Raw genomic sequence first — 72,089 nt, 5'->3', positions numbered from 1 at the left:
TTTAATGTGTAATAAATTAAATCATTTTTCCCAAGGTCAAGTCTGCTTTGCCTGTGAAGGCAATTGGCAAGTGACCTCCCTATCTTCATCTTGACTCATGGGCTTTTTATTTTTATTCTTTCTCCATCCTTTTGAGAAGGGGGAGTAAGAAAGTGGCTGGGTGGGTGTCTGGCAGCTGGCCAAGGTCAATCCATCACACACACACAAAAGCTCTGTAATCTTCCAGATACGTGTGCTGCCTGACATTAACTTGGTTGAAATAGATGCACAGGTTACTGTTGCAATGGAAGCATGGACTGATTCAACTGTTGATTACGTTATAGATAGAAAGACTGTTGAGCACATGGAACAAATTCCGAGTCCAACTCTGACATTGAGTCTTCCCTGCCTCAGTCAAGTCAATTGCCTTCAACAAAATTACTATCTTTTAGAGCTTTATGCGCTTTACGAAATGTAATTGTAGGTTGCTTGCAGTGCTTTGCTATGTAAGAGTGAAAATCCGTCACAGAATTCCCCTGACATTTCTTAAATTTACAATGACCGACAGACCTCTGCTGCAGTAACACTGGGAGGACCCTGGACCTCTCATGGATGTCATATAGACATTTTCCCCTTACAAGCTTAGCTGAATAAAACACTGCTTTTGAATTCTATGGATCGTTTTTTCTGCATCAGAAAAATGTAAAAATTGTCCTTAGAGATGCGTGACTTACAGAAGCTTCCCAATCCCTTTCCTATTATTTATTTGGATTTCTGACCAAATACAGCAAAAGCAGTGGAAGAGCTCCTGTCAGCTTCACGAACCTAGGATCAAGACCTTATTGAGGGATTTGGATATCACGAGCATATAAACACTTGAGTGGGCATTGTTAATTATACATCAAAGTGTCTTGAAATTAGTTGCAATACAGATTTGTTTGCCAGCTAGAACCTCATGATCTTGGAAAACGTGAGCACTCATCCTCTGAGATAAAGGGAAAGGCAGGGAAAGTCTAGGTGTCAAACATGCAGGTTACATATGACAAGCCCTTATGTGAAATCTTGTTTTAAAACGTGCAATGTTTGTCACACTGCTTGAAAAGAACTTTTTTTGTTGCTCTCCTCTAAGGAATAGTTTTCCACATTATACAGCTACAAGGTCTTATGATTAACTTATGTACTATACAACTTGCAGCAAGACTAACATTCATATAGCTAAATTTAGCTATAGTGCTGCTGTTGGTTGCTGATAAGCTAAAATTACATTCTTTTGATTTGTCTGCCATTTAAAAAATACTTTAGAGGATTATTACGTTCATAATCAGAATTATCACTGTCTCTCCATACTGGATTTAGGTCTTGTGGCTGAAGTGTGATTTCATACTTGACTATCTTTGTTTCCACAGACAATATGCTTCATAATTTTAAGTCCTAATGAAGAGACTTTAAAAAGAGTGACAAAATCCATTTTTTATTTTTTTTTTAAATAGTTAAAGACTCTTCAACATATTCTGTCAGAATAGTGGAAAAATAAGATAGACTATAATTAAATGTCCAGTATTCCCAACCCCATGGAGAACAGTAGTAATAGTTCCTGTAATATTTTTCTAAATGGCTGCTTATTTTATCTATATAAATAATATATTTAATAGAGATGTGCAAAGAATTTTCTTGGGTAGGGAATTTTGGGAGTGTAAAACCTGTTTTTCACATCTCAAACAATCTGCCAATGATGGACTCACCTTCTGTTCTTACTCTCCCACTCCTACCCCTTTAAGACATTTTCATAAATGTAACTCTTTAATAAATCATGCATGTTTCCATCATCACTACTGAGCTAAAAGGAGTTAGCAGCAGATGTTCTAGAGGTCAGCTATTTGGCTTTGCTTTTGTGACCCTTTTGTTTGATGCCTTTCTGAGACAGGGCAATAGCAGACCACACTACAGGGACAGGTGACAGACCTGTGAATTCCTTAAGGTCACTGGACAGACACTGGAGTCCACTAGAAACTCTGCGATGCTGCAGTGCTGTCCATGACTCTTTTTCATCTCATTGAACAGCCCCAGTTTGAGAAGCCTTTAAAGTGGCAACACTTGGAAGATATGGCATCTTAAATTTTTGTTTTCCTGCAAAAGAGGGATGGCAAAATAATGAGTTTACAGCCACAGTGATCTCTAGCAATTCACTCTTGCATAATTTTCCAGATCCATTTCAGCCTTGATTTAATTAAAGGCATGCTAATATTCTAACGTAGCAAAAGATGAAAGACTCTGTACTTTTTGCAGAATGTAAAGGGGAAGACTAAGGCCTATTTATGTGATACACTTCCAGGCTGTGCTCTCACAGCCAGATAGGATTTACTCACAGCAGACATATGCTACCCTTTCAACCTGGTGTAATAGAATCTGTATTAGAGCTCTTTTGGGATGGAAGAATGGATTATGTCCATGTTTAAGATATTTGTAAAAGCATCTGTGATTCTACTCAGCTTTGTTTTGAAAGACTGTAAAATGACTTTTCAGTTTTAGAGCCTCTCAAGGGCTTGTATGTCATAGTTGCCTGATCTCCTTATCAATTCAGAGCCTATTAAAGCTGCTAATAAAGCAGATCAAGACTACTCTGTTTACAAAAGCTAGCTTGCCTACCTACCAAAACATCATGTCCTAAATTAAGGAGGCATCTTTATTACACTTTCCCCCCCCCCTTTTTTTTTCCTTCCCTCTCACAAAACATTTATCATGCTAAAGTTTCCTGCTCCAGAGTTCTGAACATGTCTAAATTAAAAACATGATTTATTTCATGTATTTATTCTACTAATGGTCCTTGGTTATAAGTAAGTGGTAGATTAAGATACCACCAATAAAAATTCTAGACTGAACTAGAACAAATAAACTACTTCAACTGAATAAATAAATTCAGATTTAACATTTGTTGTGCCTGGAAAATAAAATAGATTAGCTATTTGCCATGGCTAATGTGGAGTTTCTCAAGCTATTCCAGAGGATAAAACAGTGTCCAGAGAATAAAACAGTCTAGGACAAGAATCACGTGAAAATACTCTGCCACAGTGTTCTGTCTTGAACATGGGAACAGATTACACTGGAAACCAGCTCTCTCTTGTATTGTGGCAAAGTGTACAGGCAAATGAATAATCTTTTGGGCCTCATCCTCAATAAATAGAACCATGTTGATGATGCCCCAGCATAGGTATGTTTCACACATGCTGAGTTCTGTCTGTAAATCTGATCAAAGAACTCTCTTTACATTAAAAAAAAATAAAATAATTCAGGCTCACAGAAAAGAATGTAAATGATTTTTTTTATTATTTTATTGTTTTGTTTTGTTTTTAAATGCTGCAGTCTACTATTCAGATTGTTGTCTTTACACTGAGACCATGACTTTTCAGATAAAAAAGTATTTATAATTACATACTGTTAGACTTTGTAGTTTGAATCGTAGGTGGGATAAAAGTAAAAATTAAGGTTAGGAAACTCTATGTGTGGTTTAGGGGTGAAACAGAAATTGACAGAAATGGGGAGTTTTCTTCCTAATCAGCAGCCTTATGCCACAAATTCTTTAACATGGACTTTAAAAGTAGCAGTCATACAATTTTAATCCTGATTTATGGAACTTTGATGTGATCTGCAAGGAAAATGCAGATATCTTGAACAGTTTACTCAGAGCAAACTTATTTGAAGGCCAACGGTGGAGATAATGACCAGTAAGTATTTACCTGGACACTGGAAAAAGTTCAAAAATATCAGAATGAACTTTCTTCGTTGTCTGTGCTTGGTTTCTGTTGCAGCAGAAATTGAAAATGTATGTGGCTTTACAAGGAGATTTTAAAAAATATGCTGAATACCTGCTGCTTGCTGCTGCTGCCTTTCTTCTGCAAGCTATCTTTTTCTGTCCTTAACTCATATGACTAGAGAAAGGTAAGCTCTGAATATTTTATAGCCATATCTCTTTAGAAGACATAATAAGGCTCCCATCTTATCTGGCTGCAGTTGCTGCCAAGGAATCTATACCTTTAAGTTTTTTTGACCATCTATCTTATTTTGTCCCTCTGGAAATTAGGAATCAGGTATCTCAGTATGCAGGCAACTTTCTTATTCTCATAAAAGCTTGACAAATAAAAGGCCTTTCCCCCTCATATAACATAATGCAACAGACCATAATTATGTGAGGTGAAGGACATTTGCCTTGTTTTAAAAGGGCATTCACACAGCTATTGCTTGTCAGCTAAGAGGCAGTAGTCATCAGTGTAAGGAACACGTACAAAATATGAATCAATTATGGATCAAGATCTAGCTCAAGTGTGCTGGCTCTGATTTGACCTTGCATACATCAAAGCCTTAAAGCCCTCTGGAACTGAAGCAAGACCTTCAATCATCCTGCCTTTACTCACTAAAAAGCACCAGGAGCACTAAACCAACAGCCCTGTGGTTGGTGGTTACTGCATGAGGCCCAGTTGCCACTCCAGATGCCTTGATAATGTATAACCTTGTGATTGTGTCCTATTCAGAAAGTTTTCAAAAAGATTTTTCATTGTTATTATAGTGTTCTGTGGTTTTGGGAGAGTCAACTGGATAATGTGAAAAAAAATCTGTTTTGATAGTGCTAATTAATTCTACTAAAAGTAGTTTACAGGTTGAGTTTGTTTGTTTTTTTTTTTACCTGAAGTATTCCATTACATCCATGCAGCAGAATATGGAAGGGCATTTAATACATATACAATATTAGCAAGTTCGATATACATGTTCCTGGACACTGAATAAAGGAAATGTCCTCCGTCTATGGTAGGAAACTGTATCAACCACCAAAATAGACAGACTGCTCATAAACTACTTATGTGCTGAACCATGTCCACCCAGAAACGTATGAACTGGTCTAGGCCAAAAGCTTTCCAGGGCGGTTAACTGGCAGTCAGTGCCAATCAGCCAGTATAGAGCATGTGGAGATGTTAGTAGTTCAATATACTGTATAGATGTAGCTACACAGTGCCTGCTCTTGACTTTAATTCTCCCTTGTGCTCTCCGATGGTCAGCTCCCTCAGCTCCTTGGGGCAGAGCTGTAGCTAACCTCTACCACTGTGGCCATCTAGCAGCTACCTCCTCCTCTTGCTGTCTGTTTTTCCATTCTGATGAAGTTAGATGCAGCAGAATCCACTGGACATAAGTGTTCTGTAATCCATGTACTTCTCGTGTAATGATAGTTTCTCAACTCTAACATCTTCATTATCCATGCAAAATTAAGATGCACAACCTTTTATCTAGTGCTGTAGGGTCAGGGCAATGAACTGAACTGTCGGTGAGGTTTCTCAGACATTATCTGTAGCTCCTCTCTACCTAGATTCAGGCATATTTATTTTTACAGGACTCTTTTCTCTTCTCTCTTCTCTTCTCTTCTCTTCTCTTCTCTTCTCTTCTCTTCTCTTCTCTTCTCTTCTCTTCTCTTCTCTTCTCTTCTCTTCTCTTCTCTTCTCTTCTCTTCTCTTCTCTTCTCTTCTCTTCTCTTCTTCTCTTCTCTTTTTTTTTTTTTTTAAACATAAAGGCCCATTGATCAGGGAACTGATTCTGAGGAGCAATGACTATCAAATAAAGCAGTTTAAAGTAACAAATTATACTCATTCCTGTAGTTTCCTTGTTTGCTCTCATTTGTGGAATGACTGCCATCCAGGAAGATGTATACTAGGAGTGCCCACCAGACAGGCCTGAGACTACATGCTGGAGGATCAGTGGCATTGGTATGCGCTATCAAGCCAAGATGGCAATTTTTCTCAAAGTTTAGGAGATTAACATATCTAGGTGAAAAATGTGAGCTGTAGTTTTTTGTTGTGCAAAAGATGGCCATCTCCCTGAGTAATTGGTAACCTAAATAGACCAGTCAGACAACATTGCAACTCATGCAGGGTGACAATGAGGTAAATCCTGCAAACTGACCTCCGGTCCCCTAAGCTTTGGATCAATGCCTTGTTGTAGTGTATCCTCTTCAGGTTATATTATCTTCAGGCTTCAATTTGTTATTAAACTTGAAAAACTGAATCTGACTGGTATATGAGCAATCTTTGTAAATAAGGCCTTTTATTCTGACAGAAGTTATTCTTTTACCATTATTGAATATTTGAAGCTTTATTTCTTTCTGGTGAAACACCTCAGTTTGAATATTTTCCTGCTGGACATGAAAAGATCCATCTCTGCTTCCTTTCTCCAGCTGGGACTTTACCTTGCTTGTTCTTTCATTCCCTTTGATTCCTCTGCTCACCCTCTTCATTATTTGTGATTCAGGTGAATGCAAACTGAAGGCGCTTCCCCTCTGGGAGTGCTATTCTGTCACTGGATCTGGTGCAGATGGCAGAGCTCTTGTTAACTTAATTGATTATTAAAAAGCTGACATATGGAAGGAATTACTTACTTTCACTTTTCAGCTTGGGGAAATTGTAATGCTATTTGAGTAAACAACTTAGAAAGTTCCTGAAAATAAGAGTTAGTGATATATTAGAGACCTGCTTTTGATATTCTCATGAGTGCTCTCTAAGAATTGGAATTTGGCATTGGTTGTTACCATGTGGAGTTGCATTTCTGATAAGTTACATATGAAAGGAAGTTGTCTGCAGAATTAAAGAACTTCCAGCCTTCTTCAGACTAGCTGGGTCCTATTAAGGAAGGGAAAAATATGAAAGGTGTAGAAACAGCCCAGGAAATTCAAGAAAGTTGGAGAGGAGATAGTGTAGACAGAACATGTTTGTTTTGTCACATGGTATATTCTCTGAAGTTTGTACTTCAATATTGGTGTTAAAAAGTTCTGATTTTCCTCACTGTTTTCATAATCAAACTGGCTAAAGAAAAAGTTTACGCTTTCTATTTGAATAGTAAGGGCATGAAGCTTGCCTTTCAAAGACATGGACAGGACTCAACATAGATTTGGTCTATGAAGCATTAGGAGATCTTTGGCTTTGACAGACCTAATAAAACTGCCAATTTCTAAACTTCAATGCTCTTGTAAAGAGGTTCATTGGAGTCTGAATGTGGTGAGATTGTCTTCATTTTGGCTATGTACATCTGCTTACACTCCACAAACATAAAGTATTATCATCATCATTAGGGCACTTCCTGATCTATCCCTTGCTTACATCAAGGTAAGCTCCAGGTACTGTCTCCCTCTGATGTCAGCTTGGAGCACTTATATGTTAAATTTCAAAATAATTTCAAACTTTTGGTGATGTTGCCTCTTATACTTACGAAGAACTTCCTGTAATACTTAGAAACCGACCACTTTCTTTAAAATATTTGTGAAATTTTTCCAGTGGGAAACCTGATAAACAGTAACCTCTCAGAGCACTGATGACATGGCCTATTATGCTGAGATTTGTCTAGTATCTATCACAAATTTGATACTGGACATGCAGACTATAAACTCTTTGGTATGGAAAATCACCTCTTTAATCTGTGACTTTTATAAGAATTAGCATAGCAGGGTCCTTGTCTTATGGTATTGCAAGAACTTACAGCTTCCCATCTCCTTATGTCAATAAAAGAACAGCAAATTCTGGTCCCAGTGTCCTTCTTTGTCATGGTATCTAATAATTAAGTAATGTCAGGATAATCTTTTCAGTGCTATTGTAGACAACAGCCACTGGTACCACTTGGATGCTTGAGCTGTTCAATGCAAAATGCAGACATTACTGTTAGAAAGAAGTCTTGCTAAATGACATAAATAAGAATCTGAACATAAACCAAAGTGTGAACAGCTGAAGCTTGCAGAACTGAAGTAGACATATTTGGCAAAATTAAAATCTGATTAAATGCGGAGTTGAGGATATTATGGTATGTAGGTCATTCATTGGGAGTATCACATCCAACTGGAGTTAAAGTTTTCTGACACAAAAAACTTCAGAATAGTGGTACAGTTGGCCCAGTCACTTTTCTAAGTTTGTCCATAAAAGAAACTGCTCACCAATTGTTCAATCTGTTCATGAAACGCTGTTATGTCAGCTGAGCTGGCATAGCTGGCATAAAGATGTTCAATGATACACAAATATACATGATTAAATGTGATGGGAATGACCAGGAAGCAAAGACCTGTCTGTTGTAACCTTACTCTGCAACCAGGAGGACTCAAAACCTGAATGTTTTGCACAGCTTTTAAGTTTCTGTCTATTTTTTCCTTTGCTGTTAAAGGTCAAAGCCCATGTACATATTAAGGAAGGTATGATTTTGTAGTGATTTCAGACTGAGTTGGTGTTGGATGAATGAGTACCCAGGCAGCTGAGAGGGGACTAATAGTGCCATGTTTTCCTTATTTTGGCTAAAGTCTCCTGAGCAATGGAGTGGAAGGGAGGCACACCTCCTACCCACCCCCTCCCAATTCTTGAAGTAGAGAATTTGATCTTACATTTGTGGGAGGAAGGATTTCTTTGAAGTAATTCTGCATCCCTATGGGGCTGCCTTTAGTCTTACAGCAGGGAAAGAAGAGAATTTCTGGTGTGTAGCAACAAAGAAGAAGGAACAGGCTGGTAAGTACCATCTCTGTGAAGGTGGGACTTCTAGAGAGCTTCTTACTTTTCTTCTGTTCTTGTGCCCCTTTTTTCTTTATGCTACACTAGTTTGTACCACGTTGTATGTAGTGGCCTGCTGAACTCTCAGAGAGTAGAGCCAGTTACCAGTCTAACAAAATGCTCCCCAACCATTTACTTAATTACAGTATGACAATCAAGCCATATGGTCTCAATGAAACTTTCTACAATTTGAGACAAAGCTAGATCTGAAATTCAGAAGTGCCAGTGTGGAGAATTAACGCAGGCATTACCTGATTTAAGAGAAAGGCAGGTAGGCCTTTTTAAAATTTGTAGATTTGCAGCTGCAGGGAAAAATGCAGAAACATCAACTAAGCATAACCATGATTTGTTTGTAATAAAGCCAGAAAGGTAATGAATGCTTCAAACAATAGGAAATTGCTGTATATTGAATCATGTTAGCAAGCATATTGGCTTTATCAACATATCCAAAGTTCCAGTATGTTAGATACAAATCACTATCTCTGTGTGACTGACCTAACATTCTTTACTCAGTGACACTGATATGTTGGCATCAACATGGAAAACAACATCAGAAGGCATTATTCTTCTCATCCAAGGAAAAATGAATGAAATTGTGGTTGATTAATTGAGAGGTGAAATTCCGGCTGGTACCTTCTATTCTTTATATTCCAGTAGGACCCAATGACATTGTTTATAGTGCCCTTGTTTTGAATGAACAGACTTTAATACCTATCTTTTATTATTTTATCCATCAGCACTATTACCACAGGAAATCACAGAGATGCATTTGTGAAAGGTGAAGAATGGTCTTGAATAGCTTCTAAACCAAATTCTGATCAGCGCAGGTTTTTTTAGAAAAATTATGCCTGGGTGTGCTCTAAATTAATACTATAAATACCACTGCTTTATAGATGGTAGAAAACCCGCAACTCTCAGGCTTGCCTGTGTTTTTGATCTTGTAGCTGGCCTCTTTGTAGTACCTTCATGCTTGCGTTCACATCTCTGCTAACAGAGAGCTTTGTGTTGGAAAAAATCTCCCAGTGAATCCATTTCCCTGATGGATTGGTTATTAGATATCTAAATGCGAAGTCCATTAAGCTACTGTAAGTTTGATATAAGACATATATCAACATATCAAATCATGCTCATATCTAGGGAAAGTATTCTGTTCTTTGCAAGACTTTTTCCTCTATTGTATTTTGAAGATAAAACAGTAACTCTGTTGTAGTAAGGAGAAGGGAAGGCAGTATTGATTATATTGAAAGCTGAACTGTTAGAGTGTGAAACTGCTCATAAAGATAGTCTGGGTAGAGAGAAGGTTCTCTGTTTATTGTCTCTTGATAATATATACACCAAATATGTTCAGATTAAATGTAAATGGTTTTTCCGTTGTCAAGCAATATGTGAGTCAAACTGCAGTTTTTCTGCATGTGTTTTCATCTGTAATAAAGGTACTGGAAATGATAACGCATACCTACTTCATGGTGTTTTCTGAGGGCTAATTAGTAAATGTTTGCAAAATTCCTCATGTTTGCTAAAATGAACAGAAACTCAGATGTGATCATCCAAAAACCTCCACTATTCCACTTCCCTTTCTTCCACAGCCTACTTAAAAAAAAATTATCTAAGAACACTTGCATCTTATTTTAACATAGAAAAACATAAAAGGAATGCTAAGTTTACCACTGTCTGAAGTCATCTCCCACTCACAGTCCCAGTTTGGCACCTGTGTCAGGGCATGACAGTTAGCTCCCTGGCTTAAAGAGGCAATGACTCTTTTTCTGAAACTGCACCTGCTAGAACAGTCTTAACTTTTCTTCCAACAATGTTGATAGAGGATATATTTATAAATAGTTTTGTATGTAAGGTACCCCCCTAAAAGGCTAGAGATCAGTTTAACAGCTTTTTGTTTAGTGTTATTGAAACCTACATATAGCCATCTGGCAGATGGGAAAGGGATGTTCTCCTCAGTTCCTGCTTGAAGAAAAATGTACTCACTAATAATTGCTATTATAATATAAGAAGATGAGAAATAGAGTGTTGACTATTGCTCATGTAGTTCTGGAAGTGTCGTATGTTCTTTGAGAACCATAATCCCTTGTGATTTCTCTTTATCAATTGGTTGTTGTCAAACGCAAAATACAAAATTCCAGGTATGAGTTTTCCTTCACTTGGCCATTCTTTCTAAGAAGAAAATAAGCCAGTTAAGAGGATAGAGAACAATTACAAAAACCTGTCCTGCAAAACTACCCAGAATGCCCAGGCATCTGGGCTAGCAAAGACAGGAGAGCCCAAGATGCACAGATTAACATGGTATCTGTTTTGTGCAGTACTCTTCTGGAACAGCTGTAATCACATTTGTCCTTTATTTTTTTTTAATCAATTTTATTTTTTTTTAATCAATCTTTATCAATTGGCCTCATGATCTTCCTGTAACAACAAAATCTGTAAGTTTGGGCTTTCAAATTCAGTCTGTAGAGAGTCACACATTTGTTTTTGGAGACTTCCAGGTGAGTTTCCAGTGCAGCAGCCAAGAAAACAGCCATCTTATCTCTATGCTATTTGTACTCAAAGGCAAGAAGTATATCCATGTTTACAGCAGGGCTGGGGACCAAGTATGGATACTTGCATGATCTTTGTATAACTGCTCCATCATCATCTTTCCTTCTGACACAGGTTTTTCTTATGTCAAACAGCACTGACTAAGGCAACGCCTGGAGGACCATGCACCTGAGAGTACCCTCAAAGGCAGCGGAGCAGGATTACATCAAGTCTGGCTTCTTCTACAGTACTCAGATACAATACCATCGGGTTTGTGTTCTTAAGTCCCAGCTTCTAAAGCATGTTGTCATGTAGCAGCAAGACCAGGGCCACTCTACATTGGGGATAAGGCTAGAACCAAAGGTGATCACAGCACAGGCAGGATATCAACAGGGTGCGGTCCCACCACATCTGAACAAAGTCCCAGACAAAGCAAGGAATCCACTGGAGCCCCGTAGGAGCAGCAAGAGATGGGTCTACAACCCAGCCCTTACATCCACCCAGGAGGCAGAGAGGAAACGGACATTTATGGCAGTACACCTACAGCATTGCCTCAGCAAGGATAAGGGACCTACACCTGAGCTTAAATGGGTCTCCTGGGTCAAGGGACAGAGGCTTTTGGTGGAGGTCCTAACTGAGGTTGGTCAGGGAAATTAAGGCCTATTACTACACTCAGGACTCTAACACATGCAGTAAGTTATAAGATTCAGTGTAAAAAATGTTTCTCGAAAGAATGTAATGTACACATGCCATGTTATCAGAGAATTCAAACCAAAAGCCCACATACAAAATGGTCGCTGTAGGGCTGTAGGCACACCTTATGGAACACAGGAGGAACCCAGGGCGTGAGTGGTCCCTACCCCTGCAGGATTTAGCAGTATAGATGCAAACAGTTGGTTCTTCTAAAACCACTTTGTCCTCCAATGACACAGCATAAGCTGAAATGTGGTGTAATTAGATATCTGAGGAATCTTGCTCTCTCTCTTTAAACTGAATGAGCTCTTTATCACCAAGCTAAGTGTGACTAGTGTAAGACTTATGGTCAGATGGAACTAATCTTTGTTTTGTTAGTAAAGCAAACTGTGCCTGCTTGAAGTATTTAAAAAGAAAGATGCTCCATAATTCTCTCTTCTGGCACTGAAATTTGAAAATAAATTCAATATATAGGAGTGTAATAGATGAGTTTGTATGTAGTTTAATATTTAGTTTTAATATTTCTGCAGCTTGAAGATGATTTTATTTTTTATGTATAGGTCTTTTCAGTGTGGTTACACATTGCTTGGAATTGTGCAATTGTTTTGCTATCGTTTATAATAGCTACTGGTTGTTTATTCTGGAGAAGAATAATTGGGAGTACTTATGGATGCTTGGAATTAATCTATATAAATTATCCCTGACAGTAAGAGGATATGAGTGTGGCCAGAGGCAAAAAGAAAAAAATAATTTGCAAGGGAAGTGAAGAAGGGTGCAAAAGGTTTAACACTTCCTTCAAATCAAGAAAACTACTTTTTATTTGTCACGTGTAGTATGTTTTAATGAAGAAAGTGGTAAAAATATTTAGTGTTGGATGAAGTATGTAGTTAATTCAAGGTTTTCATAGGAGGCAGATGCGTACTAAGCAAAACAGATGTGCTAGTTATTAAAAAAAAAGAAAAAAACCCTGATAAATGTGCGGTATGTTCTGAGGGGGTGCATCAATGTCATTGCTCTTGTATTCTACTTCTCTTCCCAGGCTCACGTGAATGACCATTTTGTAAGAGATGTAGGTTTCCATTTATGTGGAACTAAGTGAATAATTCAATTTACTTGACACAACTAGCCTCTTAACCACTTTAGCTTTCCAGTCACATTGTGATTCCTATGAATTTATTTGTTAAAACTTAAATGGCTTTTTCCATGCCCCCATCAGAATAATGTTCTTTGAAGAGTAGGCTGTTTGTTACAAGTGTTATGTAATGTAGAAATTCAAACACATATTACGTCGTTCCCTTTTGTATTCAGAATCAAAAAAAGAGGTGCCAGTGATTTTTATTGCCAGTGAATAACAAGTTTTTAGGAAGAAATAAAAGAAATACAGTTTAGAAATGTTATATTTGTACACTATCTTCCCATTTATACACTGAGCAAAATCAGCGGTAGAGTTTGTCAATATGTATCTGTCTTTACAAAATTATTTTCCTTTCCTTTACTGTTAAAACTCTAATAATTCTTGAATCACTCCTGGGGATGTGCACTGTATTCTCATTCATACAAGGTGTAAACTCCCCAAGACAGAGATAAAGTATGTTTATCTTTACTTCCTTATTCATCACAAGGATACTAATACCCAGCCCTTGAAGCAGCTTTTCTAGGAAGCTAATTTATGTTAACATATATGCTCAGATTAAAAGCAATTTCTAAAATCACCGGTTTCTGGGCTACCTTTCCTAAGAGTAGAGGGTTTTGCTGAAAAGCAGAGACCAGAAGGCAACACAAAGAAGAGGTGGAGGAATGTGAGAATGGAGGACAGAAGGTGGTGCCAAGGGAAAACAGCTGTTAGATAAAGCTTCAAGGGAAACTTGAAAAGACTGGCAGATGTGCTACACTTGTCAGAATGCAGAAAGCCCTCTGTGGACTGAAATACACAGCACTCACCTATTTAATAAGGTCAGACTGCCACTCTGACTGTTTTTCTATCTTTTTGATAAGACTCAAGACACTTAGATCCACCTTTTTGCCACATCCACCCTCTTCTTCTTTTACATAATGTTTGAACGTGTCACAGTCTCAGCCCATAGTTTCACCTGAAAACAAAAGGGCTGACAGATGCACAGCTGCATGTTCCAAAATCCGAGTACTCTTTTGCTTTGTTTGCTTTTTCCTGGTGTGGTAGGTTTTAAATGACAATTTATGTTACTATTCTCCTTTTTTGGTTATCTTTTAATAAAATTGTCTTTCTTTGACCATAAACAATAGAAGTGACCTCTGCACAATTGCAAGTATTCTAGTTTTGATAAATATTGAATGTTCATATACCTCTGTAAAATGTGAGACACGTTTATTTTGGTGATGATTTCTAAACCACATAATTAAAATGTTGTCCTAAAGTTTTCATCAAGCTAATCCATTAGTTAAAAACATACCTATTATTATACATGTAGTGTGATCATTCTTTTGAATTATGAGCTTGGACTTCAGAGTCAAAACTCAATTCCCTGCTCATAATTGATTTGCTGCATGATTTAGGGTAAGATGCTTCCTCCCCTGTCCTCTGTACAACAAGTGTAGTTCTAGCAACCCTTTTTGTGAAGCACGTTAGCTCTCCTGTGAAATTGAGAAAAGTAGAGAAGTGCTATTTTTATTCACTCCTACATGTTGGGCTTTTTAATTTTTTTTTAAGACAGGCTTTAATCCAAACATGCTCTTCTAAGTACATTAATATTTGAAAACTGACCAATAGATATAAAATATTACCAGTTGCAATATTGGGATAACTGATTCACGATCAAGTGAGTTCATAGAACAACAAATTGAATATAACTTAAGTAGGCAAGTTTCAGTGCATCAGATTTTCCCAAAACAAAGTAAGAAAGTAGTGGTAATGAAGAGAGTAGCAGTTAACTCCCTGTCTGGGGAAAGCTTGGGACATATTATTATTCTTTTGCAAGCATCATCCCTTGTGCTGACAGGAGCAGCTAAATATTTCCTCTCATTTGGGGCAGGTTGAAAACCCATTCATATGGCAAATCTTTACAGTAAAACTTCTGGATCCTGAAAGTCCACTTGCCGTGTGATAATGTGTGATAATTCCATCTCTGAAAGATTTCTTACAGAGTAGCTACTTCCCCTGGAGCCCTTTATTCTCAATTTTTGCTGTATAATTTCTAATCATGTTTTTCCGTTCATGTTCTCCCATTTGTGATGGCATTGCCTCAAAACAGGCAGCCACACTCCTCAGAGTCAGACAAACTGTCTGGCTTTGGCTTGGTGTACAGTAGCACCCAAGAGCCAGACTTGCACCTTGCTTATTCTCTTCTCGTTTGTGGATAGACATTTCTTGCTGAGGAATTTACTGAAGTACTTTGACATCTCTGTATAAAAATGCCGATATATGTTTGGACAGTTGTAAAATTGAGTTTCTTTCAGAAAGAGCTATGTGTGTTGAAGTTTTAGGGATAGGTTTTATATTTAATAGCATAATTAGGAAAAAATAGAACCGAGTCACAGTATTACAAAGGCAGAATATTTCATTTTTTATTTTGGTCTGTCAACATTTTTCTGTAAAAGTAACTTACCACAGTAGTTCAAGGATTGTCAGGTATGCAGAGTAGAAATTGATGACATGGTTTCAGCACATAGTGGCTTTGTGCTGATACGTGTATCTTTTTGAATCAAGAAAAAATTGGTTTTATTTGTATGTGAAAGCAAGTCTTTCTTGTTTTTTAGATAGAAATTACTGGCTTTTGTGCTTTTATAAAGATATACTGAGCTTGTTGAGTTATATTTCCAAACACAGGTATACTCAGGGGTGCCTTGCAGACAGGCAAACTGGAGAAGTATTGAAATGGATGTGTTAAATTTAGAAAAAGAGCCTCATTTCTAAAACTTTTGTAAACGATACCTATGTTTATTCTGGGGTAATAAAAACTTTGCCAGCTTGAGACATAAATATATGCCTACCAAAGCCTACCAATATTTTTTCTCTGTATAGTATCCACATCAGAGTAATATGTACAGTGTGTATCTACACTTGTATAATAGCTTGAAATGAAGGTAGGTTGGATGCTAAGATGTAATGGCTCATGGTCAGAATACCTACCAACAAAATACCACTTTATTTTGGAGAAAAGCAATGTCTCCCTTGACCAGTATGTGTGTGCGTATATGTATGAATGTGAGTGGGTGTTCAGTTTTGTTCTGATGGCTTATCATGTTTGCTCTGATAAACTTGCAAGTCAAGTAAATTCTCTTTGTATCTAGATGCCTCAAGACAAAGAATGTAAGTTGTTTTCAGTCTTACTGATGTTAAGCAAGAAAGTCAATGGAATTTATCCTGTATATATGCTAATTAGAAATACATGTAGTATGTAGCTTTGAACACGTGGTGTGTAACTGTAGCTCTTCTGTACATTCTGACAGCTCCAACAGTTGGTTTGTCATGTATTAGGTGTGATTTTCAGTGTGAAGCTGTAGGATTTTCTGTAGTCCTTCATGCTTTCATTTTTCTGTACGTGGCTCTGGAGCAGAGAAGGGTGTTAAATCAGGCAGAATTTCAGGAAAGGGGAAGGAGACACAGCATCAGTGTCCCTGAAAGGTGAGCAGCATGCTTCCTCCAGAGTCCTTTTGCAGTACCACCTGCAAACCCACAGTCTTTCCAAGGTGACCTCATGCAAGGCTCAAATCTTTGGTCCTGAGGTGCAATGTCCTTGGGGATGACAGGTACTGGTAATAAGCACCGCTGGGGCCCTGAATGCAGAGGTAGCAAGGTAGCGAGGGGTGAGATGATGAAATTTGATATAGGGCCTGGGGGTGCCTTGATGTGGGGCCCAGGAGGTCAGTGTGCAGTCCTTGGATGCCCCATGCAGCCTGAGGACAGGACAGGCACGGCATCAGAGGCCATGACCATGCCCAGGCACAGGCATGGCTCTGACACAGCAGGAGCTCTAGCTCCAACAGGGACTGAACAGCAAGAAGTTCAGCCTAAAGTGGTTCCTGGGTGCAGGAGGAAGGACCTTCTGCTGAGAATTCTTCCATCTCTTTTTTTCACAACAACTCTTCCTAGCCAGCTAAATTACTAGAAGTGAGGGTAATGTCCTCAGGAACCCTAAAAAGTAGTGCAATGCAGTGTGTACTTCCAGTGTCTGACAGCGATCACTGACTGCTTTGTATTCCTTTCATTTGCGGTCATATGTAAAGGGGAAGCACCACTTCTGGTGCAGCCAGGGTGCCGCTCAGCCCTGTATCCCGGCCCAAAATGCAAAGCACGCTTGTTTATGTCTGAGGAAAGGGGTCTCCACACACACACAGGAGCACAGAGGCACAATGGCAGGTTGGGAAACCTGTGTGGCACCCTTCCCTGGCTGTTCCCCAGGCTGTCACAGAAGGGTTATCAGCCATAAAAGGCTTGTCTGCATGAACTGAAGGAGCACAGAGGTGCTGTGGCAGGCAGGAGAACCCTAGCAGCCCAGTCAGAGGAAGGGACACTCTGCCCTGACCCCTTCTAGGAGAGCCTCAGAGCCGCCGTCTGGTTGTGAAACCCATCCAGATGAGTTAATGAGAGCAGATCTCAGAAGGACCATTCAGACTGTGGCATTGCAAGATATGGTGAAGAGCATTTAGGGCTTGTTCAAAGCTTATTATCGGTTGTTCAGGAGGAGGAACCAAAGGTGAAGAAAGAGAGGGATTGAGGTGATTAGGGGAGGATCAGGCATGGGAAAGTAAAAGGATGAGAGGTTAAAAGGGTCTGTACATGTATAAACTGGGCTTGTCAATACAAGTGTCTCACCATGCCCTGTGCTTGATCACTGCCGTCTGCCCTGTCTTCTCCGTAAACTCCATTCCTGTTTTCCTGGGTGAGGGGGTCTCTATTCTGCATGTATCTGTCTGTGTTCATGGAGGTCCAGGGGCCAGCAACAGCCTCGGTTTCTGGAGCCAGCAACTTGAGTGACCGTGGGTATGCACATCAGCTTGTGATTGCTAGCAATATCAAGCTGGACTAGCTGGCAAGTAGACTAAGTAGCTTGGGAGTCAAGCTTTGAAGGGGTTGTGAGTTTAGGTCAGATGTGTGAGTCTCTGGGGAGCAGCTGACTGCCAGAAAGACAAGTACATGCCAGTTACTGGAGAGACCATGGGGTCTGGGAATTGTCTGAGACACCCGTTTGTATGCATATGTGTGATGGTTGCATTGCTGATACTGTTTTCTCTAAGTCTACCTTTTCCTTTGAACTGGAAATACTAACATATGTTAAATCAAATAGGAGATATAGCATATAAACCAGCCATATAGTTCTTTCACTAGTGTAATTTTTTCCTAGACTTGGAAACCTAAATACTTTCAGGCTTCTGTCACCAGATGTCTCCCCATTTTCTCTGTTCATTCTAGTGATCTTGCTCTGCACCTGTTTTTATTCCAATTACTCTTTTCTGACCATTTGCCGTTCCCACTCTACTGGTTCCAACTGAAGTCTCACCAATGCCAGCACAAGAGACACTGAGTCTTGAATTGGCTTTTTTTATGGCCTCACCTGTATGATGATGCCAAATACAGTATTCTACACAAAAATACAAAATTCCTAATCAACAATTTACCATTATATGCACCAAGGGAATAGCTGGTAAAACATTCTTCCCCTTCCAAAATTAAAATTAAAAGCTGAAATTACTGCAGTTTACAAGATATTTATTTTTTTCCAATTTACATTAGAAAAAACAGAAAGTCAGTTTGAGAAGGATAATTCAAATGTTCTGTTAAAATTCGTGTTTTCAATATCCAAATAGAAGCAGTATCTGTTGTAATGCTTGCATTATTTTAAAATGTCAACCAAGATGAATGAAACCTTTCCTTTGCTACCAAAGAAAAATAACCCAGCTTGAAAGTTTAAAAAAAAATAAAAAGAAGAAGGTCATATGAGGATATATCTGTTCTATTTAAAAATATTTTAGTAAAAATGAACGTGATTTATTTTGTTGCTGCATGTAAGAATGTGTCTGTTGCACTGCCTGTGGGATGCCTTGATTTCAGTATAGAAGGCTACAGCTTCTTTTGGGGGACTGGATCCCAAGAGTGAACATCCAGCTACTGGGCATGCATTCTGGGGGGAAATATGTTTGTGAATGGCTCAAGGTTCCGGTAGGACTTTAAGATGCTATTGGCAGAGAACTCAAAATGAGCACCATGAGCTGCTCCAACTGGTCATTGCATAAATAAGTTGCCATACAGTGCTAGCATTTCAGATTCTTGCAGCTCCACCAAAAACTCTTGTTCCCAAATCAAATGTGATATATTTGCTCACATTTTTCAGTCATCTCCAGCTATAGTTTATTATCACCAGAACACAGACGTGATAGAGTAACATTAGCACAGAGCTTTTTAATGCTCAAAATTACCTCATGAGATATTTCTATTGACAGAGGTGGTTTTGGTTTTTTTCATTGCTGGAGGAAAAGAAAAAAAAAAAAAGTAGTAAGTAAATTCTATATTTTTAAGTGGTACTAGAGGGCAGGCATGAAGCTTTTTGAATCTCCAATTAAAGTTATTTTTAGGAACTGGAATTCTTTTGCTTAAAGTATAACAATACTTAATGTGAACTTATACTTAGTAAAAGATGCTTCAGAGAAAACTATTGACATGCTGGCATGCTTTTATATGAAAATTCTTAGCTGTGAGAAAAGGCTGTAGCAACATTTCAAAGCTATCCTCAGCTAAATAAGCATTACTCTGCAGCTCTCACAAAAGAAAATAAAAAGGCTGTTCATCTAACATATCTTACTGCAAACCGACAGTTGGAGAAGCAACTGAGAAGGAGAGAAGAAACCTTGATTCTAATTGTCCTACTTTCAAAGTATAGAAAAGAGTGGCTATACCTTAGATAGGATGAATTCATTTTCACTTTTCAAACCACAGGTGAAGGAAAGGCATCAAAGGTTCTCCTTAAACTCCTTTTTGGGTGGCACAAATTACAACCAGCTAAGCACAGTTCCTCCGTTCCAGCCCTCTGAGTCTGGAAGGTACTTACTATGAGAAGACATACTTTTAGAGAAATGTAGAACACTTTTTTTCTTGTTTTCATTTGTTTAAGGAAGAAGTAAGGAAAGGCTGGAAGAAAAAGAGTAATAGGAGGGAGAAAAAGCCTTAAATGGAGAGAAAGATATACTGGAATATGAAACTATGCTCTCTCCGTTTACAGGAAGGCATGAGAAACACGAGACAGCTTTTTACTCAGACTTTCTAACCTTTTTAAGTGTGTAGTTGTGACTGTGGGAATTGGTGTTTGTAAGAAGAATTAAACACCGGGTGTCCTTGCTCAAAACCTCTTCAATTTGTAGAAGATAATTTTAAAACTATTTTCTTTATCTTTTGGAAAGAAGTAAAACCTATTCCTTCAAATATGCCACAATGTGAAGACTTAATTGCTCTTGCCCCTCATATCTAATCCACCTTCACACAATAGCTGAAGTATGGAATAGTATATATGCTGAGAAAGCTTGACTGCTTTTCCTCATGTTGGCACACGGCTACACCAGTTCTAATGTGTTCTTGCTTAATTGTCTTGCCTTTAGCATTGTATGCTAAGCTGGAGTTAGTACATCATCTCTTGATCACATTTCAATTGCAAAAAGAAAATTATGCACAATTTTAATTATGCAAAGATGTTACATATCTTTCTTGCCTGCTTAAACTTTACATTTATTCATGTACATTAACTCTAATTACTGTGCTGGCTCCTCATACCAAAATATCACAAAACTATGGTTAGGATTTAATCGTGTATAAATAATCTTTTCAGCAGACACTTTGTATGAAAACAGAACTCCATGTGATATTCTAGCACTCCTTGCAGTAGGAGTATTTGTATCACTTGAGTCTTACTTGCTTGGTTTCCATAGAAACCTTTGGCAATTGAATGTAATTTCATTATTAATAGTAGAGTCTATGTGTGTTTTGTTTTGCAGTTTTGGGTCAGTTTTACAAATGCCAACCATTTCTGAGTTTTGCAGTTAAGTTCCCATACAGATTTCCTTTCTTCTGTTGCCTTAAAAAGCAGTTCCATAGTTCCCCCTAAAGCTGCCCTTGTATTACTTCACAGAAGATCATCTTGTCTCAAGAAATCTAAAACACTGACTTAACAGTCCTCTTGAAGCTGGATAGGCTACCTTTCCAGCCCAGATTTGATGGATTGTCAGGGTAAAGTAGCTTCATGAACAGACTGACCTATTCTGTTATTCTACTTGCTCTCCCTCTCTGGTTCTGTCAGCTGGATATATGGGTGGGGTGGGGTGGTGGAGTGGGGTGTTTTATATGTACATATTAAAAGATTCAGTTGGAGATGCACCGAGGAGAAAAACTGGCATGCAAAATTGCAAGTGTTTGGTTTCAATTTTCTGGTGGCTAATTCCAATGATTTACTTGTAGCTTTTCTCGTGGATGAAATGGTTTCTTACATTTTGAATTCATAAATTAATGAAAAGCTCCCTTCTTGGGAACATTTGGTCCTTCCAACAGCTAATTTGAGCTAATATGATTTGTCAAAAGAACATGTAATTTCTCAGTCCCAATATAGCCTTTTCTCAGTTTCTAAGAGAAATGCCTTTATTGCATTGACTGTGCATTATTACTTGACATTGTCTATAACTGGGCAAAAGGGGTAATCCATACCCTAGAGCAGCCTATGACCCAGCCTCACAGCTAAAATAGTAGGAGGCAGAACACCTATAGTTTGATGAAACATGCATCCTGCCTAAAAACTAGCTAAGCTAATGTTAATAATAATTATTAATTCATAATAATAATAATAATAATAATAAATAATGCATAATCTCAAACCTCAGAAGCAATTCCCTATGCAGTGGCACCAGGCCTTCTGGGGCAACTGCAGAATAGGTGGGTCTGCCTGATGTTGCACACATCAGGGTATAAATCAGCAAAGACAGATTGCATTAGCTGTATAAGGTCCATTTACACTGCAAATCAGGACATAGTGTACCCTCAGGTTACCTCAGGTATGCACTTTGGTGCAAGCTGTGTCCATGTAATGTGGGTAAGAAGGGAGTCTAAGCTAGAACCTGGAATCAAAAGGCAATTTAAATATAGAGCATGTGCCCCGGGCAAAGAATGGTGCTCCCTTTATCTCCTCTCTTCCACTCCAGCTACAGGCGTAGTGTTTTGTTTTCGTGTATCACAGGAAAAGTAATAAACCAAACACCCTTAAGTTGAAGGTATGCAGGGCAGGCAAAAATTGGTCTGTCCATTCTTACAGTCCAACGGTCAAATTACCGTGTAGCTTGTGATAGCTGATTAAGAAAGTATTTATTTTTAAAAAATGTATTTATACCCTACTTATGCCTATGACGTTCCAAGGAATAGTTTGACACTATACAGAGAAAGATGATCATCTGGATGACCTCCAGCCTCTTACAAATACTGAAAAAGTCTTGAGGAGATTCAGCGATGAGTTCAATAAGCGTCCAAATACCTAAGCTTATTGAACCTTTTAAGGCTTTCCCTAGAACTTCCTGAGAATTTGTTTTTCTCTGTGTTTTGTCATCTTTCAGTTTTCATTCTGCCTTTGTAACACCTTGTCCTTGCTGTGATTTTTAACCTTAGCTATTGGAGAAATCTCTGCTCCTGCCTCTACGCCTTTCTTCCACATGGTCTCTTGCCTATTTCAAGTGTTTGCTCTCTACTACTTTTTCTCACTTTTTTTTTCTTTTATTGAGTTATAACATTAAAATGCACTCAGACTCTGAATTTTACCCTACTTTTAGCTGACAGACTAAGCATCAGCAACAGATTCAGTTCAGAAGTCTGTAGATAGTACTTATGTGTAATGGTTCAGATGAAGTCTATTCAAAATATGAATTATTTGCCAAAATAGAAAGCAAAATAGAAATAAAGTAAGAGACCTGTACTGTCTCACCTAAGCTTGGTTTTTACCCTCAGATCCATGGTCTCCTCAGACTCTTATTATGTCCACGTGCTGTAACACTCTATCACTCTAATCAGCTTGCAGACATTTAAAATTTCCCTTCCTCCCAGCCTCAGAGTGTTTGGAGTTTTTTTAACAGTAAAGGTTTTGTCTCATCAGAAGATCTGTTCTGCTAAGATTGGGGCAAAAGAATCCCTGCCTCTGTAACTATAAACTTTGCTTTTATGTTTGAGGGAACACTCCTTATCTGTGTTACTGTTTTCCTGCCTGGCTTCTGTAACAATACATTTTAATCTCATTCTCTGCATTCATGCAGGGTAATATCACACAGATACTCTGAGGATTTTACAGCACTGGTAAAAACTGATACAAACAGTACCTCTTTCTCCACAACATCCTCATGTAGCAGAGCTGGTTTTGGATAGGCGGTAATGTTCAGCCATTCTAGTGGGATTAGAAACACTTTTTCTCCAATCTGAGGAATCTCTGCAGCTCCTTTGTAAGGTCTATTTACCTTAGTCTATTCTGACTTCACGTCACCCTTTAGGTAGTGCAATGTACAGGCTTTCCTTTCCAGATACCAATCTCCTTCATTCCTGAAGCAAAAGAACTATAGAATTGTAAACTGTGGTTTAGAGCAATTTCACCCATGTCTTTCTAAACTGTTGTAATGCAAATTGCGATACTTATATAGAACTGAGAAAATTAGTTTTATTTTCTCTTATTTTCTGGTGATCATGACTTTTGTGAAAAAAAATTACAGAGGAAAATAGACAGTGTCAAGTTTTATTTTTCCTTACGTTATAGTATAATTGAAATCAGATTTTAGATTAATTAAAGAAATTAGAATTCTTTAGGACTCTTGCTCAAATAGAATGCAGTTATGCCTTTTTGACAGATGTAGTGAAACAGGATTGAGAAGCAATCATTCCTAGTGTCCAGCTGCTCCTCCAGGATGGGGATCTGCATTTGGGCCACTGATTTTCCCCTCAATGGCTTTAAAGGCGGACACCATATAGCAAATATAGTTTTGGAGGTTAATACTGCTTAAACCCTTCTAAACTGATATCCCAGAAAACCATGGTTCTTATGGAGTCTTTGAGCTTATAAATAGACTTATTTTCTATTCTCTGGAAAGTCTGGATTCTATTTTGATTGAATTGGCTTCTTTTCCCCCTTCCTGTAGTAGTTAATACTTTTGCAAGGCACAAAGTGAATTTAAGATTTATGCCTCTAACTTTTAAAAATACAGGTGCTGTATTGTCACCCATTCAAAACAGTGTCATCTGCTTGCCATGCCCTTATTTTAATAAAACCAATTCAGGTATTTACAGTAGAGAAGTGACATGACCTTGAAAGATGATCATGTTTCTACTACAAAGGCGAATATCCCCGTATCACTCACTGACCAATTCACCCACACACAGTCACAGACTGTATTAAAAGCTTCTAGCAGAGTTTAATATATTCACCCTCTCCCTTTTAATAAATGTGTTAGAGGTAGGAATTTTAGTTTTGGCTTGGCTGGAATAAGGCTTGTCTGGATATAACACAGAAGTGGTTTCATCTCATTTATCTTCAGTCATCTGAAAGTTTGATGTCTAATCTGCACAATTTGTCTATGTTTCTTCTATAGCTAAGAGCTAAAAAAAGAATCTTCAGATAGTGATTTTTCTCAGATAAAATATGTCTCAGGTAAGATAGATTGCTTTCTGGACGTACAGATATTTCTTTTTGTTCCTGTTCTACTCTACAGAGGGAGTCTATATGAACAATTTAAACCAGATTATACCAATTTTAGCTAACTGAAATTAGACTATGTTAATCTTAGGCATGTGTCCTGAATTAATTTTGGTACGTAAACTAGACAAGAGTTTTTGCATGTGCTAAAACCACACAATTTCTGACTTTTTCGAATTAATCTCTTCACTTTAAACCACACTTTTATGTAAATATATTGTAAATCCAAATTTATTCCTAATCACAATGAAGAGAGATCTGGGCCTTTGTATGCCTCTGTTGCTAATCTATGTTGCTTCTAAGACTGATCAGAATAAGGATGAATGTTTCTTGTGGGATCTTTCCAGTTATTTTTAATGCTCTGCCTGGAAGGATGGAGTTCTCTGTGCTGCTACAAATCAGCATCATCTGGGTGGGAGTGATCTCACATGGCCCATTCAGAAGCACAGAAATACTTCTAGGTGTCTCAAGATGACAGAAAATATTCTGATTATAAACTTCATTTTAAGAAATTTCTTTTCAGATTTGAAAGTAGAGGGCTTGATTTTACTACCTATATGGAGTGCCAGTTGAAGTATTTTAAAATACCTGTGTATCAGATGTGTTGCAGATCCTATGGGCACCTGTGCTTTTCTGGACTGGCTTTTGCAAATACTCCACAACATCTGAAATTCAACTAAAGGCCCATGTTTAGGCAACAAATCTGACCCAAGAATTAGTGTGTGACTTAAATTATCCTTTGTGAACAGTAACAAACAATTCACACCACAGCATTATTAGTTCAAACTCTTTGGGAAGCACAAGGGAGCAGTCAACCAACAAGGGGAAAAAATGTCTAAAGGTTTATTTAATGATATTGACAATAAATGCTGGTCATGGCAGCATTGTGCTTGATACATGCTGTGGCACTCAGATACCACGCTAAAACCCCATCCATACCAGCTTCCCACCTATGATCCTCAGCAATGCCAGCCTCTGTTAGTACCGTTCCAGTCATCAGGTTTTAGGCAGTTTCTAACATGGTTTGTGGTGGGGTACTTTGCTAATAATTACGTTTGTATGTAAACTGTTTGGAAATACATCACACTTGCAGGGCACATCATTCATGGAGTGCAACTGTACTTGACTGGAAAGAGCACAGCGGGATTCCCTTTTGGCAATACTATACACCAAGAGCATTCAGTCCCCAGCCATTTATCAACATGGATGCTGTTGTTATGTAATAAAATATTAGTGGGAATGATGCTTCAGAGACTTTCTTTTTCCTGAAAGAGCTAGGCATCAATACTTTTTACCTCTTATCTGGAGTATGAACATACAATGGTAAAAAACCACACTCAAATATATCAATGAAAGCATAGCCTTGCATGTGTCTTTTTATAACCTTATTAACTTTGGCATTTAAAGATTTACATTTTTACTCTTCCCCCCCCCACCAAGTGATTAATTTTTTTGCTTTATGCCACCTGTGTTAATTTAAAATTATCAGAGCTGGTATTGTGCTACATAAGCACACTTCCATGTAGGAAAAACTCTGCTTAAAGGATATAGCATTTGGAAGAAAGGCAGAAGTGAGGAAAAGGCTGGTGTGGGTGGGGGGGTGGGGTGGGGGCGGTGAGGCAATTTAAACTAAATTAGAGAATTAGATAATCCTTTATATTTCCCCCTTGTCCTCTCCATTTCCTGAGACAGGCTGCTCTGTACTTCAAGCTGTGCTTTGCCTAATAGGCATTTTCTGATTTCCCACAAGAAAGCTATGGTCATCACAGGAGCCAAAGCAATGTGAGGCAATCAGCACAAGAATGGCTGAAAGGTTATTGTTATATGTATATGAACATTCTGTATCATTCTGTCTACTTTAATTGATTTGGCATACGTCAGAGATTCAGGAACATGTCTGGTTCACTCTCCAGCATGGTTTGATGCAAGACCCACTCAGTCTCTTATCAGTTGACTTTGCTTTTAAAGACTTCAAAATTCTATCAAGACTTTCTTTTCACCTATTAAACTTCTAGATGCTTAAGCCATACTTAAAACTACTTAAAGGTGCTTAAAACTTCTTTCATGTCAGAGATTTGGACTGCTTGTTCCAAATACCAGCATGAGAGACAGTAAGGGGACCTCTGGCAGCATTTGTTTTTTTTTTCATTTGCTAGGAGAAACATCAAAGTTTTCAGATTGACTGAAACAACAAGAAAAGTTAATGTAGAAACTGCTAGTATAATCAGTAGGAATCACTAATATGTAGAAATGCATAAGATTTATTAAATTTAAGGGACAATATTTTACGCGATGAACATATAAGAGATTATGACCTATCACATTCAGTGATAATTGCTTCATTTTTAACAAAGTTGTGGGTTAAATCCAGGAACTGTAAGTTCCATACCACCTTTCATTCTACAGAGAAGGAATCAATAACTGGGAACTTTGGAAAAGGATCCTGCTTTTCTCCATTTTCATAATTTTAGCCTTTTTATCTTCAGCAAAGATGAGAAAATCCATATGTGATTCTTAGGTATTTAAATCAGGGGTTTAGAACTTTATTACACAGGCAATTTAGTCAGAAAGGTTTATACTCACCTAATGTTCTCAGCAAATGATGGCTTTAATAAAGTAAATTTGAAACAAAGACACAGATTTTCTTTGCTATATCTTTTATAGCAACCGGACCTGGACACTAGCTAAATGCCAGAAAACCTGAGGCAGTAATGAAATCTGGCTGCTTGCCAATACCACTGACTCACCTCACTGCAATGCTAAGCCTTACGTAGAAGCCTATGGCGCAGTGACAGAATTGCTTTCAGCTTGGCAAGAACAGTATAAACAGACCTGTGGGCTGAGACTACAAGTGCCCAAGAGAACTGTAAACAACTGGACTTCAAGAATCCCAGCTGAATAAAATATCATGTTCTACTACAGTTACAATGCTAGATCTCATGAATATAACCTTCACAAAGGATAAAAGCCACAGAGAAGGTTGTTCACAGAGAAGCCACAGTTCACATCTCTTTGTGAATCAAACATACAGGAAGAAAAAAAAAATCTTAGTTTGAAAGCAAATAAAAGAACAGTCTGCCTCTTACACACACACATACAAAAGGCAAAAAAGCTTATACAAATTGTGAGAATTTACATTAGTAACTAAAATATTCTCTTACGTAAATCAAATTCTAGCTCAGTTCTTGGGATTATGTCTTTGCTATCTGATCCCAGGGTCCAAAACAGTCTGTTGCTTTCTCAAGAATTTGAGGCAGCAAAGGCCAGCTAATGATGTGTGATTGCCTTCTCTGGATGGCTGTGGTCACCTCAGAGCACAAACAGAGCCAATTGCGTAGTGATACACTGAACAATTTTGGTTTTAGTAAGTTTAATGTCAATACGGTGCATCACTGCTCGATACTGATAACACACCCTTGAAACCATTTCTCAGGCTGTACGGGAGTATCAGCTTTTCTTCTGTTCTGCCTAAACATGAAATGTCTGCAAACCATCTTGCATCTTAGTATCATTTAATGAATTCACAGGCATAAAAGAAATGACGAATAAAGTACTTATAATTTGGGAAAATATCCTCGTTATTGTTTTCCAGTATCAAACAGTAACTGCTACAGCTACAAATGTTTCCATTGAAACTATTGAGATTGAAAACCATTTAGTGTGACCTGCCTGCAGATTTAACCGTTGAGTAGTGCCTGCCTGCAGGTAAAGACAGCAGCTGGGAGAAACCACTCAGGTGTGCTGGGGCAGGTAGTACCTATATGTGTCCTTCGAAATCGAATATATGGTGCCCATGCATGTATGAGTTGGGCACACAAGTGTGTATGTGCTTATAGATAGACATTTCTGCAACCTTTCTTTGGATGGCCTTCTGATGTCTTATACACCATGAGCAGTCTGTGGGCAGAAGGCTGAGAAACACCATTGAGCTGCATCTTATTTGAAATATGATTAGCATATTCAGATTTGTGACACAAAATAGTGATGCAGCTAAGAAAACATTGATGCTCTGGATAGATCCTGCAGGCTTCCAAGAGAATGGCTTATATAGTATGAGCTCCAACTTGCCCGGGTTAATTTGTTCCTTTAGGTGGTACTGGTATCATTTTAGTCATATAATTGTCATAAAGGATTCACAATTTGTCAGCGTTTTACTTGGCAATTAGCATTAGAAGCAACCCATGTAACTCATGTAGTCCAGAATGCCAGAATCAGAGAATAGTTTGGGTTGGAAGGGACTTTTAAAGGTCGTCTAGTCTAACCCCACTGCGATGAGCAGGGACACTTCCAACTAGATTAAGTTGCTCAGAGCCCCCTCCAACCTGACCTGTGACACGTTAGAAAAACTGCTATACCTCTTTACAGTTGTTTCTGGCCACTACTGATGCTTTGAACAGGTAAAGGATTCTCTAAACCATGGGAGTAGGAAATGGAACTGATGGCAGTATTGGGTTATTTTTCTGAGTTTGGCTCCTCACTTTATCCAAGGGCAATAGCTGGGGGTCCTTGAACTTTTTAGGGCACTAGATATAATATATGGGCTAAATTCAGCTTTTGGAGTAGGAAGAAGGTAATTCTGAGATTTTATTACTTGTAAGCCACTCAAAAACTTGAGAAAGATCTTTGAAGTGAGGGTATGATTTCAGGGCACACAGATATTCAGCTGTCAGTGGACCTGGTGTTCCTCAGCTCCTTAGATGCTAGCAGATTTCACTTCTTTGTATAGTACTAGCTGTAGTCCCACTAACAGGCTGTTTGTGCCCCCTTAAATACAGTGCAATTAATTTTGTAAAAAGGTGCATGATAGATGTCTTTAACACATACCTTCACAATATTTTCTAAGCTTTTAACTGTGAAAAGTTCCACTTTCTCACTTGCCAAAAGTCATGTGAGTTCTGTTCTGATGGACAAAAGAAATAAGTTTTCCATCTGAAATTATATATATATGTATACACACACCCTCTCTCTCTCTCAGGTTCGCTAGTATAGTTAGGATTAATATGTGACGTTGTACTATGGTACTGTTATGATTTTTAAGCTAACTCTTGAGACATTTCTGTCTGTTTAATTCTCTACAAAATAAAAGAGCTTATGAAAACAGGTGATTTTTTGCAGAGCTTGCTTTGCTGGGCTATCTAGTAACTGTGATAGTGTTATGGAGGGTCTTGGGGAAATTTCACAGTCTCCTTTCCAATTGGCAACAAACTAGATCCTAGAAATTGAAGGAAAAGTCTGGTAGTTCTCTGATTCCTGTTCAAGGGAGGAATAATATTTGAAAAATGGAGATTTTTGTCCTCCCCTATAAAGAGTACTTAAACAGGAATTTTCCAGAAACATTTGCATCGCTTTTTAAGAAGATGGAAAATACCTTTGTCCCAATTTTTCATATCACTATTTTTCTTTCCTCAGCCAGAACTACAAAAATACTAGAGCTCCAAAAAAGGTGAAAACTTTCCTATTACATTTGGTAAGTTCATATGGTTTTCTGTCTTAATTCTTTAAAACAACTGCCTTTTCTTACACAACTTACACAAAGTTTTCACTAAACTTTGTGTAAGAGGTAAAACTCGAGACAAAGTTTTGGCAAGGAACATTTCAGCCCTGGTGATCTTGCAAAGTTATAAAAACTAGAAAAATGACATGTAATGAAACGTGTTTGGTAAAATGAATTTAACCTAGCAGAACCTTTAGTTCTGCCTATTGTAACAGATACATAGAACTGAAGCATCTTGGTTTGTTGCTTTGTTTCCAAAATCAAAGATAAAAATAAATATCTGATACATGTTTATATGTTCTCCCTTATACTCTACACATATGAAACATAGCTGCATGTAAATCTTGTGAAAAATCAGAGATGTCTCATGATGTGAGAAAAGATCAGACTGGGGGGGGGGGGGGAGGTAGGGGTTTTAGTAAAGTAGGAATGGGTTAAAATTAAATTCCTTGTATTCAAACTCACTTTCCTGGTTCTATGTTCAAGTTAAATTTTAGTGTCCAAAGCCAACAGCTAATCATAAGTGCCAGTCTGGCTGTAGTAGAAATCTCCTGAGAGAAGCTTTTTTTCATAAGTTTTTGCTTAATAAGCACTATTTTTGAGATTCACTCATTTCACAAGTTTTTGCCCTTTCCAAAGTAGCAGAAATCTTTCAGAATTTGGGCGATTCTACTTGGGGCCCAAATCAGGGAGCCATCAAACCTAGCCCTGCTAAACCTGATTCACATAGACACAAGTATCCTTACATCCATTTTGCCAAAGCATATATTTCTGTCTTTCTTATACATGTAAAATTATCTGATAAAATTCCTCCTTCCAGAAATGGTAATATTTGCTTTAATTAAAAAAAAAACACTTAGCACTGCGCTTATCATTGCATGCAATTTTATTTGCATGTTTAAAAGCAATTTTTGAGTAGTGTCTTGGAAGCAGCAAATTGGGGTTTTGTTGTGTTTTGTTTCTCATGTGCAGTTTTGTAGGATTTGAGGCAAATAATTATTAGGGTCAGGGTACTTGAGTGCAAAACTTTTTTACCCACTCTCTCAGTTCGATGGCAGAGATGTAATCTGAGACCTTTGAACCAGTTTCGTTTTGCATTTGTCTGAAATACAAAGGAGAAAACCAGAAAAAAGTTACTCTGATTAGATTTGCTTTTAAGTTCAGGTTTGTATCTGTTTTTATGAAATTAGAAGCAGATGCAAAAGCATTACATATTATTAATCAATCATGGCATAAACTGCCTGAAATTCAATGTTGAAACCTAAACAGACATAAACAGTTCCCCTCCTTCCTTTTCTTTTTTGTCCCTCTTAAGTGCCAAGAATATATATAGAAAAAACAATTTTAAAGGGTACAGAGCTGTAAAGGAAGACTACATTTAGTAATGAGATCTTAACATTTTGCTTTGTTCTGAAAAATAATCCATCTTACACGGATGATTATGTGAAGTTACATTACAGATCAGATAGCAATATATTTTTTAAGGAAATTGAATTAATTAGTTACGTAAATTTATTAGGTTTCCAGAAATTAGATTACTAATGTGAAATGTGATATAAAGTCAATCCTAATAGTAGTGCTTTTCATTTAATTTTTACATAACATTTATTGTAAATGAAACTTTCACACCACATCTGTCAAATTCACAAATGGAACTAAAATAGTATTCTCAGAAAACCTTCAGTGGTACAGAAAATAATTTTCAAAAACATGTATCATAACTGAGATTTCCAAAATGCCCAGGCTTTCACTCAGCGTGCAGTCTAGAAATCAAAGCTGTGCAATGGAGGATGCTCTTGCCTGTAGGATCTTGTGTCATTTGTTATAGAAATTGATGGATACATAGCAGGTGTGGTCAGGAACTGTGCCAAGACTGCCCTATGAGTAATAGAATTACATTTTGTCTTAAAAACTAGAACCTCCAAAAGTCCTTCCTGGTTCTGCCATAGGACTCCTTTATATCGCTAAGGATTAAACTTTTTCTTCTGAATGAGTTTTCTGCAGATTCATTGGTAAATGGACTTTGAACGCATACATTCCTGTGTAGGGCTGCATACTTCTAAACCTCCAGGACTTCTCAAGCAAAATTAATGAACATTTTGATCTCTTGCTATCTTAGTTCCTTATCTGTAATACTAATACTTATTGTTTAGCTCACGATATTGAAATGAAAGCATGTTAATAGTAACAAGCTTTCAAAAGTGGCAGTGGTGATAATGGTGGAAAAGTCTGTAAGCAAGTGGATGCCTTTTACTGAGAAGGATTTGAATGGCAGGCAGTAAACAGAGCACAGGAATCCATGAAGAACAATAAGGAAAGGCAAAATGTTCAATAGCAGCTTATTACACCAACACTGTCCATTTTGTGGACTGAGCTTCTGTTTTCTAGAAAAATATTGTGCTAACATTAAGGGTTTGCACACTGGATATATAACAGAGAGCTGAATTATGAATGCATGGGCAACCGTATTTATTACATTACTTATGCTTGGAAAGCTTGACTTTGCAATTGCAATGTTATTTTTTTAGCATCATTTTTATAGGTGTTATATGCATACGGACGTCTATATAAGACACCTGCATTTTTTGTTTATGTTGCAAATGTCATCTATTACAATAGAGAGAAGATGAAGAGTGTTATAGTAGCCTAAATAAGATGACAGAATGATTTGGGTTCGGAGGCATATAAAAATTAGAGAAGTAGGTTGATCCATCTAATTGTCAGGTGTTGTATTCCTTTAGGAAAATCTGATGATTATATTTTCTGGCTGAAGTTTGTAATAAATAAGCAGAAAGGGATTAGAGTGTTTTTTTCTAGGTCTGAACTCATAAGGAATCCTAAAGATGAAATCTGGACCCTATTTAAAGTCGGTAGGAGTTTGATCATTTGCTTTATTTTCTAAGAATTTAACCTTAATTTCATTAAAGATAAGAAATTGGTTATTCTTGATTAGTTGCTTTGCAAATAAAGCAAGTAAGTGTTGACTGTTTTGGAACAATTGGGAAAAACAGCTGCTCGTACCAAATAAAAAAATACCAAAGAGCTCTATAGAATTATAGCACAACTTTCTGGCCGTACCTTGTGACTCCATATGAAGACATTACACCTCCATTGCAAGTGCTGTATATTAATCGGTTGGTGTGCGTGAAGAGTTACTTAAGTGCTTACCATTAGTAATTATTTACCTTATGCATTGTTTTACTATATGCCAAACATAATCACGGTTGCATAGTTGTGTCAAAATCTTGCCAAAACTGTAATTGCAGTCAAAGTAAACTGGCCAGGCACCCAGAAGATATTAAAGACCTTGTTTAGTATGTCACACTTGCAAGAATCAAGACTTTTTCAGAGCTGGCAAAAAACCCAAGCGTATTTCCATATGTTTTGCCTAGTACAATTCAAGTTCTGGTAAAATTCAAAAATTTAGAATATTGTTCAAAATGTGTTAAAAATAATGATACTGGGAACTTTCAGATACCCTTTCCCATCATCCTAGTGCAAGAAGAATGACTACTAAAGAAAGGTAAATGTAAGACCATGAGAGATCATGGAGGCCAGGAACCTAATAACATTTTGAAAAGGTTATTTGTATGCATCACAACTATAAGCATAGAGATTTAAAAAAAGAAAATGTGAAGTGTAAAGGAAGATGATCTTTGAACTATAAATACACATTTTAAAAAAAAAACAAAATATGAACTATAAATCTTTATACAGTATAAACTTCTAATAGTTGCTGAAGTTTTTTCTGGTTTCCCTTTCATAGTTTATTGGCAATGAATCTTCTCTGTTCTCCATCAGATTATAAGAGATACAGCTTGAGTCACAATACTGAACTGATACTGATACAGTTTGATATCAAATACCTTAATCTGAAAAGCATACCTGCCAATACACTAGACTTATTATATTTATTGACACAAACACTGTCATGTTGGATTCTGTCAGAACAAGCAGAAATCTTTGATTTAGGCATGGAATGCTCACTCCCTCACTTACTGTGACTATTTAATCTGATCATGATGTTCTCTTCATGTTTTCCTGTTTGCTTAATTAAGGTCATTATCTGTCAGTATAACTTACATAAAAAATATGATGACATTAGCGATGTTGGCAATATTGCAAACAGCAGTATTAAATACTGGATGAAGATATGGAATCGAAATGGCATATAATGCATTTGGTGTGGATACACTCAACAAGGTTATTGGCTTAAATGACAAAAAGCGTGGAAGCCCACAGAAATGTTATGTGTTTTGAAAGAATCACAGTAAAATTTTTAAACCTTCATGGAATGTTTTACAGAACTGTTAACACATTATACATTGTCATTTAATGATATGCAATTTAATGCTGGTGGCTGGCATCTACGAAGCATTTTTAAAATAGCCATTGTCCTACACTGCTTTTAATGCCTTCAAGTTTGAAATACTGAACCATTAAGAAAAAAAGAACCGAGCAACAGAAAGAAGGGATTTAATTTGCCAGATCAAAAACAACTATAAATGCTTCATCATTACTGAGAGCATTAAATTATTGAAAAACCAGTGACATGATCAAGAATGTAATTTTGTAAAATATACAGAGCAAATCTCTCTCTGGAACATTTTTGCTGGGTTTTATCAATTTGGAACTTGTTTTAGTGGTTTAGAATGAAATATCATTAAACTATTCCTTACACTAGGGCAAGGTTAAAAAATGCACATGCAAGGAGATGTTAATAAACTGCTTTCTTTACCAAATGAAATTACTTGGCTTTTTGCTTTTTTTTGTTGTTGTTGTTTGTTTTGCACTATTATCATGGTAGTCAATTATGTATAGCTACCTCTGTGCTGTCTAAATGGTTGAGAAATATATGAACATTTTCCTTTGGACTGATACTTACTCTCTCAAATATGTCACAAATATTGTTTGGCAGACACAGAAATATTTATCTAATAACTGTTGAATTATTTTTTATTCCAGGGCTTCTAAGGTATATAAAGAGGTTTCTATTAAGCAAGCCTTGGAAAGTCCTGAGATACATATTAGACTCAGAAACAAAGCTCTTTACTGGTCACTTTGAATTAATACTGTTTTAGGGTTCTTCCTTCCCTCTACTGAAAGGAATGGCAAAAGTCTCCTTTATAATGAGCAGAGAATAACCAGCATGAATAGATCTAAAAAAAAAAAAAAAAAAAAAAAAAAGTTACATGGCCATTACTGATTAGATTGTCTCACTTCTGAAATTACCTAGTCATTTCTTGGAGATCTCCTGTCTAAGTACGTGCATCTTCCAGTAGAATAACACCTGAAATAGCATAACGACTACAGAGATACCAAAGTCCTGAGGGAATATCAAACATTAATATTCCATAGAAACAAAAGATACCGTATTGTTGGAAATCTAAGAAACAGAACTGTAGAGGAAGTAGGAGTGAAAAAACGAAAATATGGAACTCAAAGATGCTTCAGAAGTCTGAATTAGGAAGAACACGAATGATTTTGAAAATGTGTCTGCCATGCAATTGTAGAGTACGAGTGGTTTTTTGTGTCTTTCTTCACAGACTGCCAATGTTCATTGCCTGAGGAACACAAAAAGAACTAACAGTTCTCTTTGCTATTTTAATTATTTTCATTCTGCACAGCATTAAAGAAATTAGTTATTGATTGTGTTGACATTTATAGCTAATCAATTTTTCCAGTGTTTCAGAATAGAATATCTGTTACAATGTACTTTGCACAGTGAAATTCTTCAAACAACATAACATAATATGGACCCATTACTAAAGCGGGGTAAGATTGCTTCTGGTTGGAAAATGCCAGTTCACTTAAATCAAATATTTCAATAGAAATTTCTTGCTTCTTGTGGTACCTCTAAACAAATATTTATTTTTTTTAAGGGAACAAATTTTTAGCCAAATGTGAGAAAGCTAACTGCCAGGTGGTTAGGACATATACCATGGGTATGTCAGGCAAGATGAAATTCCTTTTCTCTCAGATTCACAGCATGTTCTTAGATGTCTTGCAGGGTGAGTACCCTAGCTATTAGCTCTTCTGTACATTGGCATTCTCCACTCCAAGGGTTTGTAAGGTGTTCTGCACACTGCCCAGTCCGGAACTGTTTTACATTGTTTTACAGACTGAAAAAAACCTGTTTCCCATTCAGCTCCATTTTTAATCAAGTATTTTATTTCTCCTTAGCATGGAGATCTTCCTTTAAGTTCTCAAAGCATGATGAAATGGCAAGAAATCTGCAAATTGTATACCATTCTCTCACTTCCCAGTAAGTAATGACTCACAGTCACTCGCTTTTAGTGTATTAAGTCTAAAGAGGACTACTCTGATCAGCTCTAAGAGCCCTTCCTGCAGCTCCATGGGGAAAAAAAAAACAAACACCAAAAAACCACAAAAAACCCAAAACACGCTCTGTGAGGCAGCTTGTTTTGTAGAACAATCACCTACCGGGACTAGCAGTTCACAGCTATGTAGATTCTGGGCAGGGAGGTTGGTACAGCAAACCTCGGCTCTGGTCCCCTTCACAGCCACTGGCTCTTTGCACATCAGCTGATGGTTGGTTGCTTCTCTGACAGTGAATCTGCCATTTCAGCAACTTCTTGACAGAGTTTCCAGCTGAACTGCTGTCTGGAACTGGGCTCTTTGTCTTGCAGGTAGCAGTAGGAGCAAATACACACTTTTGGGATCATGAATATGTGTTTTGCAATTACCACTCCTGTGGGATTTTGCCTGCAGTTTATAAATAATAACTTCTGAGAAGCTGGTAACCTAGGTGGTTGACACAGCATCAGATAAGTTGTTAAATTCACCTTGGTTTTTAGTCATTCCTTTCTGTTTTCCAGAGCGAATGAAGCATTTGTTTTTTTCATTTGGGGAGACTTGCAAATATACCAGAAGTATCATTTATTCAGTCCTGTTGGAAACACAATCTCGGTGTTTGTGCTGGGAAGCTAAGCGGTTCAGGCGTGGGTTCAAGAGCTCTCTGTGATTAACTATACTGTTAATGGTAACAGATCCCTAACTTGGTTCTGGATTGTCACCAGGGACAGGGGATGATTCCTAATAGGCCATTTGGACTTGGCTACTCTGTTCTGGGAGGGAAAAGGGCTTAGCTCTATGGACTTGTGTGTAATGCAGTGCCAGCTGGCCTCAGTTTCACGGAATGATCCATGGCCTATTTAATTTACTGGTGTAGATGCAGCCAGTAGAGCTGTGGCCAGTGCAACAGGAGATGAAGAAGAAAGTTTCAGCAGGCAAGAATATTTTAGCTTAATGTCAGCAGCACTCAGAATCACCTTTTCTTAGACCTGCATAAAAGCTTCTTTCCTTGAAAATAAAATATAATTTTGAGGTTAGAAAGGAGTCTTTTTGTCCTTTTAATTTAAGCTGTCGAAGCTAAGAAGTGCACTAGGGAAGCATTTCTATGGTGCTCTGAGTGATTTCATGCTTATCTATTTAATTATCTCCACTCACAATAAACTCTGCTTTGTAACAGTAGGTAGTACTCTACCTTGTTCTAATTAATGAATCAGTTAATGGACAACCTGCAGAGTCAGAATATGCTAATTTAGAGAGAATCCTGTTAATTTGGTGAAACCGACTGATGCAGTTCAAGCTGCCCAACATTGTAACCAATGGTCACTGCCAGTAAAGCTGGGGTTAAAAACAAAGGACTGTTTCTTTAAATCTATCACAGTGCTGAGAGATATTACCCTTCAAAATGATGCTTCTTTAAAGATTTTTCATGAATAATACATTAGAGACATGAAAAGGATACCTGTGATTGTGTATTAGCATGTAGTTCTGAGGCACAGCCTCTACATATGGCTCTTCAGTGCTGAACCCATTCTTGTGTATTGACAGCAGACAATTCTGGGATCCTGAGGCCATGCTGGATGTGCAGTAACTACAGATAATAAACAGCAAACATTGCACAGCACTGGCAAGCAGTCAAAAGTTTGAGTGCCTGTGTTTTGGAAGGGAGGGTTGCACCGGCACCAGGCAAGGCTCTCAAGATCGCTCCAGTCAAACAGATGTTTTTCAGAATATGGAACTCAAGTAATGTCATGTATAAAACAGGAGATGAAAAGCCAGACTGGCAAGATGCAGTTTGAATCACAAATAGCTAAACAGAGAAAAATAAATAATATTTTGTGCTAAACTGTAAACAAGAAGGCTTCTACGGTTTTAATTGGTTGGTTGGCTTGAGCATCAGGGAGAAGCAATTAAAAAGAACATTACAAGGAAGAGAAATTATTTCTACCTTGCAGAGGATTGCCCCTTGAAAAATAATAAAGATCAGGTACAGTGAGAAACAAAGGCACTTAGACAAATTGATAAACTGTTGAGCAGCAGCTCCTGAGCACAGGATGCTGTCTGTGTCTGAGTTCTGGAGCTGGGTGAGTGAAGCTGCTGAGTGTGCACAAAGGGTTTGCAACTTCTAATTAAAGTCTTTTGTAGTTCTGAATCCTTAAAATTTATGTAAGTGTTTGAGGGGATGAAGTGTTTGTACCTGAAGTTGCTTTGAGAAAGGTCTTGGAACTGAATACTGCCAAGTTTTCTTGGAATAACAGGTAACATTGGTTGAAACAGTAATTAAAATTTAATCTATAAAAATTCCTAGTTTCAGGAAGATAAACAAGCTTGACTTCACACATGAATACAATAGGATTTTGATCCTAAAGAGATCCCAGTGTATGTAGACTTTGTATGTAGGAAAACCAATGCTGGAAACTTTTTATCTGGTTTTCAAAGTTTTTGCTAAATCCCACATGGGAAGCTAAATAACAATTGGTTTGTGGGAAAAGTACTATCATAGATTAAAAACCAAGTAAAAGATAAAAAAGGCACTCAAATTTCATCAAGAAAAAAAAAAGAATTAGAAGTGAAGTTGCCTTACCTTTCATTTCTTTTACATACAATTAAAAGGTTGGTGTAAAAAGAAGGAGCAATGAGGTGGTAAAATCCATGTATGACACAGCTACTAACATTAACAAACTCAGGAAAATTCAAAAAGACATAATAATATTAGAATAGCTATACTGGGTCAGATGATATATCTACTTCATCTTGTACCCTGTTTCTGATAGCAAATATATAGGGAAAGATCATACTAAGAAAGGCAAATACTAATACTTCTCCTGGTATATCCTCCTAGTTTTCAGCAATCTGCAGCAAAGAGGCTTCCAAAGACAGAAGATGTATCTGAATATTTAATAGATTCAGGGAATCTAACGAGTTGGATGTGCAGCTTGATGGCAAATGAAATTCAATAAAGGTAAATGCTAAGTAATGCACATTCCAGTAAATAATTTGATTTATACACATTACTGGGTTCTAAATTAACTGAAGTGACTCTGGGAAAAATAATAGTAATAAAAAATTAAAATATAAGACTAGGCCACCAGTGTGAACCCTTTATTATTTGTCATTTGTATATTAACTATTTTGTATTTCAACAGATTCTCCAGACACTGATTGGGCCTCTACTATGCTCATGCATTACAGACTGAAACATCTCCAAGCCTGAAAGACCTTGCAATCCGAGTGTAACAACAGATAGGCAGATGTAGGGGAGCAAGGAAACAATGAGGCAATATCGATCGGAAGGATAAGCAGCGGTGTCAGCTTAATTGACCTTTGCTCATTCTGCATTGGTGGTCATAAAGGAAACAACATGTTAGCATGTATAATGCCATTACATGAATCAATGAGTTCTAATCTTCCCATCTCAAAAGGCTACAGTAAAACCAGAGCCAGATGACAGAAATGATTCAGAAAACAGAAATGTGGGATTAAAAGGTTGGGAATAGTTAATTTAGATGGGAAAACATGGTTTCAAGATGTGAAATGATAAAGCAATGTGTAATCGTGACAGGCAAAGACAATGTCAAGTGGATGTCCCCAATTAGTTGTTTTACTTATTTAAGGTGTAACAGAGATACATAAAAAGAAAAAAACAACTTTTGAAATGTAAGTTTTGCTCATGCACTGCATATTTAATTTATGGAATGAACCGTTATTGTCTGTTGTTACTGTGACCAAGGCTTCAGTCCTATTCAGATCGGAGCTGCAGGATAATCTGGGTAATGCCATGTGTAATTGTGCTGCTCTTCTTTTAACGGTACGGACATTGCTATGTATCCAGGTGTTGTCCAGCCACTAGCTCATGAAGAGCAGGAAAATATTTTCCTCATGGACAGTTTAGCTCATAATTGTCCAGCACTGGGTTTCTTGCTGCTGTTAATGCTAGCTACCCACTGAAAAATAGGACACTAGGTTAGATTGGTCTGATCTAGACCATCAGTTACTGTGACCTTTAATGAGAGACTCTATTAAATATCAGAACTGAGATTATAATGTATGCCTATAAATAATTGGCAACATTTAGTTTTTAGTGTGCATTTGGTTCTAAGTTCTGGCCCGCTGCACGACAAGAGCTGCAGCAGGACTGATACAAGCGTTTCAGGGACGTCTTTCCTTCTCCCTCCCTTCTTTAGTCCTAAGGAAGGAGCGAGAGGAGGGGAAAACAGCAACTTGGAGCTGATTTAGCTACAAACGGTACCACTAACTTCAAGAACAATTAGAAACTGCGCAATGAATAATTCAGCGTTTTGTCTCTTCAGGGGCTTCCCATTCTGGCTTTATAATTCAGAACCCTTCCTTCCCTCCCCCCTCTCGTTAAGGAGAAATCCTAGCTGGAGAGGCAGTCTCCGGGGATGGACTGCCTGCTTAACATGCAGGTGGCACTTCCCTGGGGTGTGCAGGAAGCCCTCAGCTGTGGGCACGTGGACTGTGTGCATGTGGGACTTCTACGGTATATACACGCCCTGGCCATGCTCACGCAACTGCAATACCTAAGAAGGGATTTCCTATAAAAATGCTTTTTCTTTCTTATTCCCTGGATTGTTTGAGGAATGGGATGTAATACGAAATTAAAGGGAAATTGTACTGAGAATCCTAGAATGCTAATAATTTACAGCAAGGTTTCTCTATTATTTTTTTTTTCCCCTCTCTGGCACAGAAAACTTACGTGGTAACAACAGGGTCTGATTAAAGACAGGAAGAGTGAGTAAGAGGTGAGTGGGCAGACAGGCACACGATGTAAGTACAACAATTTTCTAGCACTTAGGTTGTGTGAGGAGCCGAAGACCTCTTCTTGTCCTTCAAATGAAATTGCAGGCATCCAACGATATTTATATGTACAAACAAAGAAATAAACAAACAAAAAACCTTCTATGCAAAAAACCCTTCTCTGCTCTTGCTGCCTCTGTCAATGGGAATATTGCATTTTGGTGGCAAAACACTGAGCGAAGAAAACCTGTACTGAAAGAAAAGCTTTAAAATAGGCTTACAAGGACAACATATTGTTCCAGCTCAGAATAGAACTGTGCTTTTAAAAAATCAGGGCTTGCAAGTGTGTTTATAGTGCTAAGATTTATTATTGCGGTGTTAGAATTTATAAATGCAACACTAAATATCAAGTTATAAGGGAATAGTCAATACGGTTGGAAGAGTGCTAATATTTTGGTAATTTTTAAGCTTCTTTTTTTGCATTGTACAGAACTCAGCACACATTCTAACACATGCTTTAATGAAGTATTTGGGTCAAATTGTGGTCCGTTACAAAAATGGGCCCAAAATCGTTGTATCTCTCTGCTGCAACTGAGATATTAGTGAATCTATATTCATTCTAACATTTCACTGTCTAGGAACAGAACATCCTTCCTATATAAGCTTCTTTCTCACATACTAATAAAATGCTCTGCCTTGCTGAATGCCCCTTCAGAGCTCAGAGACCCCTTCGGTCCCTCCAAAGCACAGGGAATATGGTGAAGATTCTAGGCTGATTGCAAATCAGGGCAGGTATATTTTCTTAGCACCTATTCTGCAGTCCTGTCTTTCCAATATGTGTCTCCAGAAAATTACTCAGGCCAAATACAGCAGATAGTGGTTTGCCGAATTCTCTCAGAGCTGTGGTTTAATCAGCTAAGGCTGAACTGCCATTGAAAGGATCAAACTCCTCCTCCTCCTTTGCTCCCAGAGGAGAACTCCTAAATTCTTCTCTGTGGTCACCCAGATTATGGACTTGATCCTATTAAAAGCCAAACACACTAGAAAATAATTGATTTTTAGCAGAACAGTCCCTGATGTGTCTGATCGCTTCATGGTACTGTGCTGTCATGGGGTGAGGGTGGACAAGAGCACCACAAGGGCAGGAGGCAAACATGGATTTCAGATCAGCTTCCAACATCAGGCAGCTGTACCCTCAGTTGCTTCCTTTTGTACTTCTCTCTCCCAGGGCTCCACAGTGTTCCTAACACACCAACAAAAGGCACAGGATGATTGTTGCTTCTGCTCTCCAGTGATGCTGAGCCTTAGTTTACAGCTTGTTAAAAACTGTGAATATGGAAATCTGAATATACCCCCGTGGCATTTCCGCACTGTATTTGGTAGGATGTCATGTTACATAAAACCGCTTTCAGGAGCTCTCGTGTATTTGGAAGGCTATTTGTAATGTGAAGCTGAATCAGCCAGACAGTAGAGAATAACATATGTCTTCAACATTTCTTTACTGACAATTTTGCTGATTTTTTGTATTGCAACACTTCTGCAGATAAGGCTATAAGAGTAGGTTGTTCCATGAACCACAGAACAGATTAAATTAGTCATTAGCTGTGACTACCCAAAGCTGTGCACGTTTTTGTTTGCCAGTCAGTATGCTTGGCTGACTGGCCAGTAGGTACATGTGTTCTGCTGCCAAAACAAGACATATAACAGATGAATTCTGCCTGTCTTTCTCTTCCTGGCATTCTCCTTTAACCAGCCAACATACTTCATGAAACTTGCAGGAATTTAATTATCTTTGAGACTTCGACTTCTCTTTCCAATTCGCTGAAAATTTAATCAATAATGCAATAGGTAGTAAGTGCAGTCTGACAAACAAATGTACAAGCAGTTCAACTGTATATGCCATGGGAAACCAATGTCTAAATATTAAAAACAAAATGTTGGGAGGATCTTTTCTTCTAACTGTAGTTGGATTCTATATTGCAGAGAACTGAAACACAGTGTTCATATCTATCTTGACACACCTGAGCAGAAAGCAGTCCAGCTTTGAAAGGATATCCAGTATCTTTCGTTTCAAGGTCTTATCTCCATGTCTTTTTTTGTCTGTACAATCCTACTGAGGTTCAGCCACTCTCCTGTATAGGTCCACTTGCTGGGTCTTTCACTGCAGATCCCATAACTTTAGGCAATGATGATGCTGCTATACTAATATAATTACAATATGCTATCAATCAGCATTATACAAATATTTCATAAATTAATTGCCTGAACTTGTAAGTGCCATAAATATCTTATAAAAGGAACTCTACATGAATAAAGATGAAGCAATCAATTTTCCTGCTCTGAAAAACTTTTGTCCTTTCCTTCCCATTATGTCAGCTGACCTGTTAAAAAATACTTTTTCTTCCTACAAAGCCTGTCCTTCACATTTGCCTACAACCATTTTGACTACAAAACTGCTGTCTGATGACTGGCAGTGCAGTCAGTTCCTGAGCTATTCTGCTTGTGTGGGGAAACAAGTTAGCTGGTTTCATGACTTCTAAGGTTGGACGCAGCTTAGGATAATGATTGGACCACTATAAATTATTCTAAAGATGCAAATTTCACAAGAAAGCAGACATTAAACTTTCACCTCTAGCCTTAGCATCTCCTGCCTCACTTTTTTCCCAAATATATCCCTCCCCATGTATGTATTTTCAAATGAGCAGCTTCATTCCCTTTTCATATTGCGTCTCACCCTTTGGACAGGTTGCTCATATGGAAGGGCTAAGCTCTCCTGTGTTTCTGATTGTCAGATAGTATGTCAACTTTTAAACCATCTTTAAAATTTATTAATATTTTCTCATTTTCTACCTTCATTGTCATCTGTATTTTATATCTGTTCTTTTGACAAATCATTTTTTTCCCTCATGTTTGCATAGTGCATGTTACAGTAGGCCTGGGGTCTGGCCATGATAGGGAGTTCCGTATATTAGTACGACATAGTGATACTGGATACAGAAGGGTTGGATAAACCCTGTACCCAAGTGGTGTTAAAGAATAGAAACAAAAATGGAAAATTCTCATAAGTTGTTGGGGTTTTTTTGTGTCTGTGTATATATATGTATCTATATTTCATAGAATATCTTGAGTTGGAAGGGACTCATAAGCATCATTGAGTCTAACACCAAACTATATGTACATACACACGTGTATGTGTGTGTATGTGAGACAGGATACAATATTTAATATCCTTCCCCTTTCCTTGAATTTGCTTATGGAAATTCTCATTTTTAATTCTAAAGCCATGTGAACAGGGTCAGTACCACTGACAGACGGCTGAGGGAAAGACACCGAAATCTCCACAGTAGAAATCATTTAGACAGAGTGGCTGAACTAAGCATGTGCTTCATGAAGTTGGGGAGAAGAGAACAGAATGTTATGACTAGCACATTTCAACAATCCAATTTTAGAAATGCCAGTTGCTCTGAGTTATGCAGAAAACAACAGCCCCTCACAGTGCCCAGACGCTAATTCTGAGCTTGAAGGATGGCCATGGCTATCAGCTGCCAGCGTGTAGTAGGTGTGATGCCAAACACCTCAGAACTGTTTCTCATGCTACATGTGGCTGGGGGGAGCCACCACTGCAGGTTATACACCACGTGAGCAGTGAGTCGAGACCACGCATGAAATACAGGCTGAAGTCTTACATTGCATGTTATCCAGAATTCCTTTAATACAGACCTGGCATTCGGTGTCTCAGCACATTCAGATTCTTTAAATGGTCCTGTCTCTCCACAATTATGGTTGTCCAATTTTGGATCCTCACTTGTCACATAAACAAAATAGTCCCCACTCTCCTAGTCACATTAGCACCACACTGTAGGTTAATCCTCTGACAAATATATTTTTTGAAGTAATTTGGACAAGAGATCATTAGATTCAGTTGTCCAGCTTTGCAGTGCTCATAGAGAGAAAAACAAATGAAAAGAACAAATTGTAATTTCTTATGTTCTTAATCTTTTTGACTGGTGTCCTGTATGCTAGGTTTTGTTCTTACAAACTCTTACCAAGATGCCTAGTTCCCCACACTACTTGCCCAATAGTTTGATACCTGAAAGAATGTCATGGTGACATTCACCGTTGTAAGTTCCATGGTCAAGGCTGGCCACTAAAATCTGTCATGGAGAAACTTTTTGGACTAATCCTGTTGGTCAGTGTACTGGAAGATACAAACCATGTATTTGAACATGAATAATTCTGTCCACCTGAACCTCTCCTATATGAAGACTCATGTACTCATATATCCACCAAACCTGGACAGCAATCCAGACTGCCTTCTGCTGCTCCACTCCTGAGTGACATGGAAGGGTTTCACAGAGACAGACACTTCACTGCCAGTTCAGGAACTAGAGGCTCTTGAATAAATTTGGTAGGTGCCAGTTTCAAAACAAAACAAAGGAAAATAGCTTTAGTTAAAATAAGTACTAGATCTATTGAACTTCTTGCCAAAGTCTGTTGTGGATGAAAACGCGTTTTTTCTTTCTGGGGGAACTGTAGAAAAATAGGAAATATCCTTTGGAGATTACTTAATAGACTAAATATGTCAAGTTTGACAGATACCCATGTGCAACAAGTAGAGAGAGATGGGGAAAAAATGGGGTAAATGCTGTTATTTCCCTATTCTTGTGTTTGGTTGCCTGTTCTTCCCTCTTCTTCAATTCTCCTGGCATAATCTTGTGAGTGTTCTTGAGGACGGGTTACTGGGTTAGATGAACTCTTGGTCTGAAGCAGTACATCTGTTCTTCCTGCCTTTAACTGCTTAATCCTGTAAGCACCTGAGTTCTGTACGTACCTTCTAGTCTGGTGTGGAAGTTAATCAAGTGTACATATTTTTACCCAACACAATTTCAGAATTAGATGAGCCTCCAGCTCTTTCAAGAAATCTGTTCTGCTTCAAAATTTCCAAATAAGCCCCCTAATCAACATTTCTCATAGTGAGCAAGAAAATTCTCTCAGGCAATGGGTGACCCATGGCCCAGGAGGTGCAGTGGTACTTAGATGTTCTTGAATGCTATCAGATATTCAGTCTCCTAATATAGCCTCAAAGCAGTAGCTTTCCCTTTGTGAATGGAAAGGTTTGTTCAGATGCCAAAAATATTTCTGCCTAGATGGTAAAAAATCCCTGCTTCCCATCACTCAGAAGTGTCACTGTCCTGGTTTGTTCAGGCTTTTCTCCTTGAGGCACTCTGCATGTATCACAGAAACCTGAGGATTTCTGTTCCGTTTTCCTCCAATTTCACATGCAAGCCCACCCTGAGATGCTTGTATCACGACTACCAACATTGCAGCTTTGGGAGATTAACTGGGAAGCCCCACAGAGCCTGCTAACATCATATAATTGACTGAGGGAGTGCTCCTACAGTGGTGCAAGGAACTCCCTCACCACCAGCCCCTCATGACTGGGTGTTTGCTTTTGAAAAGGGTTCTTCACGCTGCTTTTTTTGAGGAAGGAAAGAGGAGGGGTAAAGGCGAATGAAGCCTCGACTGCACTTCTCACTGCTTTCAGAAGGAAAGTCCCAGCAATATTCAAGCAGGCTGCTCTTGTTTGGCCACTTGTCTGGATTGTTTGCCTCAGCTTGGAAGAATTAAAGCTTTTTCAGAAAAGTAATCTTATCACATGAGAGGGCAATTAGACATTTCGTAATCCTATCACCCTGTGCTGAAATTACCGTGCCCAGTTAGCAATAACTCTGCTTCCAAGAACAGAGTGAGCAGCAGCACAGCATGAATTATTTAACTTGATGCTGTGCTTCCTGTTTTCAAGTCACCGGAATAATACAGGCACCGCAGACAGTAATTATCCCCGGCATCGAGAAGAAACAGTTAATGGAACCTGCCTTTTAAATCAATATTATTAATTCAAGGAAAGAAACAGCATGTACTATCTGACGCCTATGGAGTTTTGATCTGGGCTTGATGTCACGCTGAAGTAAGTGGTTGCCATGGAGACTGGAGCGTATGTCTGCGTATCCCTCCCCACAAGTGGGCTGCCAGGGGTGGTTTTGGGGGGGAAGTGCCCATCTGCACTCAACCGCTATTGTTCTGGCAGAGCCACATGCCGGCCTCGCCGCCACCCGCCGAACCGCGTCACCACGCAGCAGCAGCAGCCCCTCTGAACGCAGGCTCCCTGTTGAACCAGATCTACCCACCCTGCCATTTTCGCTGTCGTTTCATTATCTGCTTGTATTTCCTGGCAGCGCTAATGCAGTCTCTCAGTGCCGTTATCATAGAATCCCTATGGCTTGCTATCTCACAAAGCTGGACGGATCTCCTTGCGTTTGCTTGCTTGCTTCATCACCCTCTCCGCTTGATGAAGGGAAAGCACCCGTACCATGCCAGCCTCTTCGCTTTCTTTCTTCCCTCTTAGACGCAGAAGACCTTGAAAAGCTGAATGTGCTTTCTCGCTCTGTACAAATTCCTAGCAGCCAAACCCTACTTGTAATAGATCCTTGTATTAAATCATCATTATTAATTGCCAGCATGTGTTTCTAGAACAAAGACTGGCAGTTTGGCACAGTCCACCATGATTATTGAATATATCTGTTTATTAACCAATTAAGTAATGGGCTAGTATGCCAGTAGCATATGAAATCAGGGCACTATTACTAACTGGAAGATGTCAGACAAAATTACTTCTGCTACCTGAAGACAATGACATGAGTCATCTTCCTGAATACCAGGTGGAGTTTGTGGGCTTATTTTCTTTTCCTTCTTCAGTGTAGTATTAAAAGTAATGTCTGATAAATTTCTGCCAGAGATTCTGGGAATTTACTGGCTTGAACACCATGCACAGGAAGAATCGGCTATGATGGGAGCAGAAGATTTATTTAACTATTTTTCCTTTTATTTTTCTTCTCTTTCTTTTCCCCTTATTTCTCTCCTCTCTATCTCTACTTTGTGTATCTCTTATGTCAAGTAAAGGTGTATTTGAACTACCTAGGCATTTCATTGTAAGAGATGCAAGAGGTTTTCAGCCTTTGCTATCATTCCCAGAAATGACTGAACAATTTTGTGCAGAAACATCAAAATAAATCATCTTTGAGCAAATACCTGGCTAGGAAAACCGCAGGAAAAACAATTAAAGTTTAGTAAATTCCAATACAATAAACATTTTGATTGTGAAGAACATACCTGCCAGGGATTCTGGGTCTTACCAAGTCACTGAATATTGTCTAAATTCACTTTTACTGGTGGTAGGTTGATTACAGCTTGAGTAGCCCCAGCCCGGGTACAGGGGTAGCAGTCACACCTCAGAAGCATGCTAACTTTCCTAATTACATGAAGAATGCAATCTGTTTGCTCTACTACTGTAAAGAATACACCCATCTATTTAGTCCTATATTCTGCGGTGCAAGCAAGGTTGCCGTGGCATTGTGATCACCACTGTTACAGGGATACACAAGAAAAAAACGGCTTTACCTCAGTACCACCCTCCCATCACCCAATATGTTTTATTTATATCTCTTCCATTCCAGCTGGCATGCACACTGGCAACTCTGGGATCTCTGACCCCGAGTTAAACTGCTGCAGGGCTGAGCAGGAGACTTGGCAGGTACTTGGTGAAGCTGAACTGCTGTGCAAATGTTCTAATTTTACTGAATTATGAATTTTAAGAGAAATTTCAAAAGAATGTTTCTGAACAGGTTTAATCAGGTCTATGAGTGGCATGTTCTTACTACTTGATTTCAAAAAGAATTGCCATATCATGTGATTCTACTTTGCATTTGGGTGCTTTGCTGTGTTGTGAGGGTTGAGTGATGATTTTTAAGCTTTTGGGGCAGTCAGTTTGGATGAAGAGGCCAGTCCCACCTATACAAATAAAGCTAATCTGCAATTAGAAAAAAAGTAGCTCTAAGCCAAGCAAGGAAACAAACTTTTACTTCTTGAAGTGAGTTGCAAGTTGGATTCCTAGTCATGGGGAAAAAAAAAAAAAAAGTGTTGTTACTTAGGTGAAAACCTCCAGTGCTTGGAAATCATGTAAGGTTTAATAGGAAAATGAACAATGGTTGGAGAGACGAGTGAGCATAAGCAAATTTATATTTTAAAGTGCATGTAAACTATCACTCAGAAATGCACTGAAATTGGCATATTCCCACAGAACATGTAAATGTTAGTCAATTTTCAATTTGACAAGGCTTTTCATTATAAAATATCTAGGCAGGTTTACTTTCTTCTATACAAAGTCCTTAATATTTCACCTGGTTGACTGAAAATCCTACCATATCAACTATAGGAGACCTTGGATTTTGTGGTTTTTTAATAATTGCTTAGATGGGCTACCAGATATCTGAGATTTCTGGGGTTTATTGGATTTCCAGCTTGAATGCAACCTGCCAAGGGCTGAAGACAGCTCTGGGTAGGCAATCCATGAAATATTTTAGTAAGCAATGTAGCATTTTTGGTGAAGCAGGACAGATGAAGCAGGTGAAAGTCATATGGGATTCTGGACAAGAATATCTCACCCTCTAAATCAGAATGTTCAATGTACTTGCCACACTTGAACTACATTCACTGATTTAAACATAAGTGTTGCTGGGGCAATGCTCACTTCTTTTATAATAGATTACTGTTTCCAGGTATAGGACACATTTTTGTATCTCCAGCCTGGAAGACATGGTTTTGTCGCTCTCCCATTCTACAAAACCACCACCAGGAAAGAGGTACAACTGAACACAATTGTAATTTTTCCTGTTTAATCTTGTCCATTATGCAGCAGGGAACTAAGATTTTTCAAGACCTGAAGGAGTCTGGATGTAGGCTAACAAAAATTACGTTGGTGTTGGTCACCAATTATGAGACACTGAGGCGTGAAGCTGATGTTTGCATTTTTAGAAATCTAATATTAGAATTTTTTAGTGTAATGCAAAATATTTGAGCACCTTTGTGATCCCATGTCCTGTAAATCCTAGGACTTGTGATTCTTGAGAGGTTCTCTAATGAGAAAGCTCCTTAACTTTGTGGTAAAACTTCAGTATTGCAATTTTTCTAAAATAAAATATCATGGAATTTCAATTAATGGAAATACTTGAGTTTTACAAACACTAGTAATTTGTTTATTCATTTTATTTTTAAGAAGTCAATTTTTCTGCAGACCTGGACAGCTCTTAACTCTTATATTATGAATGCAGTGAAGTCTTGAAGCTTTGCTCTAAACTTAAAACGAGTGAAGAATATAAATATGCAATTTTTTTTGTTTATTCTGGTTTTTTTCAGTTCATTCAGGTTCTTTGGCATCTTTTCATTGCATGTAAAAGGACATGTTCAACCTCTGTCAGCAGCCATGGCCTATTTTATGTTCTGAAATATCTTGCCAGAATGGGCCCCTCAAGCAAGAAATGGCCCAATTTATTTATGACAGTGCCAAAAAAACTATTTCCAGGATGTTAATAGGTCAAGAGCTCCACTGAAATAGAGAATGCCTTGAGGACCTATTGCATTGTTTATTATTTACTGTGTATGTTGCAGCCATGCCCTGAGGCCACAATCAAAATCATGGAAGTCAAGGGAGATTGAAAGAATGATGATCTTGCTTGCAGATTGAGACTATCCTTATAACTTTGTAACTCTATGTTCTGTCACCCCTTTCCTCTAGGACTTTAGTTTACCCTTCAAACAATTTGCTTTTAAAGAATCTCCTTCCATTAGCCTCTGATTTCGATTTTTGCTTAGCTGCTGTCTTGAGACCACTGGTTACTCCAGTAGTTACATCCAGTAAAAGGATGCTTAAAATGGATGTTTCATTTTTTGTCTTTTTAGATTTCTTCTTACACAAATTTGTATGATATAAACGGAGTATCTCAGCAACTTCTCAGTGTTTCTAAAAAAAAATTTGAAGTTCAGTTTTTGCAGGTAGTCTTTAGGAAAGGGAATATTATTCTGTACACAGAGGTGCAAATCAGAGAACTAGAGCAGTGTTCCAGAGTCCTAAAGACAAGCCACATCAGAGCAACTGTTTATAAAGAGACCCAACTCATTCTGTTCCTTTTTTCACCCATCTCCTTCCCAGTCCTCCCAAACTTTCATTCTGATTTGACCTTTCCTTCAGTCATGTAATGAAATCACTCTGGGTGACTAAGACCTGCCTACCTGCACTGAGACTTTTACAGGGATAGTGGAGAAGTCGTGAGCAAAGCACTGAATGTGAAAGTATCAAGAAGGAGCTAGTGGTGGTGAATCTGTCAGGTTGTGTTGTTTTTAGGAAATACAGATTTTCCCCTTTTTTCAAACAGATCCATAGAAATCGCTGTACTTTTCTGTAGCAATTCAGTTCATGTGAATAGAAGCCAATTTATAAGTAATCAATACTTACCAATGTTTGTGAGATTGTCATCTTGCTTAGCTAGGCCAAACTTTTAAAATAAGATATCCAACAATGAATACAGGATGAATTTGCCATGCTTTTTCTTATTGGTGAACATGTTGCAAAGGATAATGTAACAAAAATATGCTTGTACATATGCCTGAGACAAAAATAGATCGTATAGTGGAACAAAACACACGTGAAATTGTTCAGGCCTCTAGAATTCACGTTACATTTCCTCCTCTTGAGGAGGAAAGATGGGTCTGAAGAGAGAGTGGGATGAAGGAAAATTTGAAGTAATTTTACGGAGTTAAGAGAGTGATTGGACAATAGGAATTAATCTATATTTGTTCTGGTTTGGGGATAAGTTTTGCAGGGGTTAATTAACTTCATGCTCTGCTCATTTCTTCTTTGTGCACTCTGTGGAAATGACTGTTATCCTTTAATTTATTTTTTCCTAGCGTAAAATATTGTAATATCATCTTTTTCTGTCCACTAGGTCAGACAGGCGTCCAATTACTCATTATAGTAGAAATTCGTATTTCTGGAGTTTGACTCTCTTGAAGACTTTTTATGCTTACACTCTCTGTCAGGATAAGCAGGATGAAGAATTGGACCACAGAGCATTGAGATCAGCTGCGTTTTCAACATCTGCATGTGATAATGTGATTTGACTGACTTGTATGGACCTAAGCCCAAAACTACAGAAAGGATTTATTTAGGCCTTATTGGCTGACATGCGGATGATGTTCCTACTATAAAAGTTATGTCGATTACAATATGCAATCATTTTCATAAAGCAGACAGGATTGTCTCAGTTTTGTTCCTTAGCTTATGTTCCTCTAGCCAGTTTCCATCCCACTGTGTGTAAAACAGCTTGTACATCTTTAATAGTTATATGAAGCTGGTTCAGTAAAATAGCCAAAATTCTATTCATCTGTACTGCATGGAGGTTTGGTTCATGAGTGTCTGAAGAGAGAGACAGAAAAGAATGCAAAATGTCCCTTATCTTCCATACAATTAAGGTTACTACACAGAACCTCCTATTCACCACACTTCAATGAGTCACACATGTTAAACATAATGATTTCTTTTTCTTTAATGTGCTCTGATGTTAATTTTCTCATTTATAATTACAAATGTAACATTCATTTTTAAAAGTTGACAAAAGCATATTGCCAAAAATATAAAATAATGTAACTGAATAATTTTAACTCATTCTCAAATCCATTTTTTTGATTGCTGTACATTATTGTAGCTATTTTGCACTAAGTTTGTGCAGTATGTACCCTGATAAAATATTGGGAAAGATGTTATTAACCATATTTGTCAAAGCTCTTTCTGTGTGATTACGTCTTATATTACTAAATTTGAATAAAATATCAATCATAGAACTGTCAAATTACAATACAACTTCTACTAAAATGTTGGCTGAAAAGGACTCCACTTATATCTAATTATCTTTTTTCCCCAGATTTGGAGTTACATAATGGATTCTTTCTGCCCTTTTTGATGTACTGTTCTTTCCTAATATTTTAGTAAAATGAGATTATGAATCCACTTGAATCCAAAGACAGATTCTCATGTTAAAATTAAGCCAGAGAGCTATATAACATATCCCACCTTCAATAATTTGCAGTGATATACAGAGGTTTAGCTCCATAGGTTAAAAAACCCCACCCTACCAGCAAGAAGGAGTTGTTAGGTGATTTTTATAATCTGGAAAAATATCCCCTTACAAAATAAGATATGGGATTGAGAAAGGCATTAGCTTGCAATCAGAAGGCAAAGTATTTTTACAGTATCCATTTGAAGCTGGGTAAAATCCTGACTGAGTAAACAGAAGTTTTGGCCCATTGTGTCTGATCGGTCTTCCTAAATGCTATAGAATTTGCATTCAAAATATTACAGAAGTATCATAATAGAATGCAATAGATTTGCAACCTTGAAGATATTACATTACTTCACAGCTCAAGTTATTTTTCAAAGAGTCCACAGGTCTGGCTATCACCTACAATGAAATGGTGTTCAAAGGTGCCCAGGATTCCTGAAACAAAACAGTAGCAATGAAGCCTGTCAGTGTTTTTCTGTACCCATATTATGAAGCCTCACAGGCAAACAGCTACCCTGAGATGTTTAAGGTTCTACCACAAGTGAAGTTTAGTTACAGACTTGGCTAAAAATTAGTGATAAAGTTTATTTGCATGGCCTTTTTTTGGAGAAGACCTGGACTCGCTCTGCCTAAGCCTCAATTCAGGATGACACAAACAATTTCTGGCCTGAAGGGTCTGTGCTTGATCTGATGTGATAAGCCCTGTTGGGCATATGGTGCTGTTTGGCTTGGAGTTTATATACCTCCTGTCATGATGAAATGCAGGCAGAGCAAGCACAGGTCTAGGCAACAGACTGAGGATTTACAGTGCATTGTGTAAGGCCAAGGCTTGCATACATGGTAGTCCCTTGACTGGGAGGTAAGAGTCTGGGAGATAAAGGGTTTCCCTTGTTCACACAAATGTGGGAGACAAATAATACAAGCTAAATGAGAGAACACAAAACACCATTATACAGAGGCACTTTGTAATAACCCTTTTTTTCCAAGACAATTTGCACACAGGAAAGACTGTCTGTGTAAGCCTACGTAACTCACAAATCAAGCACCATATATTCTGCTGCCTTTTCTGACAGTCTCTATGTTAATAACATAACATAAGCAGTACTACTGCTTGTCTTCCCTAACAGGTCCATAGTCTTCTATTTCTGGTCAACAAATTATTCGTACTAGGGTGCTTAGATACCTCTCCAACACAGGCCAAGTTAATACCAGCGACGATTTGTTGTGAAAGAATGTTAACACTCTTGGACAGTCTCACCACCTTTGTCTACCTGAAATTCTTTTCTTTTAGTCTCAGCAAGTTGTGCTGTTATCCACTGCACTCAGCAGAGAATCAGTTTCAGAAATCTGTTTCACCATCCAAGAAGGGTGAATACACTTACAGAAGGATCTACCTTTCTGTTGTCCAGATAGGAAATTTAACAGCTAGCTTATATTAGAAGCTGGAGGCAGGATTCAGCTGGCTAAACATAGGTTATTTAGTGCAATTTCTTGCCCGGAGTATTCCAGATGTCTGCAAAGCTGGTGAATACGACTGGTGGCCTAAAGAGAATTCAGGCACTTCTGGAGTAGGAGCTAGAGCACAGTTAGAAAAAGCCTGGGCAACTCAAACAGCATTAGACATCCATGTTGAGACAGACTAGGACACTAAATTTACATATGCAGAGTAAGGTCACTGGATGTGAGCCAGATACTGAAGTTTCTAATCAGTGCGGGCGCAACTCAGCTGCCTAACACACATGTTACATGAGATGCCCCAGGGGACCCAGCGTGGTCTCCAACTGCTATAACAAAAGGGTGTGGTTTTCTATAGGCTCCATCCCATACCTGAGAGCCTTCAGCTGACATCTTGGACACCTGGGGAATCTCAAATGATGCTGAACACCAAAGGTTATGCAACAGATTTGAATGTCTGATCAGAAATGAGAAAGCTATCCAGCTTGCCCAGAGATAGTCGCCCACTTTTGACCATTTCAGGTGCTCTCTCTCCTGCACTAATTCAGTTGACTAGATTAGCAAAGACTATAACATAGTCAGCTTGGACACTAAATTTTTACCTAGTTGCATGTCTGGATCTGGAGCTGAAATCCACCCCTAGCTGACAGAGGCCTGAAGTTAGGTGAGATGGGTCCCACTCCCAGTGGGAGGCTATTCTCCCTCCCTCACATTAGCACTGCCAGCCCTGGTCTGAAGAGGCTTGCCAGGCTGTTCGCAACAAGCTGTTTATTTAAAATGTCGGTTATGTAACTTATGACTATTTAAATGTTTTCTTCTTTATATTTCAGTAAATTAACATAGTTTAAAAATTACTCTTACTTCCCACTTTATTCACGCTGAAGTTACCAGATTTCTGATTTTTGTCAGGACATCAGTGAATACAATAATTTAAGCAGTCTGAAATTTCAGCAGCTGTCTTCTCCTCCCTGTGCAGTTCTTCAGTTGTTTTGTGGAACAAATATGATGTTTGGCAAAAGATGATTACTTTAAATAATGTTATTAGCTATGCAGATCTGGAGTGTTTTTTTTCTGCAAGGCTCTCCATGTGAAAGAACCCTGGGCACCCCTTAAGCACATCGTTTCACAGATGAAAACCTAGTGGACTAGATGACACCCTCCCCTCTCACCCCCACCCCATATCTGTCAGGTATTGAACTTTCCGTTGGATCACTTCCAAGGAGTAAAAATCAAGTGAAGTATAGCACTAGCGCAAATCAATGGTGCAATTCAGTTCATCTAAACAGTAGTTAGTTCATATAACCATACTCGGAAAACATAATTTTCATTAGAGCTGCTGGCACACGGATTGTCATACCTATCAGCCTAGATGTAAATTCAATGAGTTAATTCAGAATGTTATAGGCATCAGCAAAGAGAATATACACTCTCACAACATGGGAATTTTGGTTATAGTAGTGGTAGACTAAAAAGTGAAATAAAGCCGTCAAACGATCAAGCAAATCGATTCAAGACTGAAATCACCTATCCTTAGCTATGTTAACATTCTGGCTCAGAAGTATATCTTTGAAAGCCACTTCTAATTTAAGCAGGCTGTTGAAGTTTGACATACGTGCCCACACACACAGAATGAAGGTAAAAACTACAGAATAGATTTAGCTACACAGGGACACAGAAGGAAGCAAGGACCTGACCTTTTAAATTTATATGTCTATTTAAATGATTTGGATCTTGCCTTGAAGAAGCGTGTATTTGCCTTCTCTGAAGAAAGGATGTGTAAGATGTAAGCAGCTTTCTTGGTTCCTTGCTATACACAACTGAGGTAGGATTGATATATGTGACTGGCAGCAGCAAGTGAGTCCCAAAAGCAAAGAGGAAGTGGATTAAATTGTGGCTGCGTAATTTCTTTCCTAAGGCACTGTTGGACAAATGCAGCCATATGATACTCCTTGCTGTACCACACTGACAAAAACTCACTCCTAAAACATAACAGTTCTATTTTTACAAACGGATTTCCATCTGTATTTTGCCCTTTCCTGAGCGCATTAGTCTGTAAGTTTGCCTGTGGCAGAATCAGCTGTGGTGTGTGCAATAGTATTTGGTAAGGACGAGTTTTTTGATAGCCTATACAGAGGAATTTTGTATATATATAAAATACAGATACAGGAATATGTTTTGTAATAATGTTAAATCTGTTAGAAGGCTTGAATGAAACCAGAGTATCAAAGGCAGTAGACAAACTGCATTGTTTATGGATGTAAACTGTGCTAAAATTATCTCTGGTTACAAATATTTTCAAAAAATTTCCTGTCATTCATACACACACATAAATTGGATTCTCCCATTATAACAACTGTAAAGAAAAGTTATTTTATGCTTCATTCTGGAATTTCTTAAACATTTTGCTGTCTTAGAGCTACCTATAATATCTCACCTTGCTTGTAACAGTTATGTTTTGCTTCTGTTAAATGCTTCAGAAATACACTAAGGAACCTTTAAACTTTTAGAGAAAACACACAAAGAGTTGGTAGAATAAAACCTATCTGTGTGAAACAGCACAGTGACCCCTAATATATAACTATAAAAATGAATTACATTTTATCTTCAAATTGCATATCGAGAAAGGATGATCTGGTGAGGTGGAGGGAAAAAGAAAAGGCAGCTTGAAGGGTCTCGTTCAGCAAAAGTCATAGATAACTGCAGCATTGTGTGCCTCTGCATAGCAGGTATCTTGGCCAAAGGTTGCCTACACTCAGAGTCCGGGCTTCACAAACTACTTCTCTGTGCTCTGTAGTATATTACTCTGTACTAACGGTGTTTGAGATTTAGTGTAGATACATAGTCAGCCTAAGTTACCTGCCCCCCAAAATCTGTTTTCAAATAATAAAGGAAAACCATTTCTTAATAACCACAGGGCATCGTGCAGACTAATTTTATTCACTTCTGAAATTATTGTGGCATTCCAAGGTTGCTTTGTATTTGGAGAAACACTGAAAACTACAGAAACAAAAAAGGATTAATGTTTTGCATCCTAGTACAACAGAATCTGAAATGTTACTCTGTTTTTTGCCCATGCAATACAAATTTGCTAGTTTTTAAGGGTAATTATTATGGCTCTCAACAAACAAGAAATGAGGGGAAAAATAATAAGATTTAATTCTGGAAAGGTGAGGTAACCATGGAACCATTTTCAGTGAAAGATAGAGGAGGAATATGGGTTAACAGTCAAGGAAAGAAAGATGTTTTGACTAACAGAGAGAAGATAATCAGTGAAATTACATTTATTTAAAGCCCTTAAAACTCAGTTTCCTCAAGAAGCATCCAGAAGACAAACGTTTATATAGATGCTCTGTGAAGCCATGTTTAATTCCTGTGCATATTAGTGAGAGATTGTAGTTCTACTACAACATTTGCCATTTCATGTCTTACCATTCCTGACCCGGTTTAATACACAAAAGAGTAGGGGGAAAGAAAGAAAGAATAAACAAGAAGGGTTTTTCCTGACTAACAGCTTCAACAAAACTTGTTTTCTGGTGGTTCTTGTCTCTCATGTCCACTAAAGGGTCAGTATTCAAAAAATCTTCTTCAGACTCTTCTAAAACATTACTGTTATTTATTGGTCCTACTGTTTTCTTTGACTTTTCAAGGTCTAAATATCTCTTTGTCATTTTATGAAATTTGTAACAGGAGATCAGAATCAAAAACTATTTGATGGTACAACAATAGGGCACATGTGTGCAGATGGAGATAGGCAATGCAGCACACATGTGCAGAGCAGCAGACATTGTGATTTCATGAGCACTGCTAGCAAAGGAAAGGTGAGAAGATATGGTAAAATGTGAAAATATTTTAAAAAGACCATGTATGAAATAATACGCTATGGTATGGATAGCATAAAGGAAGGAAATAATATAAGAAGAAGAAAAAGTAAGTCAGAAATTTGGAGAAAGGAGGGACAAAAGGCCAGGAAAGTGTCAATTGCCAAAGATTTAGGATGAAAAGGGATTACAGAAGCAAAGATGTTCATGCTTACTGCCACAGAGTTTGTACTCACACAGGTACCTTGAGAAGCCATCCTCAAATATACTAGAAAATACTAAAAAACCAAGTACTAAATTTTTCCAAGCCAATTCCTTTTCTCTTTTAACACCTGTGCTCTGGAAAGTGAATGGCACATTAGAAAAACACCTTGATAATTTTTATGTCCTTCATAAATTTAATTTAATTTGAGTTACAGCTAATCTCTACAAGCCAATCTAGCATGCGGATCTGTGCAGGTACAATTCTTGGATGGCTGTTAACACTTTTCTTCAACTTCGTATCTCCAACAGCACCCTTAGGATGCAGCATCGTATCAATGCTTTTTGAGAGTGTTGCCTGTGAATGCAGGTGTCTGCTATATCCACAGAGACAAAAACTCTGGGGCAGTCCCAGACTCTGCCAGCTTCTGTGCGTTGAGCTAAATGTTCTGGCAGAGACCTAGCCCATTGCCCCTTCATTACTCTTCTAAATGTACAGCTCTGCACGTCAGTTTTAAAGAATAAAAAAATAGTTTTAGAAAACAGTAAAAACTATGAAACAGTGTGTCCCCTTTTTCAGTGACCAGTGTTTCCATATAATTGTTTGCTTTCAGCTGATAGTTTATATCTATTATATTATGCAGCTCTGTAAAGGAGCTTACAAAGGCTCACCATGCCCTGAATGGTTCATATGGCTGCAGAGACACAGAGCGGTCATAAAACCACGTCAATAATCCGAAGTCAGTGCATTTATGCCCTTTAACCGAAACAAAACATTACTTACTGCCCGCTCAGGACAGTGCACAGCTGCTGGCGGTCCCTTACTTCCTGTGACATCCCGGGATGAGCATGAAGGTTTTGCACCAAACTGATTTCTACACAAATGCAAGCTTTCTCTTTCCCCTCCCTGTCTCTGCTGAGGTTGCTGTAGGGCATTCAGCACTTTCAGGAGCTGCTTGTCTGTATGCCTAATTCGGCCTCCTGTTTTTGAAAAACTTGACAAGGGAATGGCTTACTGGTATGAGCTCTAGCCTGGGTTTGCCAGAAGCATACTTGCTGCAGTGGTCACATCTTTCCAATACACGAGCTAGCTGTTAATGTGAAGGAGGGAGATGAATTACTTATCACAGAAGAAATGAGCACAAGTGGGCACCAGAAATGCCAGCTGCTATATTTAGCTTATAATACTAATATTGGAACGTCGTAGTCGCGCCCTCTTCCTTAATGGCAGCCCTGTGAGATTCTATTGAGATTTTATGATCTTATATGGAAAGTAATTCAGCTATTTGGGGAACTATGGTGTGTGCTATGTACAAACAGTGAGGCTACTTACGTCTGTTCTCTGTGTTATCAGTACCATTAAAAAGTCACATCAGTTGGGAGGATGTTCTGCTTTATAGTTTCTGCTTTTATTGTTTCTAAGGAAACCACTTCACTTATCCACATGCACTGTGCCTGCCACATCCTCAGTTTACACACCATCAGGGCAAGGAAAAGCAGTACATCAGAAAATCTGTTCTTAATAGTACTGTAAATGTATCACTATGACTCATCTTTATGCTTTTTAAGTCAGACTGATTTAGCAAATGCCCTGTGTTTACGTAGGTTTCCACAGGAGCAAGCTGGCCTGGAGATACTGTGCCACAGCTCTGGTCAGCACTTTGTGGGGGATTTAACTATTACTGAAGGCCAGAAGGACTCGAAGGGGCTGTGGTTTCTTTAGTTAGATGATGGATAGACAGGATACTTATTAAAAAGGGTTAGGCTAAAATGTTCTTGAAAACGACTTGTATTCTTAGTTTCATAGGAAAGACTCCTTTTTTTTATGGAATTTGAGGGGAAACACATTTTTTAGAATAGAAATTCATACTGATGATAAGGCCAAGAGTTATTATTTTCACCTGAATCTACTCCTTCTCCATGACTAGCTTTTGCCACACACTGCTATGTTTAGACCTTTCAAAAGTTTGTTATGCTTAACACATTTTAGGCACATCAGTAGCTGGATGTGCTCATTATGTGAATGAGACAGGGCTTCATAACCACATAGCAACTCCCATGGACATGTTTAGAAGCATACAGAACTTTGGATGACACTGTTGGGAGTAAGAAATGGGAGTTGGAGCATTCTCAACCCTCCTGGCCTCCATGTTGCACTACATTTTAGCAGCCAAAGTTTAATAAAGGCTGAGTACCCACTGTTTTGCTGAACAGAAGAGGATTTACTGACCTGTGATTCTGCCTGTAGCAGTCCTGAGAGAGATGGCAACGTATCCTTTTGCAGTAGGACATTAACTATCTCAGTTAAAACTTCTGGGTTTCTGACCTGCTGGTCAGAGACATGTCAATCTGGAGTTGTGGTAGATTTTCTGAGAATATGTGTAGCCAAAGCAGTGGCTGACCAAACATTTCAAAGATTCCTTCCAGATGGAAGATGTACCACTATACTGTACTCACAGAAGATTTATTTTCAAAATGAACACACGCAAGAAAAGAATTTAGAATGAATCAGAGGTTTTCTGATGAACCAATTTTCTCATATAAGTTCAATTTATTCAAAATTAACTTTTGAGAATATTTTCATTTTAGTAAAAGATATTAATGTTTCAGGAAAAAAATAAATATTATTTCAATATTTAAATTAAGATCAAAGAGCAATACATAATTTATAAACCTAACCAAAAGGGGATTAATTCAGATTAGATTTTCTTGCGCAGGAAGTAAAAATTCTTTGTTTCTGGCTAACACACAACAGAAATAATGGTACTCACTATACATTGAAAGTCTCTTTTCTTTTAAGCAAACATCTTAAAATGATAAAAGCAGAAAGGTAGTGCAATAATTTATATAGATTCCCTGGATAAGGTTAATAAGAAGCTTCAATTTTTAGGGTATATAGAAGCAAAACAGTAACATGTAAAAGAATATTGTACAGGTATAGATTACATCATAAGGGTTTACAGCTGCAACCTAGCTTGAGTGTGCATTTATGGGTAATAATAAACAGTTAAAATTGGTTTTGTAACATTTCATGGTTCCTAGGTATAAAAGCATAAAGCTGGCATAATATTAAAAATGTGACTCACAAAGAGATTTCTGAAAAAGTGTTAAATTGGTTTAATTTGTGGAGTATTATGTACTATAGGTATTTGGTCCTCCATACAGCATATTTTAATATGTTTATGAAAACACACAGCTGAATGTAATTTAGTATGAATGATTGTCCATTTGAAAGTTCATTCGTTATTAGCTGTTTTTCATTTATTATTCCAGGAATATCAAATATTAAATCAAGGAATTGAAAAATACTGCAAGTATTAGGTAAGTAGCCACAGCAAGATTCATTTTCAGCATGTAGTGGGAAGTGTGTCCTATGGGACAGTCACAGATTATCAGGGTGATGAATCCCATGCTTGTGAATAATGATGTTTGCAGAAATCAGGTCAGGTTTCCTGACAACCTGGGAACAAAAATGTTTGCAATCATGTTTGTTGTTAGTTGCTCTATAGCTATTGTCTTAACCAGTTTCATGTTTTAAGATGATTTATCCGCTTTCCCTACACATATGCATTGGGACTGTACAAAGGCCTTTTGGAAGCTTTAAAGTTCTTAGTGGAAGGAGAATGCATCAGTTGGTTTCTCCGGGCCCTGCTCCACTCTCCTAAACATACTCTGTCGTTACAGGACAACTTCAGTGCTCCAAAGTGAGACATTCTGCAAAACTGTGTATTTGGTTCTTAAAACCGATGTAAGCAGATAGGGGCTAGCACAGTTTGTCTGGGACATGACATGGTCAATATAATTGTGTAATGCCAAACCCTTTTATAAGCAATAATATTACGGAAAATATGACACCACATATTTTTTAATTAAACCCAGTATCATTAAGCAGTAGAGTGAAAAAGTACATGCAGTATCCCCACACAGCTACTTCTTGATGTTATCTGTCTGCCCTTTTACATGAGCCAGAAGGAGAACCAGAACATTAACAAACAGCTTCTCTTCTCACAGCTCAAAGCGGGGAAAGAATAACAAGTTGCACAAATGGAAGCAGAAATATTAGATTTCACGTTTTCCTTGCACTCCCCCCCCCCGCCCCCGTCTTCTGAAGTGTTATTAGTTACAGAGGTAAGTAAAAATGTTGTAAAGGTTTAGCGTCCTGTTACCTAGTAATTCGTATGTCTACTTCAGTCACTGAGATTTTGCAAACAGCTATAAGGAGATTCATTTAAATCCTTCTCGATCACTATGAAGAATATTTTTAAAGGGACCCTGACAGGTGTTGCAGGCCCAAATTTTGATTTGCCTTTTGGAGTTATAATCTGTTAGAGAGTTGGGATTTAGGGAGTATTTTTAAAAATAATGATTTTTTCAGGTATTGAAAAAACCCCACCCTGGCCTAGTGGGTTTGGTACTTTATATTCCTTGGTCAGCAGAAGGATGCTTATTAAAATAGATTTATTTTTTTATTGATGCCACGCTAACTTGCTTTGTGTTAAAGATTCCCAGTCTAGGAGTAGAGGAAAACAAAGGAGTTACAGCAAGACTCTCAATTATTTCTTTAATATAGGTAAAAGTCATCCTGCAATTACCAGCAAAATCTGCATCCTACCAGCCCCAACAGTGGTTTAGGCACAAACAATTAAGACAACTCTGCTGTCTCAGAGGCTCCCACTTACCACTAAAACCTGATGGAACCGACTGGAGAATGGTGTTCTCAGACATTTTTTAACAACCTGTTTCAGATGTTCATAATGACATGCTGTGACGAGTACTATACGTACAAATAGACATACACAAACACATACAAAAATAATTCAACAGAGTTTTTAATAAAGGGATAAGCAATCATTATAGAGCCAGCCGGTCTGTCATTTCCTGGCAAATAGATACAGTGGAATTGACTTTTGAGCTCGTATTCGCGTATTAGACATATTATTTAGATCTGTGGCAACACATTAATCAATTCACTTTTTATAAATTATTTGTGAACGTCCACTAGTAAAAGTGTACTTTCACTGTTATATCTATAGGGAAGAACTGTTGGTTGAAAAGTCTGCCTTCTGCAAACCCTTGCCTCTGGCCCCAAAATGAATGCATATAGACCCTGCTGAAGTTTCAGGCATGTCCAGTTATCTTTTAGTTATTTGCTATGCCATGTATACCATATGACCAGAAATACTGAAATATTTGTCATTTACTGACTTTAGAGAACTCTTTCTCAATGTAATTAAACAGGATAAATTGCTAATGCAAGTGCTGCCTGTTAGGCATGAGAAGTCTAAAACAATAAATGAGTTAAAAGAGAGGCTATTTCTAGAAATTGAGACAAATTCATTTGACTGGAGAGATGGGCTCCCATCTGCAAATATTTTGTGTTCTACTTTTCTGACAGAAAGGGGTGAGTTTATACAGATAAACACACCCTTCCCCCCCCCCCCCAACCCATGTAGTTTCCATTAGATTAATTTGGATTACTGTCTCTGCTTAAAACCCTTTTGTCACTTTTTCCGTCGTGTACTTCACATTGGCAAAAAAAGATAGACATAGTTTGAATTTATTTGAGTGAGATTTTGTATTTTAAAGGATTCTGGCCCAAATATGAGTGTCCTGGTCACACAGTTTTTCTCTGATCGACGTAATGCAATCTCAGGTGAAATACTGAACATGGATGCAGGAAGAACATAGATTTGAGCTGCTATCTTTGATTGCCTTGCCCACTGCCCTTGAATCCCAAACTATGTAGTGTCACAGGGCATGTCTGAGTCTATCTGGCCACCATCAGAAGAGAACTATGAACTAGATCAAAAAAGCAGAAGTATCTAATCTGAAAATGGGCATTTGAGTTCAAATATCTTTTGCAAAATTATTTGAAGGACTTCAGTTTTCAGGTCAGTGCCAGAACAAAATCTTCAGCAGAAGTCTAAATCTCCAAAAATGCAGCAAAATGAAATCCTTATCCTCCAAACATCTTTAGCTTGGGCAGCCTGCAAGTATCTCTCTGTAACGTCAAATACAAAACCCTGGAATGTCCCCAAAGTGGTCTGTGAATCTGTAATTGCTTTCTTAATTTACCAGAAACAAGGCCAATGAAAGTGGGAATGCCAAGAAAAAGCAAGTCATGTGAACTGCGTTACCTGGTGGTGCCAAATATATTTTTGCATGAGAGGCTTGCAGCTTCATAATTTCTAACATGAAGCTGCCTCATTGTCCAGTTTATGTATGGAATAAACTGGAAATATTTTATCTGTGTTCGTCATGAAATTTCTCATTAAAATATATGCATCTTCAAAGAAAAGTGCACTTTACACTTATTTCAAGGGGTCTGCATGTGAAATTGTCAGCTTGACGCTCGCAGTGCTCTCCTGAGAAACCAAAATCCCTGCCAAAAAAAACCCCTCAGAGCAATGTCAGCAAGATTTCCATCACTGAGGCCCCATAAACTTGGATTACCCATTTAGGGAGTTAAACAGGAGCAATTGTTGCTACATCTGTCTTAGAATGAGCGCTCCCCCCGCAGCGACTCTGACAGCATGAGAGCATTATTTCTCAGTGCCACCTTCTACCGTTGCCTTATGAAGAATTTATATGTTTTGAGTTTTCCTTCGTGGCAGACGTCCAGCGGTGCTGTACTATAAACCTGCCACAAAGAATGAAAAAAGTGCAGTTTTCAGTTCAACTGGGGGCCCAGACTGATGAGCTCAGACAGGCCAAACCTCTAAAGGTTAGTGAGTCTGAACCTCGGCTGATTCACTGAGCACCATCAAATTATGTACTACTAAGAAGGTAGCAAACATTTTTAAAGACTAATTACTCGGGAAGGTTGTGGAGGGTGATTAATAGACCCAAATCCTTTATTGGAGTTCTCTTGAGGAACCCTAATGAAATAACAAATCCAGAGAGAGGACAAATTCTTTTCCTTTTTTGGCAAGTAGTTATTTAAGCTGAACAATGCTGCCAGCTGAATGCATCATTAAAGGGATGGCTTTACCATGGCACACCAAACCCCCCACTGTGATAAATGGCAAATAAAACACGTCTTTCATCCGCACATCAAGGCAGATGAAGATGAGCAGAGCAGGGCTACCAGGATCAGTCTGCTTAGAGTCATCAGGCGTTGATGGCCTGTAGAGGGCTCTCAAGGTCCTCTGCTGAAGTTCTTAACCCAGTTTCACGGGCTGCAGCTGGAGGTTTTCTAAGGTCACGGAGGTCTTTCTCAAAAAGGCTAAACAAAAGGATCCTTCAGCATAAGCGTGCATTTTTTTCCCTTTTCTATGGCCTTGCTGTTTCTATGCACTATCTCCAGCCACAACTTTGCCTACATTATTTGGTTGAGCAAACAGATGTTAGAAAGCCACTGTTAAATATAAGTCTCCCCTGTAAGGATCATTGTGAAGGGAGTGGAAAAAAAAAGGAAAATAAAACAACCATCAAAAAACTCAACAAGCTTGGAATAGGAATGAACGCTTTCAGCATTTTCTGCCTACTGTCAACTTTGAGGCAACTGCACTCTAGGCAAAAAACACAGGTGATATATTTTAAATATATATACATATATATATGTAAATATATAAAAATATATATATATATATGTAGTTAGCTCATTATCTTCAGTTCCTATAATGATTGGGGATATGCTGGAAAAAAGCCCAATGCATTGATTATATGATTTCTTTAAAGCAGACTATACTTCAGAATACATGTCATATTTGATACATAAAAATAATAGCAGAACCAGCTACACAGGTTACTTATCAAAATGTTCACATTAAAACCTAAAACCAACCTGCAAGTAAGTGCCATATGTGCATAAGGACACGAAGCCTGCAGCAAATTACATTTACATATATATTTCATGGCAATTAAACCCTTGTATTTGCGAGTTAACGACATATTTTAATTGCTTGTAGCCACGGTTTTCTTTCTTAAAAAACAGTACTTGAGGAAGGAAAATGCCCTTTCCCCTTTGACAATAGCTGTATTTTCAATTCCCAGTTCTTGCTGTGATTATCTGCGCATGAAGAGCTGAAAAATTCAGAAGAAATAGATTATTACAGCAACCTCAGTTCCTGTCTTTTCTTGTCTGGCTATACGGAAAGGAAGAACCCTCTAAAATTAGGATAATTAGGTTGTTTTTCATTTCTAGTAGGGTTCCTTTACGGAAGGACATATCCTGTAACAGTCCTTGACGGCACCTTCTGGCGTTTGCCAAGTAAGTTTGTTTGCCTTTTCAGGAGGAAATGGTCTTTTCTTAATATTTTACTACCTTTACTTCATGTTCCTATTTCTTTTCCTTGTAGTACCAGGGTGGCTCTAGCTAGGACAAAAGTTACAGACGAAAACCTTACATCCTGTTTGTGCCTCAGTATGTAGCAGCACAGCTGTAGAAGTAGTCTTGTAATTTTTCTTTCTTACTGGGTCTCTGAATAAGCCATTGAAAGTACCAGTTGGTTCTATTCTCCTTAACTGTAGTGGCAGCTGCCATTGAGTTTCTGAAGCTGAGTTTGCTGTGACTGCAGTAAGTGATGGAAAGAAAATGTGCGATAATAACAGAGAGAATTGTAGGTAGGTGGTACAAACTGGAAATCTTGAGCCTGCTGAATGACGCTCCCCCCCCCCCCCCCATCTTCGCCCCCTGTGACAACTTCTCAAGTGCTCCCAGCTTCACAGTGTTTAACCATTTTTTCTTGACTTAAGGTCAGGAAAAGTAGAGAACTATTGCTCTTCGTATTCAACGGCTGTAGGCAGCGAAAGCTGTACATCATAGGAATGGGACTGTCAGGTACATGTACAAACATTATTCCTTTGGACTGCTATTTGGGCATCTGTAAGTACCTAGGAACTGGTGCCATTAAGTGGTTTTTCAGTCCTAAGTCTGCTATATTGCAGAAGATCCTGCAAAACCTCTAATCTCTTTACAGTGGGGGAAACCAAATTCCTTTAAGCTGGCAGGTTCTGTACACGTGAGGAGAAGTAAGAGACCTTCCCCATCTGCCATTCCTCAGAAGCCATACAGCACATGCCACTGCTGGATGCTGGAAGAGACAGAATCAGGCAGTGGCTAAAATTTTATGAAAATGTTACAGTGTATGTAAGTTTTCCTTGACATGTTCTGTTTTTTTGGGGCAGAGATTTTCTATACAAGGATTTTGAAGAATTTATGTTTTTTCCAGGATTCCTCACTGTCTCTGGCCCTAGCAGGTTATACTCCACCAACCAAAACATCTGGAATTCCTCAAAATATTGCAAACCAGCTCCATGTGGATCAAACCATCCACAGATGTGCAATGTGGTTTGTTCTGTGCATGCCCAGGGGGTTCAACATGTCCTAAAAGTGTTGGATTTACTGTGCATGTGTAGAAGATATACGCATATAAACTTCGAGACCAGATGTACTGAGATGCAATACACTGACAGTGAGAAAGGTCACACAGGAAATTTTGACTCTGCAGAGCTTTGTTCCGAAGGGTGTTCTAGCCTTTGGTGCTTCAAGCACTTGCACCTCCATGTCATTTTCTCTAGGCATTTTCTTGAAATGTCAGTAGTCACCAGTGAGGTCCTAATACCAGTGAAGCTGCCTAACACCTATAGTATCACTATAATTTTGTGGAGTGTCGGAAGCAGAGAGATTCAAATTCATGTTATTTCTACTTACATTCAATGCTCATTACCCAATACTTTATTGGGCATTACGCCCCACTGTCCTTACTAAATCACAGGGAAATGAACATTGCTTCCAGGAGGCATTTGCTCAGGGGAATATAATCATGCAGGTTAGAAGAGGCTGTAGGAGATAGTCCACCCTGCTGCTCAAGGCCAAGCTGCTCAGTTTGGTCTTAATAATCTCTGAGAGACTGAACAGCTTCTCTTCCAATGCTCAGTAGTCTTCATGGAGAAAAAAATCTGTTTATGTCAGGTCAAACCATCCCTATTTCATTTTATGGCTATTGTCTCATATCCTCTTGCTGTGCATCTCAGAAAAAAAACCAAAAACCAAAAAACAAAAAACAGCTTCACCTTCTTGGCAACATCTTCTTTGGTACTTGCAGGATGCTCTTTGCTGCCCTGCAGTCATGTCTGCTCCAGGCTGAAAAGCCCAGCTCCTTCAGCCTCTCCTTATGGGGCAAGTGCTCCCACTCCACATCATCCTGGTGTCCCGCTGCTCAATTCACTCCAGTTTACTGGTCTTTTGTGAAGTGGGGGACCCACGACTGGACACAGTTTTCCAGATACGTCTAAAGAATGTGGGGTAAGAGGGACGAGCCCTTCCCTTCATCTACTGCGTGTGCTCCTGTTGATACAGACCAGGAGGCAGCTGGTTTTCTTCGCTGCCGGGACACTGGTTCATGCTCAGCTGTCTGTTGTCAGAGTGCAGCAAGGGCTGGCTGCTCCCTGAGGGATGGGAGGCTGGGAGCTGAGCTCAATGCCAGGGCTCACAGGGCAGGACCTCTCCAGACAGTGTCCATGCCACACTGCTGGAGAGAGGTGAGCAGGGCAGGTCTGGAGACGTGTTTAAACATCAGACACAGCCTGGTGGTGGCCACACAGGTCCATGGTGAAAAGGTAAGTCCTAGGTCAAGCTGGAAAGTCAGTTGGGGCTTAGCTGGATTGTCCATCAGGTCAGGTTCAGCGGGGCCATGGACAGGTGCAGGCAGGGCTGCAACGCGGCTGAGGCTGTAGGTCAGGCAGGGGCCAAGAGCAAGAGCCTCGGCTGAAAGCAGCTCCCAAGGGACAGAGGGGGGAAGCCCTGCCATGACTTCCTACAGCTCCTTCTCCACAACAGCTCTGCTCAGCCAGCTGGCCTTGAAGTCAGCCACCTCTGGCAGCCAAACCCCAGGAGGGCTGGGGAGTACATCCAGGGTGCTGACAACTGCCTACTGAGGCCCCAGGTCCTTTTCAGCAGAGCTGTTCCCCAACCAGTCTGTACAGTTGCAGTACATTTTTCCATCCCCCGCACAGGAGTTTGGATTTCTCCTTGTTGAATTTCATGGGGGTTTTGTTGTCTTATTCCTACAGCTTGGATAGGTACTTCTAGATGGTGACCCAATGATCCATGGAGTATCATCCAGAGGCTGGATGAGGGTGAATTCCATCTCTTCCAGATCAGTGAAAATACCAGTATAAACTCTGAGGAGATAAGTTTGTAACCAGCCTTGAAGTGTGAACCATTAGCTCTTTGAACTCAGTGATCCACAGATCCTATCTATCTGCAGATCCACACTACCTATCCATCCAGACCATAACATTCCAGCTTGGATAAAAGGGTACTGATGGAGACTATATCTAAAGCCTTGCTGAAGTCAGGTTAATGACATCTCCCAGTTTCTCCTTAGCTACAGGACTAGTTATTTTATCACAGCAGACCGTCTTTTATGTTACTAATCCTATGTCATGCTAAACACCTCTGCTTCATTCTTTACTTACTATCCTCTTTGTACACTTGATAGAGGATTTAACTAATGTGTCCTTAGTAATTTTTAGCCAAATTATGTGTATTTTATTCTTCTAATATTTTCTTCAGAAAAATACATAAGGGAAAAAAGGGAACAAGAGATAAAAAAGGAACATCTTGTGATAAGCTTTTTAAGCTTCTAAATTTAATAAAGAATACAACAACATGACTTTATGGATCTTGCCTTTGTAATTCACAGATTAAATGGGAACACTCTTTCAAAAAGGGTAGGATGCTGTTGTATATGGTCAAGTTTTGAATTTCATTTTAGAGACTGTGAAGAAAATTCCTCCTTCAGCCTGAATGGTTTTTAATTTCACTTTTCAAACCTTGAATTCTAAAAAGTGCATAACAACATCTCCATTTCTTGTAGATATTCAGTACTAACTTCATCACCAAAGTTGTGATGGAAAGCCCATTGAAGTCAGTAAAATTCTTCCTTTAACATCAATCATTTCTGGATCAAATGGTAACTGACAAGGCATGGTAAGTTCATTTTTAATTCTTTTACCTATGGCTTTTTGATGAGTATGTACAAAGCCATGTATAGGATGCAAAAGAAAAATCTGCAGTGAATAGCAGCTTTCCTATATGTCCCAGATGCCTGAGCACAGATGAGTTTTCTTGAATTACTTGTAACTGGAATTTGACTTTAATGTTTGTATGATGAAGTTATTGCCTAATCCTTCTCTTGAATATTTGATACCTGATGTCCACAGACAGAAACCTTCTGCCTCGTTGTGACTAGCCATGTTAGCCACATGTTGTTTCTGTTCTCTGATTAGAGTAGTACAGTTTACAGACTACTAACACAATGAGTCAAGTGTGAGCCTGGGATATAATCAGGAAGATCATAGATATCTTACAGCCAGCAGACAACAAAACAGCAAGGCATTAAAAAAAGTTAAGCTGCTTAGGGTTTGCCTTTGTAATCAGCTGCAGTTAGCTGTCTAGTGCTGTGCCTGAGCTAACAAGCCCTGTGTAGAAGAGGAACTTAGTTGTTTTAATGACACCAGCGTCACTAATTGCACTAACAGAACATGATTCTTGTCTGGTGAAATTGCAATAAGCGAATAGTATCTGCACATGGCCAAGAGAATGTCTGTGGTGTGTTGACCATATAAAACAACGATAGATCCCCAAAATAATGTTCCAAGAAATATTGTGCTACTCCTACCTCCAGTGATTTAGAAAGTGTTATGAGGAAATGTACATTGCCACACATATGGCAAAAAGGCAGGATTTCTGCGTTGCTGGGTTGTCTTCAGAACTAGAAACACTAACACCACCAGGTTCTCCCTAGCCTGGTACTCTTCCAGGAATTCAGGCAGGAATCCAGTGAGGTCTTGTCAAACTGCAGATGCATTGGATGAAGTGTTTCGGTTCAACAAATCATCACATTCCAATGCATTTTTTTTTAATTCAAAAATTCCCATCAGCTCTGTTGGTGAGCTCTACTAGTTCACAAGGGGTAAATTCCAACATTGTCAAAATTGCTAAATTATCATGGAGTTTCAGGAAACTACCATTTTATTTATATATATATTTTAAGCAATGTCCAATACCATCAAAACATCATACTTTTGATACAAATATATGGAAGTACAAATTCGTATTTTTCTTTAACAAGCATTCTATGGACAAAATTTGCAGTGTGTCTGAAACTAAGTTAGTTAGAGTACTGAACATTTTTTTGGGTGCTAGCACAATTATAGCATATAAACACTGGGTTATTTTACTACAGTACAAGTCAGTTTAAAAAACAAAACAAAACAAAACACTAGGCATTCCTATCTGGATTTGGATTCATGTTTCAAATAAATACAAAGTGATCATGATTTCTGGAATTTATTATGCATAATTGCTACCAAAATATAGCAATGGCCCAAAACCCAAAGCTGTATGCCATTTCCAAATTTTAAGTCAGCTATGAGTTCAGTGCACTTTTCAAATGATGTTATAGTTTGGCACTGGCTTTGAATAGTTGGTTTTTGGGTTTTTTTTTTTTTGGTTTTTGTCCTATGGAAGCAACCACATAGCTCTCTTTTCATTTAAATTCAAATAGCAAGCTCTCTGTGACAGCTGGGTGTCCATGTGAATGCTGTTAACGCTGTCAATCTCAGTGCCATGAAGTTTTGCGTGTGTAGCACAGCACTGGATAAGAATTCCCTGATGGAGCTACTCCAGGTTGTTATGTGTGGGTCAGACCATATTAGGAGCCTTG

The sequence above is a fragment of the Falco rusticolus genome, chromosome 5 (assembly GCF_015220075.1).
Source record: "Falco rusticolus isolate bFalRus1 chromosome 5, bFalRus1.pri, whole genome shotgun sequence".
Taxonomy (NCBI): domain Eukaryota; kingdom Metazoa; phylum Chordata; class Aves; order Falconiformes; family Falconidae; genus Falco; species Falco rusticolus.
The sequence above is the reverse complement of the archived record's forward strand: the minus strand, read 5'-3'. Positions refer to the sequence as shown.